This window comes from Papaver somniferum, chromosome 7, assembly GCF_003573695.1.
Source record: "Papaver somniferum cultivar HN1 chromosome 7, ASM357369v1, whole genome shotgun sequence".
Classification (NCBI taxonomy): Eukaryota; Viridiplantae; Streptophyta; class Magnoliopsida; order Ranunculales; family Papaveraceae; genus Papaver; species Papaver somniferum.
Window position 1 is genome coordinate 8,919,387 of NC_039364.1, and position 72,089 is coordinate 8,991,475.

Here is a 72,089-nt window from a genome sequence, read left to right on the forward strand (position 1 = left end):
GGGATACGATACAATCACAAGAACCATCACTACCCCCGAACTTAGGGTTCACAGACAAACCTCTAACTATTTCTTGAATTTCCGGATCTTCAGAGTCCTTAAAATACTCAAGATATTCTTCTAGTTCTCTACCCCCAAACTTAGGGTCATCATTATTCTCAGAAAAACCTAAAACTATTGCCTGAATTTATGGGTCCATAGAATCTTTAAAATACTCAAGAGATTCTTCTAAATATTGATCACATATCTGATCTAAGAGAATGGTTTCCTCAAAATCATCTAAAGAATCTACCAGTAAAGTGTCAAGCCAATTATCCTGAACCAAATCCTAAACTAAAGTGCTAATCATATTCACTTCTTCTAAATCATCGTTCTCAGAAGGTTTTCTAGTAACATTAAAGACATTTAGTTCAGTGGTCATATAACCAAAGGATATGTTCATAAGCCCAGTCCTACAGTTGATGACAGCGTTAGCTGTGGCTAAAAATGGGCGACCTAAAATCACTGGGATTTGACGACTTGGGTCCTGAACAGGCTGGGTGTCTAGAACAACGAAATCCATAGGATAAATAAACTTATCAACCTCAATCAGAACATCCTCTATGACACCACGAGGTACTTTGACAGACCTATCAACTACTTTTAGTGTCATTTTAGTCGGTTTCAACTTACCAAGACCTACCTGGGTGTATACATGATACTGGAGTAAGTTAACACTAGCTCCTAAGTCAAGTAAAGATTTATCGACCATGTGATTACCAATCGCACAAGATATGGTGGGGCATCCAGGATCCTTATACTTATGGGGTGTTTGGTTCAGAAGAATGGAACTTACCTGACCAACTAAAAAAACTTTCTTATGTACATTAAGCTTACTCTTTCGTGTACAAAGATCTTTAAGGAACTTGGCATAAGCAGTCATCTGCCTAATTGCTTCTAATAGCGGAATGGTTATGTTCACCTGCTTAAATATTTCCATTATCTCGTTGAAAGTCGACTCCTTCTTTGTTGGGGATAACAAATGTGGATCTGGGGCTCTAGGCACAAAGGTAGACCTATCAGGAATTTCTTGGGAATCCTTAGAGACTGTTTCAGTTTCCTCGTCTACGGGCTCCTCTTGGGAAGTAGAAGGTGGAACTAAAGTATGTCCACTAGGCATGGCTACCTTATTGTCTACCGTTTTACCACTCCTAAGGGTTGTTATCGAGTTCACATGGTTTGATGATTTCTCACCAGCTAAAGATATTTGATGGACTCCCCTAGGGTTGGGTTGTGGTTGACTAGGAAACTTTCCTTTTTCTCTGAATGTCTCATTTATCTGACTAACCTGGGTTTTCAACTCGGGAATAGCCTGAGAGTTAGCTTGTACCATCTTTTATCTGACTAACCTGGGTTTTCAACCGATTGCTGAAATTCTAAAGTGTTCCGAGTTAACAAGGCAAGAGACTCTTCTAAACTCATTATTTTCTTATCTGAAGGGATCTGAAACTGTGTCGGAGCTGAAGGATTCTTAGTATAGCCAAAACCTGGGGGAACCTGAGCATTACTAGACTGACCTTGATTCTGGCCCTTGGACCAAGAAAGGTTTTGATGGTTTCTCCAGCCAGGGTTATAGGTTTCTTAATATGGGTCAAACTTCTGTTGGTTATCAAACCTAGTGTTGTTATAAAGAGCATTGGCTTGCTCTTCAACAGCATGGCCTTCCCAAAAAGGCTCATTTCTTCCACTACCACCACTATAATGACCTAATTCTAAGGCTTCTAACCTTTTGGCTATAGCTGCTATTTTGGCGTCTGACTAATAAGATCCTTCTACCCTATTAACATTTCGTCTACTTAGAAGAATTGTTTTCTGGGGTTCCCTACTATTTTCCCATTGTTGGGTCTTATCGGCGATTTCATTCAAAAATGTCATCGCTTCATCAACAGTTTTATTCTCAAACCCACCTGTGCATAATGACTCAACCATGGTTGTTGTTAAATAATCTAGACCCTCGTAGAGGATCTGAACTAACCTAACCTTCTCCAAACCATGATGAGGACATTGAGATATCAAGTCATTGAACCTTTCTAAGTACCTATATAAAGATTCTCCCTCTTGTTGGGCAAAAGTACATATTTGTGTCCTAATAGACGATGTTTTATGCCTTGGTAAAAACTTATGTATAAAGGCAGAAGTAAGGTGGTCATAGGTTTCAATTGACTCAGAGTCCAAACTATACAGCCAAGATTTGGCTTTATCTTTTAAGGAAAAATGGAATAACCTAAGTTTCAACGCATGATCACTTAGGTTTTTAATTTTCAGAGTACTAAAAACTTCCTCAAATTCCCTAACATGAAAATAGGGGTTCTCATTCTCCTTCCCTAAAAACATTGGGAGCATCTGTAAAGTCCCAGGTTTCAGTTCATAATTTGCCTCGGTTTCAGCTAACTTGATACAAGAAAGACGAGAGGTCCTAGTTGGGTTTAGCAAAGCTTTCAAAGTTGCCATTTCTGGTACTTTCCTCACAAAGAGACAGATTCTCAAAACTGAAGTTTCCAAAAACGGGGCTCTCAAAAGAAGAGTCTCCGAGCTCCCCGTCTTCACAAGAAGAACTACTAGGTTTTTCACTAATCAAACGACCTAGAATGTTTCTTTTCCAAGCCCGTTTAAAAATTTCGGGCATACACTAGAAAAACGAAATCAAATAGAAAAGTCCTAAAACGCAAGGGATGTTCTATGCAAACACAAACAAGGCTGAGTTTAGCACAGAAAACCTACTGATTTCTAGCAAACAAAAAGCATGATGGCTCCACTTAGATTGTTTCTAGACCAGCTTCTAATCCTTCGAACGGGAATTCGTTACAATTTAAGCAAACCACTCTGGAATCAATCCGAGTTAAAGTAAGTTGAATAGAGGCGAGGGAAGCTCGGTGGATCTTTGATATCCAAGGCCTCACCGGTATTACAAGGGGGCGCAGTCACGCATTCAACTTACAGAAACTGTCAAGAATTCGAAGTATGCTTAAAAGAGTAACCAATATTTTTCGAATGACTTTCCTGTTGAGCTCGTTACCCTATCGGTCTCGTTCTAGTCAAAATTTTAGGCTTAGGTTCGCGTTTGATGTCGTTTTCCTAAGGCGGGCAAGAAGAGAACGGTGATGAAATCCGAACCCTTATCTTGTATGGCCAGTCCTTGCCTTTTACTAGGAAATTAAAGCATCCGTTTTCAAGTCCTCAACATATATGCATACGAAGGAAGACCGTAACTCGCTGATAGGGGATTCGCGAGTGTTTCGACAAACTTACCTCCCGTACCAGACGGGGATGAACTTTTTTAGTCGACTCGGGCCACGACTCCTATGTCATGTACGAACCCGAGGGGCCGAGGTGATATCGTAATCACCGTCCTTCTCTGCAAACAGTTTATATTTAAACTACCCTTCCATAGGGATTAAAAATAATGTCCCAAAATTTAAAGTCCAAAGTCCAAAAATATAAAGTGCAAAAGAAAAAGAAAGTCTAAAAAAAAAAAAAAATCTACAAAAATAAAAATATCTCTTTTTTTTCTCTCTTTTTTTAAAAAAAAGAGTCTTTTTCTTTCGCTCCTTTCACTTTTCCTTTTACTACAGTCTTTAAGTATTCACCAAAAGCTTTGGAAAAATTTTCTTTCGCTCCAAATTCCAAAATATGAAAGAAAAGGACAAAAATCCAAAAACGTAAAGAAGAACAAATAAAAATAAAAACCAAAAAAAAAAAAAATCTAAAAACTCTAGCCTAACGACAAGTTCGCGTCGGCGGCGCCAAAAAATTTGATGTGTTTTCAAAGTTGTTGTAGTAATAAATAGAGTTCGTTCAAGAATTGTGAATGTTGTGCTTTTAGATTTAAATTTTAAAACTAAATAAAATAAAGCAAATTAAAACTGATTGTATTAGAGAGACCGGGGTTCAGGATTTCACCATTCACCAAAATTCATGTAATTTAATGTTAATTTTTATCATGCAATTCTAGACAATATAACTCCAATCAAAAGAAATTGTGATTCTAATCATTTTCTAAATTAGATTTTCAAAACAACAATTGTTAATCGCAAGCATGAAGTATCAAAAGTCCTAAACTAAGCATACTTCATGAAGAGAAAACACAACTAATTAATAAAAATCATTACTCAATTTTCATTCGGTGCAAATAATCATAAAAGAATTGCATAAATAAATTCAAATAAATTTTACCACATAACTTTTGGAAGAATGGCTTCCTCCATCGCCCCGGAAGATTGGGTTTACCTCATCATTGTTAAACACGCTCAAAATATTTGTTCATTGCTTCAAAACCCAATCGCCCTGGAAGATTGGGTTTAGCTCTTTCCCTAATCACTTCCTAATCACCCCTTCTATGTGATCCTAGGAACCTATTTATACCCAGTAACACCAAGAAATCTCGCTATAACTCAAGATAATTCTCTCTTAACTCGGCCTTGATGAAAAATATTCTGGGAATATTTTCTTCCCATTTTCACACGTCTTCTGAGTTGTATGGTATATCCAAATATTCTCATTTAATTAAGCCAAATAATGAAGAGAATATCTTCAATTAATTCCGAGAATAATTCCTTCCCTATTTTCGAAAATATCCAAAAATATACGATTTCCTTCCATTCAAGACACGTACAAAATCTTACTGTCATGGTAAGAAGACAATCATGTCTTAAAAAGACACAAATATCCCAATAATATCATGACCAGAATCTCACACAGTTGAGATTTCTTTTCCCGCCAAATATTTTTCCCGTGAAGAAGAAGATGGGTTCCCCCTATCCGGTCCTGGGGTGCGAATAGCAGATGCCATGAGGGGTGTCTCTGATCAGCTGCTTGGGTGCAAATATCCTTTGGGTACCCCGTATCATTTGGGCGCCCCTTATCCACAAGTGAGAGTATGAATAACACGTTCCTTCCGGTGCTTTAGACGACTTTTCGAGCCGATTTTTCCAAGAATGTTTATTTCCAAAAATACCTAAAAACACATACAATACCATAATAAGTACAAAAAATCGAGTACCAACAATACATGAAATTAAGGACAACGTAGACACAAAAATGTGTCTATAAGTGCATACATGAATTAAGACACATAATTTACCCCAACGCAGATATCAGGCCTTGTTCGAGTTAAAAATTAATACAACTCACTATAGCTTTTGTATAGTTCAGGCTTGTCAAGTAATATAACATCTGAAATTGAAGCTCTAGGAGGTTATTCTACTCGTGTGTCACATGGTTTGTACTCAAGCATATTAGCCTTTGCAAGTAACTCCAAATAATATTCTTCCAAAAAAAAGTTAAAAAATCAACAATCCTAGTTTCCTTTATGATTAAGAAGTAACGTATGTCACCAAGCAATTTCATAGCAAAAGCAGCACTTAAGGATTAAACCAAAGAATCAATCAAGATATCAGAGCTACCAGTAAGTATTATGTAATCCACATAAAGCAACAACACCAACATACGAGAGTCAATGATGTAGACAAACATTAAATAATAAGAAACAAACTGAAGAAATCCATAGAAAGCAAGAAGTTTACGAATTTATCAAACCAGTCCCTTGGTGCCTGTTTTAACCCATAAAGACTCTTGTTCAGTGACATACATGAATGAGGGAATTAAGATCAATAAATCCATGTGGCTGAGCCATGTAAACATCCTCAACAAGTTCACCATGTAAAAAAACATTGGAAACATGACTAAAAGTTCAAACAGCTCTCACTATTGTGATTTTAACCACATGACTAAAAGTTTCACTAAAATAAATACCATCCTGTTGGTCATAGGTTTTAGCCACCAATCTAGATTTATACGTATATATAGAACCACTTGCTTTCAGTTTTATCTTATGGCCCCAGTTGCAGCCTAGGATATTCATGTGGTTTAGGTTTGACATATTTTTACAAGTGTTATTATCTCTTAAAGCCTTATACTCCTATTTTGTTGGAGTTAGCCACTTGACATTCTTAGAAGCAGTTTGAAATACCTTTGCATCATAAGGAATGGTTAACAAAAAAGTAAGAGAAACAAGTAAAGGATGAAGAAAAAAATGATGGGTTCAGAGATTCCTCCCTAAGACCTAGTGATTACAGTTCTAGTGGGAACTAAATCATTAGAAGAAGGTAATTCAGCACAAAAGTCAACAAAAGAAGAAAGTAAATTCAAATTTGAAACATATAAATGATTTTCGTCAAAAATGACATGCCTTGAAATGTGAATTTTACTAGTGAAAGGATTGTAACATATAAAACCTTTACCAACAAAGATGCACTTGTCAGGTCTACAATGTACAAGAAAAATATAGTGTATTGAGCCAAGTACCTTGAAGTGAAAATAATTAGGTAATTCATGATATAAAACCTGCTATGAAGATTGAAATTTTAAAATTGAAGTTGCTATTCTATCAATAAGAAAAATGGCATATAAGAAGACACCATACAGATACTCCTTTGAACATGAAGAATTGACCAATAAGGTATTGCCCGTCTCAGTGATATGCCTATGATTTCTCTCACCTAGGCCATTCTGTTGAGGAGTTGTAGGACAAGAAAATCCAATGAAAATGTTATTCAAGACATAATTTTCCAACCAATCTAGATTCCTTCAGTAGATCCATCGTTGATTAATAATCAAAAAGCCATCAAGAACAAATTTCGGTAGCAGTGCACAATGTAGTTGATCTCGGATTCCGGTTTGTCTCGGTCCCGAACAAGACACTGGTACAACGTTGTTTCGGAGAGATTCTGTTTCCGAATTTCGGTTAAATCTCGATTCGAATTTTTATACATATAATTAATACATATATTAAAGATACTGGATACTAATAAATTAACCAAAAGAAAAACACCATCAATACCTAAAAGTGAAAACAAATACTATCAAACACTGATCCTAGAGAAGGAAAGTTGGTTGAGTTTATCCAAGATCCGGTTTGGTGTATTGGATTGCATTTAAGAAATTTATACACATCTTCGCATCCATTCGATCTTCTGATGATACCCTTGTGTCATCATCTCAACACCATCGATCTATCGAGCTTCGATGCTCCGCAATATACCAGATCATTACCTTCCTGACTTCAGCATTTCTCATCGGCAGATGGAAGAATCTCTCGTCACCAACCAATCCAACCCCGTCACCATCATATTTTCTCTAAACTCAGGCATACTTTCTCCGATGATCTGTGTTCATCGTCTACTGCCAATACCAGCAGCAACCCACGTCTTATGTTTCCTCCAACGATCCACTGGTATATACACGAACTCGAGTTCAGTTCGAATGAACTTCATCACCATTCATCGCCGAGATTATGATCATCACGAGTAATAGCGTCATCACTGCCGATGGCAGCATCGTCACTTCTATGTATCGTCTCCAACATCATCATCACGTTCTCTCCATAAGCAGAAATCGATCACTAATGGCATCTGCAAATGCCATCAATATCATCTCTGTCATGCCAGCAAAACAAGCTCGGTTCAATGGAAGCAAAATCTCGTCCAATACATTCCCATCCGGACTCGAACCCATCACCAAGATCATTGCTCTTAGGATCAGTTTACCAAAATACCTTGTCTCAGTGACTAGTTTCGTCTTATCTCGATGGCTCGGACAATTCAACCCGAGTTTTCCGGTACCTTTCTATCTCGCCGAAATATTATATTTCGTTTTCTGGAGATCCGAAAACGAAAATTCCGCCGGAATTCCGGCCGAGATGTCCGAAATTGACTGCATTGGCGGTGCAACATATTCACCTTCAATAAAACTATATAAAGATTAATGGAGATCAGAATATATTCAAACTGATCTCTCCATAACAAATAATTGGTTGAATCTAATCTGTGTGAAACAAAATTAGAGATATTAGTAATATGTAAGGTTGAATTTGTATTAACAGAATCTGCAACAGCGAAATTATTTACGTTATTATTATTGATTGAAGACCAAGGATTTTGAAGTCATTAAAATTTCAAGAAAGGGATGAAAATTTTAGGGTAAATTTTCAGATCGAAACACATAAAAGAAATCTTGAACAAAAGATTGATCAAAATGTTAACAAGCTGTGATCAATAGGTGAAGAAATATTTGTAGATGATGAAGATAAAGATGTATTGAAGAATTATTGAAAAATTTTAAAGAAATTTTGAGAAAAAATGATCATCCCTAACTGATATCATGAGAAAGCTTAGAGAATGAAAATGGTTAGTTGTTTATTACAAAATAACGGAATGTTTATTCTATTACAGGACTCCTTGGACAGTATATGAAGATAGTCAAACCTAGTCAATTAAGAAGACCTTGACTTAGAGATTCCACACAAGTCAACAAAGAATTTGACTCTTATACTTGACACATTCATCATGGGTTAGCAACAAAGTAGATTCTTGAAGCAGTAAGTACCGATTAAAGACCAGGCAACAGAAAGCCATCCTTTCATTGATATTTTCAAACATAAAACCACGAAGAAAGAGAGCAATGACCTAACGTCTCCCATGACATTAACCCATTGCCCTTTTAACAACACTAGAGTTGCGATGTTGACCACGTACTGGGCTAAGTCTCCACCGTAGCTGAGACGGTTCAAACAGTTAGCAACATGTGAGTTGCAGTTGCAATGAAGAGATTGTAGGATTTTATGATCAAAGTGAACCATGCACGAGCATAATGCATCGTACCATGTTACCGCAGTTCCATTCTCTAAATGTTTGCACGTGTGGCCCGACAGGTTTGACGGAAAGCAACACTGTTTGTTACAAATCCATGAAGACTATTAATTAATAATCAAATGATCATGCCGTGTCACTATAGCACAGTCGTAAAGTTATAGGGTGATGATACCAGTGATATGAGTTCGAAACCCTCCAGAATCAAATTCTTTACCGATCAAAAGTAAAATAAAATAATCAAATGGTCTCATTCATGGTTTATATTTCAAATTGTTAATATTTGGCTTTCAGATGGTAAAACAAAGAACATTAACAAAAAATAAATAAGTCAAAATTCACTATACTTTCAAAAGAAAAATACAAAAACCTTCCCCTCGGCGAAAGGGCTATGGAATGGGTATAATTAACACTCATTTTACTGCCAAATCCAATGAAAGACTATGTCATGTCCAGAACACCAATAAAACCTATGGCTGATGGTCAGCCGCTTGAAGCAAAATTAAGATCTTGGTGGTTGAACATCAGCATCTCTAGTCTTTTTTTTTTCTTTTTTTTTTATATATATTTTGCACCTCAAAGGGCCTTTACTAATAAGTAAAGAAGTTATTACGAATCCTATTAGATTACAGCAAGAAATGCATCAGAGGAGGTTGCAAAAACTTGGCGATGAAGAAGCTAAAGATAATAAACTAATTGACACACTGATGCTCGTACATTCGGGTCAAATACCTAGAGTTATAGAGCCAAAAGAAGTATTCTCAAGAAGATATACGTATCGAAGGAGGGAATTTTACGAACGTGAAAAGTGGGGGTCTAAAAACCACACCCAATCTTTCGATTAGCAATCTGTATGGACAAACTCCTATATACTTTCTAGAGAATCAACTAGACAGTCAGACTCAATTTAAATAAAACTACATCAAAGAGTTTTGTATCTCAATGTCTCGATTTGATCTATACTCAAGAAAATAGAAATCTGCAAGTCTTTATCTAAGAGAGATAACTTGGATGGTACCAAAGACCAATATCCAAGTGTCAATCAATTTAAATCAACAACCAAAATGTCGGATATTCTAATTGATTGAACAACGCATAACCTGTGATATTTCAATTATATAACAAAATACATTGCGGAAAAGAAATAACACAGATACCAGAATTTTGTTAATGAGGAAACCGCAAATGCAGAAAAACCTCGGGACTTAGTCCACATTGAACACACATTGTATTAAGCCGCTACAGAGTCTAACCTACTCCAAACTAACTTCTGTCTGACTGTAGTTGAACCCCAACCAATCTTACATTGATCCAAGGTACAGTTATGCTCCCACGTCTCCGATCCCAGCAGGATACTACGTACTTGATTTCCTTATCTGATCTCACCCACAACCAAGAGTTGCTACGAATGAAAGTCGAAGACTTTAATAAACAAATCTATATCACACAGAAAAGTCTATAGTAATAGATAAATTCGTCTCCCACGAATATACCTACGAGTTTTGTTCCGTCTTTTGATAAATCAAGGTGAACATGAACAAATTAATAATCCAGACTTATATTACCGAAGAACAACCTAGTATTATCAATCACCTCACAACAGTCTTAATCGACGCAGCGAAAAAACATATTGTGGAATCACAAACAATGAGACGAAGATGTTTGTGATTACTTTTTATCTTGCCTATGGGAGATAGAAATCTCAATCCAACTATTACAATTGTACTCGTACGATAGAAACAGCAAGATCAGATCACACAACTACAAGAAAGTAGTATCGGTCTGGATTCACAATCCCAATGAAGTCTTTAAGTTGTTAACCTGGTTTAGAAGAAGAAACCAAAGGTTAAAGGAGAACCGACTCTAGCTTAGCACAACTGGTATTACACAGAATGTGTGGGGATTAGGTTTCCCAATTGCTAGAGTTCTCTCTTATGTATTCTTTCAAATCAGGGTTGCAATCAATGTTAGCTTAGTAACAAAGCATTCAATATTCACCATTAGATGAAAACCTGATTACATTCAAGCTAATATTTATCAACCGTTAGATCGAAAACATTTCTTGTTATACACAAATAAAATGCACGTTCTAGGCTTGTGTAACCCTACCCAAACTTGTACATTAGTTGGTTCAACAATAGTTAACCAAATGGTTAGGCATATGATCACTTTCATATCAACCATATTCTTCTTCACCATCTAGTTCAAATGACTCAAATGAAATAGTTAGAGAGTTGTTCAATTGCAATGAAATCTTATGTACTACACTAGACACAATTGAAGCAAAAACGATGTGATTCACTTGAATCGGTTCATGAACTATATATCCACGGTTTGCAATTGCATTCCTTAGTTAATATGAATAATTTCACAAACATAGCTTTTAGATATAACCTACTCAAGTTCGCGGACTGGGTTCGCGGACTTAAGTTCCCGGATGGAGTTTACAAACTCCAGCAGAAATTCTCGGGTTTGAGAACTTCGCCAGTTCGCGGACTTAGCTCACGCACTACTCCGGATCACTTGATCAATAAAGTTCGCAAACTTCAGTTCAAGGAATAAGGACTTATACATATATGTGCTTCCACAACAATGCTTATATCCTTCAATGGTTATATAATCTAAACTATCATTTCAATCATTGAAACATTCTCAGAGGACGTTATATAGTTGTTATTCAAAAACCATTTTTCGTCAGAGCAATTTTCAAAGTGATTGAAACATAACATGACTTTCATCACTAGGTAAAGATGAACTTGGATAAAGCGAAAGCTTACCAACACATATTTTGAGAAATAGATAGGCGAGATAAACTCGGCTCGAAATACCAAATGTGTATAATCTAAGTCTATATATAAAAACTACTTTTGTCTCAAGATAGGAGATAAATAAACTTTTGAGTGATAGATAAGTTCAAGTCTCCACATACCTTTTAGTCGATGAAGATCCACCAGTTCCTTGAGTAGTCCTTCGTCTTATATGATGATTGCCATGGAGTTCTTGAGCTCAACTACACTTTGTATCCTAGTCCGAGACCTTAGCTATAATAGACTAGAAATCAAGACTTATAGTTTTGATCACTAACATTGACAAACATGCTTGAGATAGCAACACATGCGATTTCGACCGATCAATGCTCTAACAGAACGCACAATTGGGGGATATAAGAAAAAGATAAAAATGGGATTTAAATAATAAATCATAGTCATCCCATATCCAGGTAATTTATATAATTCGTAACCTACCCTCAATAGTTATTTTTAGTCTACTAATTGTAATTAGTTATAAGTTAATAGATTAATTGATGATGATTAACATAAATCATAATCACTTTGCTTGGATGGGAGAAGTGAATGGGAGTAGAAGGTATTCACTTGGATGGGAGAAGTGAAATGAAATGGGAGCAGAAGGTATTCACTTGGATGGGAGAAGTGAATGGGAGCAAAAGGAATTTTTTGTAGGTCAACATGAAATATGTTTGAAGACTATGCCGACAATGTTTGAAGACTATTCCGGTAATGAGATATATTTGAAGACTGTGCCGGAAATGTTTGAAGACTGTGCCGGGAATGGAATATATTTGAAGACTGTGCCGGTATTGTCGTTACTTTTTAGTCTATACCGTAAATTTTGAAACTGAAGTATTTTTCTCCTGGTAGATTTTTACTACTCTCGGCAATGTAGTCAAATAGTCGAGTATGCCGGCATCATATACCGGTATTGTTTCTATTTTCACCGGCATAGGAAAACAGGGTAATCAAATAAATTTTCAAATGTTTGTGAGAGTTCCCATCCTCGATTGATAGAACAAAGTCATATTTGGGCAGGGGCGGAGCCAGGATTTTAAGAGAGGGGGTGCAAAGAAAAAAAAAGGCTATAGAAAAAAAAAATGCTAAAGATTGTGTACCTTTTAAGTATGTTATTAACGATCATCATCTCCGGCGTCATAATATACTAGCAACCTCCAACAAATCAACCTATTAGTCACGTACACATACATTTTCGACCATACAATATGATGATCTAACTGTAAATGTTGTGTCATAATCAAACGTACCAACAACTACTTGAAGCAACAAAAAGAGAGAACATAAAGATGTAACAAAAATATTTTTCATTATCATAACCCCCAAGTGTTCAGTAACAACAAAATATACACCACAAGAGGCTAGTTAATTCTAAAATTTCTGATCATTTTCTATAAATTTATATCTTTATGCATCATGTATAAGTGCTTCAAATATCCACAAAAGTCCCAAAAAACTACCTTCTATACAGCATTGTTACCCCAAAAGAACACCTTATATGCTTTACCAAAAAACCCAACTCTTATTATATTCAACAATACCCACGACGTAGTGCCATAAGTTTAAATCATTTTCTAATCTTATCGGTGCTGATACTGCGAAAAATTTCTCATTCAATATATGTGAGTAAACAGTTATTCATATACTCATCACCGATACGACTTTGCAAACGATTATTCACTATCTTCATAGCGGAAAACACTCTCTCAACGGTAGCGGTAGCAACCGGAAATATCAAAGACAATTTAATCAACAAGTAAACAAGAGGATATGTTATATCTTTTTTGGTCTCAACCATTTTCTTGGCAAGCCCACTGATTCCAACCAACTCAAAAAATTTGTTACTAGAAAGCACATCACGAAGAAAGGTGTCTAGTTTCCGTTCAAGAATCATGAGATCCATTTCAGAAAAATCAGATGGATATAGTTTAGCAAGACGAATTAACGCACCTTTTTCAAAAGCTGAAAAATTCTCTCTTGGATTCAAATGCGACATGCAAAGAAGCAACTCGGTGTTCACTTCATCATACCGGTCATTAAGGGCTGCAATTTTCATATCAATGACATTGTTGAACAAACCAACTTGAAAATGATGTAGATTTGTCTCTTCTTGTAGATTACGTCTTCCTCGTCCAAGTGGTACATATGGAGACATCATTTCAGGAACTGCAATATTAGTTTTAGCACAAAAAGCAGAAATATCATTCATAAGACTATTCCACCCACCATCCCGCATGGCATGTAGTTGTTCTTTAGATATCTTCACCAAGTTCATAGCATTCATAATGTCTTGATCTTTTCGTTGCAATGCTTGCGAAAAATTCGTTAGTGATTCCTAACAAAGTGCTTAGCAGAAACAAAGTAAATACAAAATCAAATGTTGGCATCAAAATCAGAAAAGCATATGCTTTTCCCCTCGCTTCACTAGTACCTTCTCGACTTACAATCTCCAACGTTTCTAGAATTGATGGAAACATCAAAATCAAACTCGGCAGCACGTTGTAATGTGTACCTCAAAGTGTGTCGGAAGGTCGTTTGAGACAAGTTTCTTGATTCAATCCCGAGCCAGTTAAACGTTCACCTTTTTCAACAAGTTCAACCACTCTAGCAAGTTCTTTTTGTCGAAGAACATCTCTGCGTTTGCACGAGGAAGAAACAATTTTAACAACTTCACTAACTATAGTAAAGAACAATGCAACACCACCATGCTTCTGAGCAACATTCATTAATGCCAATTGAAGCTGATGCGAAAAATAATGAACAACATAAGCTGAAGGGTTTTCTTTTAGAATGAGTGCTTTAAGTCCGTTGTAATCACCTTGCATATTAGAAGCACCATCGTAACACTGCCCTATCAATCTCATTATGTTTAAACCATATTTAGAAAGTAATGCATCAACTGAATTCTTCAATGAAATTGCCGTCGTTTCAAGGGCATGAATGATTCCAATGAACCTTTCAATAATACATCCTTCCTTGTTGACATAACGTATACAAACTGCCATTTTCTCTCTAACAGATACATCGCGAGACTCATCAACCATAACAACAAAAAGGGAATCACCAATATCGTGGCGAATTACATCCATAGTTTCCATTGCAGCTGCACTCACTATTTCTTTTTGGATGTCTGGTGATGTTAACTTGTTGTTACCAGGAGCTTTTTTCAGAACTTCACTCTTGATACTATCATTATGTTCAGCTGTGTATTTAAGGAGTTCAAGAAAGTTACCTTGATTATGTGAAGTATCAGATTCATCATGGCCACAGGAAGCTAATCCTTGACATAAGAGAAACCTCATACAATCAATTGATGCATTCACACGAATCATGTACCCCAAACCCTCTTCTGTTTTTTGACGTCTAACGATATTCCGAAGATGATGTGACTCCTGTAGTAACTCGCGGCTTTTCATATAAGCATCATTGTGAACACTATTCTGGTTACGTGTTTTTCTAACTTATCAGGTTGACTCGAATTTGAAAAACCTGCATTTACAAAAGCATCACAAACACCTTTACTTTTACCCACAACTTCTATAAAGACAACAAGGCAAGCAAAAGGCAGCATCTTTGAAAATGTTATACTCTAGCCAACTTCCATGTTTTAAGAACCAAGCTTCATTGAAACGTCGGTTTGATGACTTTTTTTGTCCCATTAGCTTTTGTGGAAAGGGAAAATTCTTGGGTTGGAAAGGACCCCTTTGCATATAAGCTCTTCGGACTTTATATTGATCATTTGGATGATAACTTAAGATCACTTTTCTCATTGCAGGGTCTGTTTGAATGTCCCGCCTCAATACCTCCTCATCTACAACTGTGGACGCTGCTTGTGGACTAGGAACATCGGCAGAAGGTACTTTTGGACCATGAGCACTAGAAGATGAAGGTACTTGAGTACTTGAAATCGAAGGTACTTGTTGTGGACCAGTTCCATCAGAAGTAATAGAAGATGAAAGAAACTCTTCTGAAGTTCTCTTTCTCTTAATCACATACTTGTCCATTCCTAAACAAAGATGAAGATAAATTAAACAATGAAATACAATTCTAACTATGGAATTGAACTGAATAGATTTGATTAAAAGTTAAAACACTAGATTAGAAGAAACAACAGATACCCAGTATCTTAAATTTTTAAACGAGACAAATTATACTATACCCCCAAAATTTAACATAAACCCTAACTTTTATTTATATCAAAATCTGAAAATCTCCAAATCAAATTGAACCAAATACATCGATTCAACATCAGTTAAGAAGATAAAATAGATACCTAATATCTTAATTTACCATACAAGACGAATTAAACTAAACACCCATCAATTTTAACATGAACCCTATTCTTAATTTTGGTCAAACTCAAAACTTGGATGAGAGGACAAGGTACCTGCTAATGGCGATGTGATTTACATAAAGTGATCGGCGATGCGATTTACAACAACCATGTTCTTAATAGAAAAACTATGAGAGAATAAGAGAATGAGAGTTGATGTGTTTATGGAAAATCTTATGGGAGTTACGCTTATTCTCTCCTAAGAGTGTGAGCTGTGAACGATGATGGGAGAAAGAAATCTAAAATGGACTTTTCTTTTAGTCTTCTTTGTTTTTGGGGGTGCAAATATTTAGGGGGTGCAAAAATTTACATTTAAGGGGGTGTAAATTAACCTTTGTTTTTGGTTTTTTTTGGCTTGATAATTCTATACGATCTATTGATTTTGAAAATCCAAGGGGGTGCAACTGCACATGGTTGCAACATGTTACCTCCTCCCCTGTATTTGGGTACATGAGGGTAAATCGGAAACAAAAATTGTTTCTTCCATCTGGTCTCTGGAATCTCCCGCCACTCCTTTGTTAGGGTTTTCATCAATCAAGGATTAGGGTTTTCTTTTGTATCCTTAAGAAATTGATTGAGTATATATCCTATCCTTCCGTGCAAACACTAACAAGCCAATGAGCAAGTAGTTTCAGTTAGTGAAAAAAATGGGGAAGAGAAGATGAAATCAGGTGTTAAGATTATAGCAGTTGATGAAACAATGAAGATGAAGGAATAATTTCATCAAACCTTACCTAATTGACTCTGTTTTGGTGATATAGTTGCCATATCTTTGTTCTTATTTGATGTATTTGGGGATTTTTTACTTTGATTTTAAATCAGGACTTTTCAATCCTGGCGAGATTGGGATATTCCCAGATTAATTGTGATATATCCATTTTATTTCTATCTAAACTAGTGCGTAAAGGGTGTCTAAAAGATGTTAAAAGACCAAGTTGCCCATACTAAAAAACCATGCCGACTGAAACTTGGTTTTGAAAATTTTCAAAACCAATTCACCCTATGAGGTTCATATGTGATGAAATCGAAAATCAAAACAGAACTAAAAAAAATCAAAAATCCAAATCAAAACAAAACCCAAAAAAAAAAAAAAGTGGCTATGGGATTTGAGATTGTGTATGATTTTGTACCCAATCTCAAACCGAGTACAAATTCATACGCGGTTTGAGATTGGGTACAAAATCATACCCAATCTCAAATCCCTTAGAAATTCAACATTTTTGCTAAAAGTCGGCAGGGTAATTTTTGTCGACCTTGCCGACTAATACCAGTCGGCAGTTTCCTAGTTGAATATCATGCCGACTTTTCATCTCTGAAATTAGCATTTACAGGGTCGACAAGGTATTCATCCTTATACCTTGCCGGCTATAGTTTAGCCGGAAGGTTATGAATTTAGTACCTTGCCGACTAATCATGCATTTGTAACACCTTTCTCTGTATTGCAAAAATCCTATAGTCGGCAGGGTATTTTTTTGTCGACCTTGCCGACTATAAGTTAACCGGCAAGGTAAGAAATCAATAAGATGCCGACTAGTGAAGCATTTACAACAGTCTCCTGTGTGTCAAAAAAAAAAGTCGGCATCTTCTTCATTCGACGACCTTTTCGGCTGAAGTATAGTCAGCATCTTCTTCTTTCGACGACCTTGCCGGCAAAAATACAGTCGGAATCTTCTTCATTCGTCGACCTTGCCGATTTTTCATGATTTCAGAACCGAAAGTGTTGATTTCTTCTATAATTTTGAGTATGATTTCATAAATCATCTTTGCAATCCCCTTTAGAGAAGTATTTGGGTAGTATGATTTTATTTCCGTTGCAAAAAAAATTTCAAAACAAATTTTTTTCATCAAAAATCTTCCCACATGAGTTCAATCAAAAATAAAATTTCATAACTTAAATTCATAAGTTTTAATCTAAATTCAATTAATTAACCTAATCAGAATTTTTAGTGTTAATTAAACAAAAATATATTAACCATTCAGAAAATACAAAGTTAAGGGGTGGCTTCGTTTACTTCAAGATGACCTAACTTTTGTCTCATTAGGTATATATCCTAATTAATTTGGATATACCTCAATCAAGGGAGGTTTTCAATTTGTTGCTTTTGAAATTAGTTTTTTCTTTTTTAAATTTTCAATGGTTTGTTACAGAATAAAGAGAGGGAGTGTGTTGTCTTCCTACAACACGTCTGAGGACAACAAATGAAGTTAAGAGCTGTCTGTCTGTATCATAGAGTCATCGACGACGTAAGTGAATAGACTAAAGTATGATGTGCGCCTCTTTCTCACAAAAATGTTTGTCTACTACTTCTGTTGTACTAAAGTAAGACTATCCTCCTCATTCATTCATCGTCCATCTCACTACAACTAGATCATTCTGAGAAGAAAACGTTTGTGGTTTCAAAGGTGTATACCCAAATCCGACGGTGCCGAATCTATGAAACTTTTGTCCTATCTTACCCCTTAGCTGATGATAAATAAAACGGAACACCTGTGACTTTTAACTTAAAATTCCACTACAGCTGGATTGTACACATTCACGATTTATCAGGAACATAGTTTACAGCAAAAGAACTTGTATAACATCAAAGTAAATCCGGCATTGCATAAAAAGCACGAGCATGCCGGCAATTACTTTCGGCACTGAGATTTCATCACAAACGATGCCGACTATTATGGAATTTGATCAAGAGAATTCTGTTTTATTTCTAACTTACTGTCGGCATTGATGTGAATAGCAAAACGATTCCGACACCGTTTATCGGCATGGTTTTTATATGGAATTCAATGCCGATTCTCGGTGCTGGTAGGGTCGTCAACAGTAAATCAATGCCGATAATTATGCCGGCATAGTTTTCAACAATAAATCAGTGCCGATTATTATTCCGGCAGGGTCTTCAACATAAATTCATGCCGGCAACGAATGTAACTACACCACCGTTGTTGATTTTGATTTATCCGTTTCAGGTCAAGTTTAAGCTAAGTTTATTTGCGTGGGGGTATCTTTATGGAATTGATCAATCGACATAGGAACTTTGAAGTGTTTTTTTTTCCCGTGAATAAGCGTTGCCGGTATAAAGAAGGTAAGGGGAATATTGTGAACGATTTTAGATTTTAGATATAGGTTTTTATTTTGGTATAAAGGTATACAAATATGGGCTTAGGTGACAGTTAAAAACTGTCATCAAAATACTTATGTGACAGTCTTGGAAAAAATGCACTGTCACTAAAGCCCCTGTTACAAAAGGTGTACAAGAAACTGTTATAGAATAATGACTATAAGGTGACAGTTTCTTAGAAAACCAGTCATTGTTGGATACTTACAATAACATTTTCTTAATAGAACTGTTATCATAAACTCAATATTTTGCGTTAAGATAAGAGAAACTGTCATGGTAAACACTTTTCCGTATTTTTTTTAAGCAAATTGTCACATGAACGGTGATAAGGTGACATTGTTTTCATAAAACTGTCATTGTAGATAGCTTCTGATGAAGTATATCTAGATAAAACTGTCATCTTAAACCCCTAATTATGATGGATTCTTCAGGTAACATATGTTTACGGAATCTACTCAATCACATATAATACGAAATACAAGATATAAAATAGAGGAATATATATTGATTGAAATAAAAAAAAAAATTCACAGGATTGCTTGTACAAAGTTTTGCAAAATGCTCCAAATATACGAGTAATTAGCATCACTACCTTACAAGACAAATGGATCCTTCACACGGAGACACTCACACGGCAAAGTCAACCCAAAGCAACACTTCTTTAAAAAGACGGCAAACTGGAAACAACACACTCTTTCATAGAACTTAACCCTCATAGTCAAAAGATGATTATACCTTGTGATTTTTCTTTTTTTTGCAGAATGGGTGTGTCTTCTGAAAAGCTTTAATATTTCTTGGGCTGGAGATTTCTGTTGTTAAGTGGTTCAGCAAATTTGTCGTCGTCATTGATAGCTCAAGAAAAGGCTGTCCATTTCGACTTATCCTCAACTAAAGATTGACATTGGAGATAATGAAATCGGTGATCATCTGAATCAGTAGCAAAGTTTTACAGGCCAGTACTACATCCAGAGCAACCATCACTATATTGTCACAAAAAACTAATGTCAGTATCATTCATTCCAATTAGTTGCTTAATCTTTCTAAAAACCTAAGTTAACAATCCAAACATATCAAGGTATCATACTTGGAAAAAATAATACATCTTCACTTATGACATGATGGAAGCAACGTCATTTACCACTTATAAGAAATAAAAAAAGAATTAATGGTCATCAATCTATGCAGATACTAATTATTAAGACACACCTGAACATATTAAGCTAGTTGCTCACAAGCCAAACTTTCTATCTAGCTTTGTTGTTCTCAACAATCAATCCAAGCTGAAATTTTGTACCCTGGAATTAGAGGATTATCAGTCCGTTAGCCATTAAATAGAAATCTCAAAGCATCCAAATCTCTGTGGACTATCTGCATAAGTAATTAAATAATAGAAGTCCATGCTTTAGGCAAAACCGACGCAGGATAGCTTCAAGGAGAAATGGGGAAGTACCTGGATGGGATAGTGCCTCTAAAACACTCTCCTGCATGACACTCGACAATCTCAATCTAGAAATATATGTCATTTATTCGAAACAAGATATTTAGATAGAGAGAGCCAGAAAATAAGCAACTAACAAACATACTTGCTTTATTGCAGGAGTGGCCAGTATACACCGAAATAATCTTAACGTTGTTATCAGTAACTCCATACCCCACAGCATCCTTTTTACTCTCTGATTCATCAATAAGAAGTAAAATAAATAGAACTTCAAGCAAAAGAGCCAACAGGTAGAACTTCAACAATCTTTTCCCAGTGATATTTTGTAGTTCCCCAAATTTTCAGAAATAATCTATATCAGTAACATGAACGCCACGCTTCTTATTGCTCTTCACCAAGATTTAGCTACCGTGACTTGCTACCCAGTGTTAAGCAAACTCCTGAAGACTCTGCTAAAAAGTCTCTACACCAAGTCTCTTGACCAAGTACTGTGTCAGAGTCTAAAGCCTACAATATTGGCATGATCAGTCTCTGTATCTTTTACCAAAATCTGTAACAGAATATTGAAACTGTTTTAATATAAATAGAACTGCTCTCTGCACACTGAATGTGTGGAAGCATTCACCGATAACCTATCTTCTAACTTGGTATCAGCCTGATCCAAGCCATCTTCCGCTCAAAAAAAAAAAAAAACTCCACCACCAAGAAAAAAAAACCCAAAACAACTTCATGGCAGAGACAACAAATACCCTAAGACAGGTGCAGATTCATCACCTAGTCACGTTAAAACACACAGAAACAAATCATATCCTCTGGAAGGCACAGTTCAAACCAATCTTAAAAGGCTATGATCTCAGTGGCTTTGTAGATGGAACAAAACAAGTTCCTGCAAGGACGTTACCTGAAAGTGACAATATAAATCCTGCGTTTACAGCATATGAGCATCAGGATTCTCTCATAGTTGGATGGCTCAATTCAACTCTAACACCTGAAGTCTTGAGCAATGTAGCTCACCTAACAACTGCAAAGGAGGTCTGAGATAAACTAGAATCCGAATATGCACCAAAAACCTTTCATCATCAGATGAATCTGAAAAAGCATCTGCACAGCATGTCAAAAGGTAACAAAACTCTCAAAACCTATTTGAATGATGCTAAATCTTTGTTTGCTCAGTTGGCAGAATCTGGCTGTGATGTAACAACAAATGAAAAGAAACAAGCCATTAGTAATGGCCTTAACCAAAGCTATGACCTTATTGTCACTGCGTTAAGCACTGTTGAGGATATGCCTATCGATACCTTTTACTCTCATCTAATCACCTATGAAATGCGCCAAGAGTCTCAGTTGTCGTTGTTGTAGTCTCCAGTAGCCAATGTAGCTGTCCCAAACTTTCCCTCGACAAGCAGAGGTGATCAACGGAAGAATCAAGTCCAACAAAAATATCCATATTCCAACAATAACATGAATGCTCGTCAGCAGCAGAATCAGAGACCTCCTCAGTTCATTGACAAGTGCCAGATCTGTAAAAAGAAGGGTCATCTTGGAGATAGATGTTGGTTTCGCTATGTCAAAACCACAAGCAACAACCAGCCTTCAGCACAGGCCTATATTGCTTTACCTGATGACCAGTTTGGCAATCAGTGGGTGACAGACACGGGTGCAACTCACCATCTCACATCTGATATGAGAAATTTGTCCATTCCTCATGAATACAATGGCACTGAGCAGGTTCATGTGGACAATGGTAATGCACTGGAGATCTCCAATGTTGGTAATGCATCTTTTACGTTTAATTCCCGCACTTTTGCAATGAATCATATATATCATGTTCCTAAAATCAAGACAAACTTGTTGTCTATCTCACAATTCTGTAGAGACAATAATGTTTATTTTGAGTTTCATGCTGGTTTCTTTGTTGTAAAGGACAAGCGCACGGGGATAATGCTGCTGAGAGGGTTTAATAAGAATGGCCTTTATATGTTTGAAGGGGTAGATTTGATTCAGCACTCAATAAAACCTGAAGCTCTGGTGTCCTCTACACTTCCTATTTGGCACCAGTGACTAGGACATCCCATGCTTAGCACTGTGTCCAAAATCTGTCATCAGTTTTCACTTCCAGTAACAAATAAAAACTTTGACTTCTGTCATTCTTGCCATGTGAGTAAAAGCAAGAAGTTATCTTTTTCTCTAAGTAAAACAGTTTATAATAAGCCATTGAGCTTAGTTGTTTCAGATATATGGGTCTCACCCTCCTTATCAAGAACAGATTTTCGATATTACATTTTGTTTATGGATGTCTATTCCCACTATACATGGATCTTTCCCCTTGTTCTACGGTCTGATGCATTACATACATTCATTCTCTTTCGCAAATAAGTTGAGAATCTCACTGGTCATAAGATCAAAATTTTCCAATCTGATAATGCACTAGAATATAAAAAATTTACTTCCTATTTAAATGAGTCTGGCATTCAGCATCGTTTTTCATGTCCTCACACATCACCTCAAAATGGTTTGGCAGAGCGAAGAATCAGACATGTGACAGAGTCTGGTTTGGCCTTACTTTTTCATGCTCATATACCTAGGTATTTTTGGGCAGATGCTTTTGTTACTGCTTGTTATCTTATAAACCGGCTACCATCTTCTGTGTCAAACAAAAAAACACCACTTGAACTGATGTTCCACAAACTTCCAGACTATTCCTTCTTGAAAGTTTTTGGCTGTCTATCTTATCCTTGCTTAACGCAATATAACAAAGATAAACTTGAACCTAGGTCAATTCAATGTGTCTTTATAGGCTACAACAACGCACATAAGGGGTACATGTGTTTAAACAGAGAAACAAATAGAATCTATATCTCTAGGCATGTGCGCTTTGAGGAAACTACATTCCCATTCTTGCCTCTCAAGCAACAATCCCCGGTGCCAAATCCAGGTATTGTATAATCCAGCACAAGTATTTTCTCTAAGAAACCATTTGGAAATGGAAATGCTACTGTAATAAAGGGTAAAGCTTCACAGTCTCCTGCCACACATACATCAGACAACGTGAATCATTCAGAATCGGCCTCAGAAAGTTTGGCTTACTCTGAGGCAACCATCTCCCATGCAGCAAGTCCAGATACTTCAGCGTCTGCAACTGCTTCTGCTCTCTGCCAGCTTCATCAGCACCTATACATGACGAAGTCCAAAGTACAACTTTATCACATCCCATGGTCACAAGGGAAAAAGCTGGTATACACAAGCCTATTCAAAAAATGTGCTTGACTGCATCCAAACATCTTATACATGATGAAGATTTCATGGAGCCAACATGTTTTTCGGCAGCAAGGAAAATTCCAGAATGGCGGGATGCAATGGATGTCCAGATCAATGCATTAATTAGGAATGGCACATACTCTCTGGTGAAACATGAAAAAGGAATGAATGTGGTGGGATCCAAATGTGTGTATCGAGTTAAACAGAATCCAGATGGTTCAATCAACAAGAGAAAGGCACGTCTAGTTGCCAAGGGATATAACCAACAACTGGGAATTGACTATGGTGAAACCTTTTCACCAGTGGTTAAGCCATGCACTATTCGCCTTGTGCTGTCAATTGTTGTAATGCGCAACTGGGATAAAAAACAGTTGGATGTAGAGAACGCCTTTCTTCATGGAGACTTGGAAGAGGATGTATATATGCAGCAGCCTCAGGGGTATGTAGATGAGTTGCATCCAACCCATGTCTGCAAACTGTGCAAATCATTCTATGGCCTTAAACAGGCGCCTAGAGCATGGTTTTCAAAACTGAGCACCTACCTAGTCCAGTTGGGGTTCAAGGGTTCAATAGATGACAGATCTCTCTTCATTCGTAAAACACAGGGATCCACATTGTACGTTTTAGTGTATGTATATGCCATAATAGTGACCGGTTCACATCCAGTTGAGATCTCTGGATTGATTGAAGATCTTAGTGCTGTGTTTGCACTAAAATATTTAGGAGATCTTTCTTTCTTTTTGGGGATCGAAGTGCTTAGAAAGGGGACATATCTAATTCTCACACAGCGTAAGTATGTTACAGACCTTCTGCGCAAGACAAAGCTAGATGGGGTAAAGCCAGTAAACACACCTCTGGCAGTAAATGTGAAAATTCAGAAGCAAGGTACCAAAAGGTTTCATGATTCGACATTGTATCGCAGTGTAGTGGGTGCACTGCAATATCTGCACTTAACGCGACCTGATATCTCTGTGGCAGTTAACAAGGTGTGTCAATACATGCATGACCCATATGAAGAGCATTGGGAACTAGTCAAAAGAATTATTCGTTATCTTAAGAATACAGTAGACTATGGTCTGCATATTCGTTCTTCCTCAGACTTCTCTTTGCAAGCCTACTCCGATGCAGACTGGGCTGGAAGTTTGGATGACAGACGCTCAACGAGTGGCTACTGTATATATTTCGGAGGCAACTTGATCTCATGGAGTGCACGCAAGAAGAAAACGGTATCAAAGTCCAGTACAGAAGCAGAATACCGTGGCATTGCAATAGCCACTTCAGAGATAATATGGATCCAATCCTTGCTGCAAGATCTTGGTGTACAAATCTCATCACCAATGCTCTGGTGTGATAATTTAGGAGCCACGTACCTAACTTCAAATCCCATATTCCATGCTCGCACAAAGCACATTGAAATAGACTATCATTTTGTCCGTGAACGTGTGGCTGCTAGTCTACTTCATGTCAGGTTCATCAGTTCAAGAGATCAGATCGCCGACATCTTTACTAAGGGGCTTCCATCACCTAGATTTCATATATTACATAGCAAGTTGCAACTTTGCCAGCTGCAGTACAACTTGAGGGGAGGTGTTAAGCAAACTCCTGAAGACTCTGCTAAAAAGTCTCTACACCAAGTCTCTTGACCAAGTACTGTGTCAGAGTCTAAAGCCTACAATATTGGCATGATCAGTCTCTGTATCTTTTACCAGAATCTGTAACAGAATATTGAAACTGTTTTAATATAAATAGAACTGCTCTCTGTACACTGAATGTGTGGAAGCATTCGACGATAACCTATCTTCTAACTCACAGCAATACCAGAGTGGGACGGGTGGACATATATAGGAACCACAATCACCCACTACATGTATATGATTTACTGGCTGATGGAAAGCAATTGCGAACGATTAGATCACCAGATGCTTCAAGTGAAAAGAAGTCCACGACAGATCTTGCTGTATTATTGCAAGTGTTAGACACATCTGCAACAAATATAAATATTATTAAAATATGGACAAAAAGAAACAATAACTTAGTAGGCCCAAGGGAGTATGAAAAACAACAAATTTGTGTTGTAGTCAAAACATGAATGATGAGATGAGAAATATTTTCCAGATTACTTCATTGCAGGAGGAACAAGAGATTTGAACACCACGAATGAATTCTAAGAAGTACTCAAATCTCAAAATCTCTTTCTCCATAAATAGCCATTATATCCCCAAATAGATACAACACTAGCTAGAACGGATGTCCATTTGGTCAGGGAAATTTTGGCAACACTATCCCAAAGTCCAAGGTTTCCGAACTCTATGGATTCTTCATGGTGCAACTTGAATCTGCTCATAGTATCACACAAAATATTGACGTCGATGAAATTTAACATCATATTCAATCCATTACTGGGACTCTCTAGTAAGATCCTAATACCACTATATTATTCAACAGAAGGTATCTGATAATCCAGCCATTCAGAGTGTATATATAAGACTGACCACAACCAATTTTTATGAAAACCAAGATGAATTTAACTAATTCTGCAATGAGCTTCATCCAAAAAGACAAAAGAGCCATCCATATAAAAAAGGAAAGAGGTACCTAGCTGTGTTAACCAAAAATGGCGCATCTTGTCATATATGCATCTGCAACTTCACAAAGAAATTTTGTTTCTAGTTGTCCAAGAAGAGCACACTTGTGGGTTATCACCATAGTTGCTTTCTAAAAAGTAATACAGAAAGACCAATAAGAAATCAGCTAAACCAAACCATAGATAAAGAAACTGAGATATTATGCAACAAACTACATACAGTTTTTGCATAACAAATAGTCTGCTATTTTTTTTTTGTGAGAATTCTAATTCAAATTTTGACAGGACAAACCTTCCATATTCCATCATATCCATGGACCTTCTCTAAGTCATGGAACCTTCCAACCTCCTGCAAGTGGGAATAAGTAATACAAACTCTACAAAGTATAAAAAATCAAACTTAAACCCGAATTTTGAAGTATGAATTTTCCAGAAACATTCATTCGGACTATAATTGACAACTTTGAAAGAAGTTGCAAAAAGCAAAAGGTTGGAATCGGTAAAGCATTGATCACTGAACACCCTCAACAGAAAAACCACTAATTTGTTTAGCAACACAGACTCTAGTACCAATTTCACCAATCCGAAATCACAGCAACACTCTAAAATTTTGAACCATCAAAGAAAAACTTACAAACTACCCCGAGGGTCACACACTCGGAAGATAGACAAGCTTGAAATTCTACAGCATCAAATAAAAAAATATTCAACAATGATCTTGCTATTCAAATCTAAGGCTTCATAAGAAAGAGAAGCAAATCTAGATAACAAACCTAAATAAAAGTAAGGGTTATAAACAGATGTACCCATGTTTTTGTACCCGACTTAATAATGTACCCTCGTTTTTTTCACATTTACAAATATAGGCTTGTTGGATGTTTTCCATCCAAAACTGTTAGAAAAGTCAATTTCTCGTCACTGGTCAATTTATCGTGAGAAATTGACGCCACGTGTTTAAATCATGTGAGAAAATAGTGCCACGTATACGTGTACCACGTGCAAAGATCTCAGTCACACATCCGGGCAAAGGAGATCTCGTTGAAAATCAAGGGTTCGGATTTAGTGTATTTGTTACCTCCGCCAACACGTGTAGTATTTATGTTTTTCTCCGCCAACACGTGTGTGATATTTGGACCGTTAATCTTAACATGTGGGCTAATGTTAACCGTACATCTTAACGAGATGAGAAAATGGATGGTGTGAGATTAAAGAGAAAACTAAGAAGGGGGAAAGAAGAAGGAAGGGTCGACCTAATCTCTTTTCTCAAATCTTCTTCCCTCGTCTCTCTCTTTTCTCTCTGTTTCAAGGACCAGTAAAGATGGTGAAGCTAAGGCGTGGAAAGAAGAAGGAGAAGAAGAAACCAGACAAAGAAAAAGAAAGGTTAGGGAAAGAAAGGGTTATGGTGTTAGCAACACCAATGTTTTCTTGTACACAGAGATTTAGGGTTTTCATTTTTTTTTTCGATTTTGGGAAAGAAAGGGTTTTCTTCTATTTCATGAAATAGGGTATTCGTGTATGACAGTGATGTAGGGTTTCCGTTAATTTGTTTTTCAATTTTGGGTATTATGTAAATTGTTATGATTATTTTGGGTTTTTAATTTTTTTTCGATTTTGAGTCTTCTGTTAGAGTTCATGATTATTGAGTGAAATACAGTTTTAGGGTTTATTTTTAGGGTAATTTTTTTTACGATTTTGAAACTGTTATTGATTTATGGGTGTTCTGTACATGTGTTTTTATTATAGGGTGTTCTGTTTAATTTAGAAACTGTTATTGTATGTATTTTTTTTTGATTAAATGGTGTTGTGTGTATGACAGTAGATGTATGGATTTAGGGTTTATTTTTTGATTACTGTTGCTATTACTATTCTCTTTGAAAGCTCGAATATTTAATTTACTCAAATGAAACGTGCAAAAATTGTTATAGAAACTGCCAGTGAATAATCTGCAAATGAAAATGTCTTTATGTATATGGTTTGTGGAAAAAATTATAATGTTATAGAAGCAACCAGTGATTGTTATTTCATTTTTGTGGAATCTCTCATTTTTGAACATGAATCTCTTATATATGTAAATAGTTCTAACTCTTATATTTATTTTTGAACATGAATCTCTTATATATGGAATCTCTTATATATGTAACACATGAATCTCTCATTTTTGTGGAATATTATATGTGTATGTGTTTCTGTATATGAATGTTTGAACTAACATTGTTTATGTATATTTGGCGTAGAAATGAAGTTGAAGACAAGTATGCTAAGAGAGACATAAGGGTTAAGGTTATGGATACAGTGATGACTTTTGAATTCAAAGGTTTGGCTAGAGCAGATATGGGTCTCCTTCAATTGAAGGAAAAGATCAAGCCCCTACTTAGATTGCAGCTACATGAGGAAGTGGATTTAGTATGGTTTAGTGGCCCCTGTTTACCAGAGTCATTGTTTAAAATATTATATGTTTTGTCTTTATTGTTTGTTGTGCAATAAATCAGGGTAATAAAGTAGATTCCTTTAGGGTTTCATTGTACTAGTATAACAACCTCCACAAGTTTTCTAACTCTTATCTTCTTCTTCTTCTTCTTCTTCATACTTCTTTGCAGCCAGAAAAACCAGAAATGATGAAGCCACCAGTAGACATTAGAAATCCAGGAAGGCCAAGGAAGAAGAGGATATTGTCATATGATGAACCAAGAGGTCAGAAGAAGGCTAGAAGATGTAGTAGGTGTAAAAATGAAGGTCACTACTCATCAACTTGTGTTGGTGGTCCAGTTGGAGAAAATCCTAAGGGATTCAAGCCTAGAAAATGTGTTGATGGCACAAAGCAGACAACAGTTGAAGCTCCACCAAAGAGAAAGTACAAAGCTAAAGCTGCTGCAAATTCTGGAGGTGCATCTGCTGCAAATTCTCAACCTTGTGCTAGCAGATCTAAGACGCAAACAAGCGTTGCTCAATCTTCCCAACCAGCTGCAACATATTCTGCAAAATCCAAAGGTGTCATGAGAAAGGCAGGTGATGAATCTAGTTCTCAGCCCAGTTTCAGTCAGCACAACACCCATGTTGGATCTGTTAGCAACAACATAACCTTTACAGCTCCAAACCCAAAAGGAAAGAAGAGAGCAAAGAAGTATATGAAGCTTTAAATGTACTTATTTTATGTTGGTTTGTGTTTATGATGACTCTATTTTATATTTGAATGTTAAGACAATTTCTGGAATGTTATGTTAAGATAAGACAGTGGAGAGTTACTGAAATAGATAGTCTTTTATTACTATTGCAGTTACATTTGCAGATTTTTCTTGAATTCCTTGCATACTTCATATACTATTGTTTCTATAACTATTGCATCTTACACAAGTTCAATTTGAGTTTCGAATTACAATTATCTTTGGAGCACTGTTGATTGTTAAGTGGACAATTTTGAAAATAGTAAGGATTGATTGTCTTCTCCACAGGCTGAGACTTACACAAGTTCAATTTGAGTTTGGAATTACAGTTCTCTTTGAAGCACTGTTGATTGTTAAGGGACCAGCAACGTGTACACAACTTACGTGGAAGAATAGACGAGTTGGAAAGTGAGTTGGATGATTTAACTGCTGACATGGAGGTTAACTTTCCGTTAGCCGTTTTTTCAGAAAAACTGTCAAAACAGGAGTACATTTGTAAATGTGTATAAAACGGGGGTACATCTGTATGCGCCCAGAAAAACAGGGTACATCTGTATTTCACCCTAAAAATAAAATAGACAAAGTAAGATAAACCCAAACCGTAAACTAGGGATTTCACTAAAAAGAATCGAGGGCAAATAGGCAAATGCTCCAAAATGGGGTGTCACCTTGTCAAAATGCCCCGGACATTTAGAAATAAGTGGTCAACCGGGGCATTTTGACCAGTCAATGGGGCATCTGAAATGTCTGTTTTATCCTTACTGCAAATTTATTAAGAAACTGACTCGTGTTTTCATTCGGTTCCTGCATCGAGATTTTTCGAGCGAGAGAGATAGAGACCGAGACCGAGAAAGGGAGAAGAGAAACACATACAAAGAGTGTTTGATCGAGAGATTTATGGAATGCCAAAGTAATTGAGATTGTGTATTACGCGAGAAGGGAGTCACAGATGCATAAGAAATTGAAGCCTTAATTCTGCCACCGAGAAGAAAAAAGGTAAGTAATTGAAACCCTGAATTTCTTCTAATTGTTGTTGTTTTTCGAATGGGTTTTGTTGAGTTCATAATATGATTGTTGTTCTGAAATTAGCATTGATCGATTATGGTTTCAATTTTGGTCAACAGAAATTAGGGTTTATTTGAGTATTTTTAATTTCTGATATTAGGGTAGTTTAACAATCCGGTGTTGTACCCTCAATTGGTTATTTTGTGTGTACCCTAAATTGGGTATTTTGTGTATTCCATGGCCTGCTTTTTTTGCGTACTTAATTACGCTAAACCTATATCATACTGATGCATGTCATAACAAAATCATATCTCAGTTACGCAAAGTTTTCCCTTATGTGTATCCTTTCCTTTGCAGTCTTTATGTGTATCCTTCCCGTATGTTTTCTAGACCAGTAACGCATACTTCCTCTCTTGCCAAAGGCAGCGAGCATAAATGTGCAATGAACCTAACCACAAAATTCTTTATTACCTATTTGAGCATTAGAGAAAATTCAGTTAGCTTGCTGCAGTTCCATATTTTAGGTTGTCCAACCTGTTGTTGGCAGACAGAAACAAACATTATTTGTCATATGTTTGTGCTCGTCTCTTCGGCTTTGGGATGAGCAATAACAATTGAGGAATTAAATTTAGAGATTGCAGCCATGCTACATACCATGTCTTTGTTATGTTTTAAGTATATTGATTCAAGGGGTAACTGATACTGTTGTTCATTATTGTCTTTGTTTCATTGCAGACACTTTCTCGCTTCTTGTCCTCACCTGTGCTCTTGTGGATGCACTTGGCTGGCTCAGGGAAGCATGTCATAGTCGCACTTGGTAGAAAAGAAGCAACAAAAGTATTGAAAAGTGTATTCCAAGGAGATGTTAAGAAACAAGAAAGCAACTTTCGCTCTCGTTTTTCAAACCCTTAAACGTATGTATTTACTTCTCCCTATCTCTCTGTTGAAATTCTTGCTGCATTCATTCTTGGGGTTATTTGATTAATTTTTTATCAGAATGGTCAGAACTTGGTATGAGAAATTTGGTATGCTGTGTTGTTAAATATGAGATATATGAAATTTGATGACTTCATCTGAAGGATTGAGTGTTTAGGATCAGGGGTGTCCTTTCTCGGGTTAGTTTCTTTTGGTGAGTAGGGTGGTTGGAGATTGTATGTCAAAGGATTAGGTATTTGGGGGTAATTTAGTATGAGTTGTATGAGCTTGCGGTATAGCAGAATAATTCAAAGCTAAAATGAACTTTGATTGAGGTTATGGTGTGTGTTGGAAATTCACTTTCATGGACGTTTCTAGGTTACTGTTTTGGGAATCAGTTTTGGGGTCTGAATATAAGTATGTTGTAGATTTTAGTCTAGAGGTTACTTCCATTTGCGACATTGTACTACCATTTTGTATCCGGAGGAAATGAAACAAAAATGGATTTAATTGGAGTTGGTGTGCGGGGGATACTTGAATCTTGATGTTTGAGTTTGTGTTATCATTTTTACAAGCTTGTAGTGAATCCAAATGAAATGGACTTGAATCTTTGACGCTTGAGCTTAATATATTGGCTGTCTTTCTTGTATAATGCATCTTCCGATTCTAAAGGTTTAGGGGTTCTTTAATTAAGTGTGGAGTAGAAAAGTCTTAAATGTGTGAGAAATTTAGTGTTTCCTGTAGTGAGTAATGAAATTTGATGGCATTATGGGGGAGATTAAATGTTTAGGATTAGAGGGTTCTTTTGCCGGGATTGTTTTTCTATTGGGAAGGATGTTTGGTTATTTAGTGTAGTAGGGGATGGGTATTTGGAGGTACTTTGATGTGGGTTTTATCAACCTGTAGTGAAATGGAAATGAAATGTCCAGCCCTTTCTGGTGGTGCTTACTGAACTTTTTGTACTTGAGATTACTGAACTTGAAACATCCATCCCTTTCTGGTGGTACTTTTTATGTATTATTAGCTTTATTTTGTGGACTTTATTGTTCATTTTACTGCTTAGCGTTGCAGGTACCATGAGGGTGCGAGGTTATGTTGTGAGAGGAGATGCTGGATACTAGATTACAGAAGGCCAAAGGGTGCAACTGTTCTTATTTTATGCTTGTTCGATGCTTGTTGTGCATTTTTTTTTTAATAATCATAGTTTTATCATTTTGATACCGATTTTGTCCATGACTTAAAGAAATATTACTCTCTTTTTGAAATACAAGTGAATGTGCCACTCACTTTTACATTTTTGACACTCTTTCACAATTTTGAATTCTAAAGTACGAAGGAAGTGACAGATGAAACAATGGTAAACTGTTGTTTTTTACCAAACCGTGGTTCAATGGAATTTTCAGAAACTGTATATGACGGTTTTGGTTCTGGTTTATACAGCCCTGAGACTGGTCATTTTTACTGATGCAAAGGAATTTCTGTAAAAAGCTGGATTTAATAACCTCACCGTACATCTGTTGAACTAAACACGTGTCGCAATCTCCCTAATTTGGACACGTCAGTCATTTTAGATGAAGACAAGGTTAACTCCGTAATATAATATGTCGCACGTGCACATCCCATGCATCAGTCTTTCTAATGTAGCTGTTAGATTCAAGTACACGTGGCGCTTGTGATTTTAATCTAATTCTGAAGGGATAATTACGTAATTATTTCACACGTGAGATTTCGCACGCTTGGAAATTTGACCGTTTAACTCTCTTTAACGTTTAAACTAACAGATTGGGGCGTTTTGACTTCTTTGGGAAAATTAGGCACATGCCCAAAAAAGATAATATTCTTATTGTCAGGCCCAAAATTAATTTTAGATAAAGTGACACCCAAAATTATCGGAAATTACTAAGAATCAATACATAACTTGTCATGCATACTATTTTTTCAGACGTAACTCGTTATGCAGCCTAATTTTTCAGGGGTATAATTGGCAACGCAACTTGGATATAACATATCTAAAAATCCGCGCCTTGGAATTTTACAAATTTTATATCGTTGAAAATCTTTTTAAGAGAGCTACACAACGAGTACCAAACAACAATATCAAATTTTTGTTTTTCACGAAAAAATCAGAGGTGATCATCATTTTAGGGAATATTTTCGAAAACTGACTACATATTCGTTATGCAGCCTCCAAAAAAGATGCATAACACAATATGCATACACCACAAAAGTTGCATAACACGTTACGCAACTATATTTTTGTCCATGCATCTATTATTTTGGTTTATGCATCCACTAAAACGTTGTATATGTCTGAATCCAACAGAAACAACAGACGCATAACGAATTATGCAACCATTTTCTCAACTGAATAACAAGTTATGTAGCCATTGTTTTGGTTGCTTTTAGTGCATACAAATAAAATTGATGTATAATGTATTATGCAGCTATATTTTTGGATGTATAATAGGTTATGCATCAATTTTCATGACTGCATAACAGATTATGCATCCTTTTTCATGATTTCATAACAGGTTATGCATATGTTATTGTAGCTGCATGACAAGTTATGCAGTCTTTGTTTTGTTGGTTTCAATAGTAACAAAAAAGTTGCTGCATAAACGTGTTGTGCAACCATTTTTTGGACTGCGTAACAAGTTATGCATTAACTTTTGTAGATGCATAACAGGTTATGCATCCATTTTCACAGCTGAATTACATGTTATACAGACATTTTCTCGACTGCATGATAGGTTATGCAGTCATAACATCATCATCACCTTCTTTCTTGTTTCAATATCTCCCATACAAACCAAACAGCATAAACACTCTTCCCATTTTTCTACAACCAACAACATTTTCACCTGCTTGTAGTCTGAATTCCATACAAAACTTAATTTGAACCCGAGTACAAAAATCCCAGAATTTGGTTGATGACAAACTAAATTAAAACCATCTCATACTCTGAATCATCTCTTTAACCTACATCAGTTCCATAAAAACCCAAATCTTATGAAACCCTGATTTCATTTACAAACTCAGGTCTTATGAAACCCTGATTTCTAATCTCAATCTTCAGAAACAAATCTCTTATATTGTCCATGACTTTAATCAATATCACCCATTTACTCAATCATCATCTTCTCGATCTTCACCTCTGATTTCATCTGTGAATCTCTCTGCATAATGATTTTTGATCAAAATCGGTTTAACGATTGATCGAACAAAAACCTCCTAGATTAAAGGAGAGAGGACGAAGAATAAAAGAAGTCATGAAAGAAAAACGAGGAAGAATAAGCGAAGAAACAATTTTAGAAATTCTGGGTGTGAGAGAAATTTTCACCGAGGGAATGGGTGCGCGCCTGAAGTTTTTTGTCGGTGGGTTTCACAGTAGAGAAAATCTGAAGAATAGGTGTGTCTGTAGTTTTCACTATTTCTAAACGTCCGGGGCATTTTTACAAGGTGACACCCCATTTTGGGGCATTTTTCATATTTGCCCGAGAATGGAAAACTTATACCTGGTAAGAAATCCCATTTTGAGAATCTTCGGACCACCATCGAAAACCCAATCAGCAGCTAACTCAGGACCGCAACTTTTTTCCTGACAGAAAAATTCCAGAGATTTATGGAGCTACTAATGGAGATCAAAGATAGAGAGCTTCAAAGCTCGTTTCCTGTACACAAAAACAAACGGGAAAATTCAGATCAAGCGAGATTGATAGTGAAGATAAGGATCGAAGCAAAATGAAACCCTAGATTGAGGATTCCAGTTTTTTCTAAGAAAAAAAAACCATGAGAAGAAAGAGATGATATATGCCTGTACATATATCAGAGTTGTTAAAGAGATACGATATCTTATCTCTAATGGAAGATGGGTGGTATTGGGGAATTGTGTTTATGTTTCTTCTTTTGTGGTTTTCGACAAAAAGGAGGAGGGAAGGTCGAGAGAGAGTGAGAGACCCACTAACAAACCAAACCACGACCAGTAGATAAGGAAACTAACTGACAACATCATGCATTTGAGAATGCCTTGGGTTAGATTATACGAATAATAGCAGTTTTTATCGAAAATGTCACTAGAAATGGAAGTGGCGGTGATTTATAGAACTGTTACCTATAATGTCTCACTTTGATAACATATTTTATTGAGAACAGTTACAATAGCTTGAGAATGGTAACAGTTTAAAAACTGTCACTATTGTTGCCCACTATTGGTGTGAGTTTTAGTTGAAAACTGTTACATATATCTAATACCCTATTCTTTTGTGACAGTTCATTCGTGAACTGTCATGGTTTCTTATTGTGAACTGTCACCAAAGCCCATATGTGTACCATGATACAATATATTCCCTAGGTTTTTATTTAATATTAAGGGTAACATAATAACTTCGCCCCAAAAAAAAAACCCTTAGAAACACTCTAGGGATGGGTGTAGTAATTTATATCCCCCAATTAATCTATATATCTCCCAATCGCGTATTTAATTTTACCACCAGAAGCTGATACAAGATTATTTTCTTCCCAATTATATGTAGTCTGATCAATATTTTCAAGGTCGAATCCACATGCCTCGGCATCTGGTGAAAAGTATTATTGAAGAGTTTTGTCGAGTATAACCTCAATTTAGTAATATAAGTTTGATGCACTGAATATTAGAGGTCATAGTTCCGAACAAAAATCTACTTCGGCTTTAAGGATTCTATATTTTGGCAGACCAGCGTATGCGAATGGTGAGAACCTTCGTATGGGTAAAAAAACTTCATTCAATTACCTTTCATTGTTTTGTGAAGTAATGATTACTCATTTTGGTCCAACATATTTACGAAAACCAATCGAGGAAGATGTTAGACAAATATTGAGGGTGAATGAGGAAAGAGGATTCCCAGGAATGTTAGGTAGTCTTGATTGTATGCATTGGTATGGAAAGGATTCCCTATTTATTGGTCCGGTCAATATAAGGGTCATTATCCAAAACCAACTGTTATCATTGAAGTTGTTGCTTCTTATGGTTGTTGGATATGACATGCTTATTTTTGGTGTTCCGGGTTCACAAAATTATATTAATGTTTTGCACAAGTCTCCTATGTTTGAAGATCCGAAGTATGAAATTTGTCTCCAAGTCCATTTCGTGATCAAAGGCCATCAGTACACTCATGATTATTATCTTGCGGATGGTATCTATCCAAAATGGTCCATCTTAGTTCAATGTTACCGTTAGCCCCCTTCCGGTGCATTGGTCCATTCGTACCAGCATTTTAACGACCGCCAAATGGAAGTGAGGAAGGATGTAGAACGGATTTTGGAATTTTGTAGAGGAAGTTCGCTATTATTTGTGGGCCATATACCGTGGGTTGAGTGCTCGTGAAATGCACAAGACTATGGTCACTTGCATATTTCTTCATAACATGGTAATTCAGGAAACCCGTCGCGATAAAGAGTTGACTAACAATGAAGATGAAGATCTCAGGCCTGAGATTCAACCACAAAAAGGCGTTCCTACAAGAAATTATGCTCAAATGACTAATTACATTCAGAACCAGAATTTGTATGACAGTTTAAGAGACGATCTGAGAGCGAATCTTTCGGCAGAGTATGGAAGAGCTTGTGGGCGTAATTATTAAGTTATGTAATTTAGTTATATATTTTCATTTAATTATTAAGTTATGTCTTTTAGTTTAATTACTAAGTTATATATTTTAGCTTAATTATTTTAGGTATGTATTTTAGTCTAATTAGTAAGTTGATTAGAATGCAAATTAATCAACTTTTCATTTCAAATTAATCAACTTTTTATTTCAAACTAATATTAAGTAGAATGCAACAACAACGTATCAAATTAAAATGTGACACTTCAAAATAAAAATTAAATTAATATACCAATTATCTAGAGGTTCTACTACATCGAACTCATCCTCATCATCAATACCAGCAGGTTGGTTGTCATTAAATCCAGCTTGAATCCTTTCAATCCGATATGCCACGGATGTTTTTGTTGGGGGTTAATAATTGAAGTGTCAGCTTGAAGAATGTTATGCTTGTCATAGTCATTCACAAATTTTTCTTGAGAAAGACGACTTTTCTTACTCTCCGTGTTTTGAAATTTCCTATCAACCATTCTTTGCTTCTCGGCGGTCTTCTGATGTTCCATAAACTCCGTCATGTTAAATCCATTGGAGCTTCCACCTTCTTGTGATGATTTTCTAGGAAGTCTTGCTCTTTTTCTTCCTAGAAGTTTTTTATTAACATCATCATTATTGAGAATTAAGTTGATGTTTGTGTTTCTTGGGGTATCTGGTTAAGAATTTGATGGACTGGTTGAAAATGGTGAAGAATTTGGTGTTGAGAGAGCAGAATTGTATGGTGACATTTTAGGTACTTGTTGATTAACTGCTAACAATTCTGGATTATTTTTCATGATTTATATAGGCTGATACCAGCTTTACTAGGGGATGATACCAGTCCATCGATCCAATGATCAGGATCACCAAGATTTTTTTGTCTTATATGGCCTGGTATCATCCTTTAGTAGAGCTGGTATCAGCCCTTATAAATCATGTTATATTTGTTCAACACCTTCAAAATATGATATTAACTTTCGAAAACGAACTGTTTGCCATGTTTTCGCTGCCAATCTGTATGAACCTGTCTTTCAACATTACCATCCACAAGACCACTCTCATGACCTCTCTTGGCTTGCATTATTAATTTAATATAAGAGGCGACTTCCTTAATTATTGATTACAATGAAGCATCCTGCCAACCCTTTTGCATCACGACAATTGATGTTCATACTTTGCGCTTCATATTTATGAAATATGTTTTCCCACATGGTATTACCATGTTGTTGTGCACCATCGATGCAATTTTGGGTTAAAAAACATAATTATGACAAATGAATTCATCTTCTGTGAGGTTATATTTTGCACCACGGACTTTGTTTTTTTTTATCTTTGGCTTGACTTTGAGATTGTGAATCCATATTACAAGAAATTAAGAATTGTAGACAAGATGTGATTGTTTTAGATTTGAAGAAGATTGAGAGATTGAAAAACTCTAGAGAGGCTTAGAAATTCTGGCGTGAGTTGAAATGAGTTTGATATTGGGAATCACTGGCGCTGGAAAGACTAACGAACGATATTTTGACGATCTAGTGATGGATTGTCTGTCTCTTGCTGGAAAGTCCGTCGTGTATGCATATACGTTATAGTTGACATATAGGCAAATATGTTTGGCACTTTGACATAGCCATAATGGATGCCAAAATAATAAAATCAGTTGTTTGACATGTACATAGGAATCAACCTACCCTGTAAGAAAAGTTATCAAACACGATATAACTGCTTTTTGAAAGGCTTACCCGAAAAGCAATATCGTTGTTTAGCCCTAAAAAACGTTGTCAATAGACTCATGAACACGTTTTGTTAAATTAGAATTATAACTAGAAGTAGAGTCGAACCAACTCATTTTTTTACTCTTCTTATCTTACTTCTGCAGCAAAATCAAACCCCATTTCTCCTCCTCGAAAAACCCTAGAAAAAAATTGTGATTCAATTAACTATTTACTCTTCTCTAATCAAAAATTTCGTATGATGGGACGGATAATCGATCTACTAAAAGAGATTACATTTGAAATTCTAACTCGATTACCAACTGAATGTGTTTTAGGGTGTAAATTTGTTTGTAAACCCTGGAGAGATCTTGTTTGTCTTCCATCCTTCTCTCAGATGCACTTGAACCATCTTAATTCCGCTGGTGATGATTCTAGTAAGTTGAATTTTATTATTACGATGTTTGAACAAGGGCTTGCTAAATTTTATTATACTGAGTATGAAGAGAACGGTCATGATGAGACACCCTTTATTAGACAAACAAGGATGGATTTAAACCTTCCATGTATGGATTACTTTTTTTCTGGTTCTCATATAATGGTTTAATTTGCTTCGACTCATGGGAGGATGATAATTGTGTGCCTGCCTATATCTGCAATCCAGTCACCAGAAAATGTATTATGCTTCCAGCATCTAAAGGAGATTACTGGTGGACTGGATTTGGTTAGGTTCTTTCCACCAATGAGTACTAGGTTGTTAGGATATATGAGTCTGGGGGATAATCAAATGTTGGGATTGTTGAGGTATACACTCTTGGCAGTGGCACTGGATGGAGAGATGCGAGAACGATGGACGTCACATGGAATACGTTAGAAAGTTTTCTGGTAAGTTTGTAAATGGGGCAATTCATTGGGAAAACCACCACACATGAACCATTCTTGCTTTCCATTTGAGTGACGAAAAGTTCAGTGAACTTCCAGCACCACCTTGTTGGACACTAGATGTTCCACGTTCTAGAATTTGTTTAAGGGTTTTAGGTGATTTTCTAAGTACTATTTATCATCCCACTGCCAGTAGTTCTGAAATATGGTTATTGAAGAAGAATAAAGATACTTATAATGACCTGAGATGGAGCAAAGAGTTTAGTTTTGATAGTCATGTATTGGCGGCATTTGGGTTTACGAAGAGCGGTAGGTTTTTGTGCTACGGGGATGGCGAAATTTGTAGTTACGATCCAAAAGCATCATCTGCCACAATGGATGTGAGTTTGGGCAAGTCTGTTTCTCAGGAAATCCTTCACAAGAATACTTTGGTTTCATTGAAAATATTAGGAGAAAAGGATGTTAAAACGATGGAATCTGGTGAAAGAGCAAGTTCAAGCGAGGAGACAGAAAACAATGATAAACTGAAGAAGCTGCAAAACGAAGTAAGAGATATCTAGGTACTTGTCATTGTGGTTGCTGTTTGGCAAAACGGTCATCGTGCACAGAAGATTCTATCTCAACACTAGACAGAAGGAAGAAGCAGATTTTGGTACAATTTTCTCAACATTGTGCTTTTGTAAATCCATTACATGATAACATTAAGATGCTGATTCTTCAAACCTTAAATCCAAAGTAAGTAGAGATACAAACAACAAAAACAAGCCAAACCCCTGAAATACAACCCACAATCAGAGAATTACATCATTACAGAACTTTGGAAAAATGCAGTTCTCATTCCTTCTTCTTGGAAAGAAGCTGTGCAACCATCCATTCATCTCCATTATTCATTGGGAATTGTTCGTACCCTCCCACACAGAATGTTCTAATGTGAGTGACGAGTTCATTCACTGCTTCGTGGCTTCCTCCAAGTCCAGGTAATAAAATTTCTTTTGCAGCTTCCTTATTTTTGTCTAGCGTTTTTCTCTAAAGGTCTCTGCAGTCAAGAGAATTTTTCTTTTAGAATTTTTCTTTAGAAGAGTCAAAATGATGCATCGAAAAGTTTGGTAAAAGGCATGCCCGTTTCAGATATGGATATCAGTACTATGCTTCCCAACGGAGATTTTTTGTATTGAATATTTTTTTCCCATTAAATAGCCATTTTATAGTTTGAGTAGATTCTTTTCTGTTGGTCTGTTTCATTGTTCTGGTTTTATCATAAACTGATTATTTATGCATTATGCACCAAGGATGAATTCATCCCATTAATTGGGTAGTTTTTTTTTTTTTTGTCAGAAGTATTCTTACACTGAACGAGCCATGTACATTACATTGACAACCCAATGATCCACAACTGAAACATTATCCTGCATGTAGATATTATGTGCACATCATTTGAAACTCTGAAACACCATGAAGCTTTACCATTTAGTGGTTATTACTTGGGATTTTACCTGGATATAGAGGAGACTATTAGCAGCTAGTATTTTTACACAACCTGGGGGAAGATGAAACCTGAGTACCAGTCATCCTCGTCGACTGCCTGTAAACCAGCCAAATGTCAAAAGAGGATTATTAACTGAAAAACACACATTAGAAACTAACATGAATTTTCCTCATATATCTATTTAGACGAGTTAATTATTTGACCTCAAAAAAGTGATTAAATGGTCCACAAAGAGAAGATTATCTTCTATCATCCATGATAGTTTCTTCATAAACAGTTGTATGTTTTTTTCATGTGCTACAAACATGAAAAGATAAGGATATTCAGCTTTCGCAGAGGTCTTTCTGTTTTTCTCTCTATATTAAAAAGAAAAATTTGGTGATAAATCGCTAATGAGAATGATTCAGTATACCTCTATGGCTTCAATCATAAGTAGACAATCGTATGTCTTGTCAGATTCATATTGAGTAACACATGCTAGTATGGCGTTGACGTTTGTCAACCCAACCTTCCTATTGAAAGATATTATTCCATATGAAATAATAGTGTAAGATAGAGTTATAGGGAGCATTAGATATTAAAGAGGCTGCTTCAGAAAGTTATATATATTTTTTCTTTTGAAATACTAGTCGTCTATGATTTACAATGTTGTTTACTCATAGATACGTACTCTGCTTGCTTGAGTAAGTAATTGACTTGTGGCTTTGAATTAGTGAGCCCTGTAACATGACAGTTCTTATATTTCAGAGCAATTTATATAACTAGATCACCTTGACCGCAATCAATGACAACAACAGTTTGTCCATCTTTGATTTGTGCTCTCTTGCAGTATAATTCATGTGAAGCTTCTTCTGCTTCGTCTATTGTTGCTGATTCATGCTTAAGTAACTTCCCACTGCATTCACTGTTTTAAGAAAATGAGAATTATGAAAGAAATCATAGCGGAAAGTATGATAATGTTCTGTGTGCTGTACTTTGCTTGATACTTTTTTCCGAATACTGCTTCTAAGAATTCTGTTGGTAGTTCATAGGTTTCCTTGTTCATTGTCTCAATCTCTCCTGACATTTCCATCTTTTTCAAGGCTACACAGTCAAATGAGTTAGTCAGTACAGCACAAGTAATCTTGCTCTCACACCTATAACATGTCTACAAAACGCACTCTTGACTGTTTACATCTGAATATCATCCTAAGCATGTGCATCAATAGCTGTCAGTTGAACACAATCCAGATGTATGTCAATAGAGTAGACATCGTCAGTCATAGAAACAAATGAAACCATGGTCATTGGACACATTAACATGAGTGACTGCTATTAGCTTCTGTCACTTGAATTACATAAATTGTCAGGTTTAAATTTTAAATTTTAATGAAATCTGAGTTGTTCTTGTTGAGATGATTTATAACCCCATTGCAGACGTTTCTCGAATTAAGCCTTTGTTTAGTAGCTTCTTCAGTTCCTCATCTTTAATCTCTCCTTTCAACAATCTCCCTAGTGTTTCCCCTGCTGATTCCTTATTCACCTCATCTAATGAACCCGTACTGGCACTATCCAGGCTATAGTGAGGGAACTAAGATGAATTCTCTAGGAAGACCGGGTAAAATGAAATTCTGGAGAGAGTTGGGAGGTGTGGTATGCTCTGTACTTGCTACATAGAGTATCAGCTGACCCTTTATCATCTTTGTCTCATTGTCATACTCTTTTCTGAATCTGGATATTCTTGTCATCATTATAAAATTATATTTGTTCTTGACATCTTGTGAACGAAAGTATGGTTGAATTGAACGTAGACATGGAGCCAAAATAGGTTTCAAACTCAAAACTAGATACAGTAAAATGGGCAATATCTGAACAAATCTTAGAGATTTTTTGTGACACTCTATTTACACAGGTACCCTTTGGAAGCTGAATTGGTAATGAAAGTAATTTCTCCACTTGTCCAGATCTGGCTCTGCTCTCAGCATTAAGAGCGGTGGAACGATCTATATCTTGGAGATGTTAATTGTCCATCATAATTGTTTTTTCCTTTCACTTCCAGAAAATTTCTAGAGCACAATTCTCTTGGTCAGATTTTTTTTTGACCCAAGAGTGGATTATGGTGTGCAAGGACAGAAAGCAATACAACTGACTCGTATCTGTTTTTCCATTTTTTTGTGTACTGGGTTAAATATTCCTCTTTCAATGGTCCTAAACAAAAGAACGGTGAAAATCTCTCTATCTTTTATTTTGAAAGATTGAAAAGTACGATTTAAAATTCCATTCCATCGATCTAACACATGAATGAACCGATCAAATTGGCATACTTGCATATATGAGGTCCCTCATTTACTATTCGCAGCACTCATGGTCTTTATTTGCAACTCGCAAGTGTGCACTCAACACAAAGTTGATAACAACAGCTGGGGTACTGACATTTCTGATTTCCTCAACCATTCATGAACATTCCCCTAAATGAGGGAAAGAATTTGCAGCTGTAACTTTCAAGATTGCTGCTGGGATACCAAATTACACTACTGAGTGTACCAAAATCTCTAGTTAAGTCAAATCAACTTTTTGTTCTTAGTCCTCCACATATTGCCGACTTGAGTAATCAAAATCTTAATAATATTTATTTATTTGCAACCATTGAATCTAAGACCCAAAATGCCGTTGACTGTAGAGACGGCAATGGTGGGACAGCCGGCGGCTGATCACCGTCACTGGGCATATGACTAATTGTTTTCAAAATGCAGTAGTCCACAACAGTTGTTTCCATCTTTTTCATGATGCCAACGTACAGAAAGACTACCCAGAAGAAACAACTAAATTGCACGAGTGACTTTCAGGTGGCTGACAGGACATTGTTGCAGCAAAAACAGCTGTTGCCACTTGCCCGTCCAGAAAAGATAGAATGATGGTAATTGAACCAGAAATGTAAGTGGTGGTAATCTCTATTAAGACACCAGTCTTTCGGGTACATTTCTTTCATACTTAGGTCATGTTGGTTATGATGCGTTAACTACCTCAGTACTGACTAAGAATTCTAACATAAATTAGATTAGACTGAGTTAATGAGATCAAAAAACTTAGGTGAAATATACCAACTAAAGTGTAAACTACATAATGAATGCATCGTCTTGAACAAAAAGCAGCCCTTGGGTCTTATTCATGTCTGCCAACTGGGAAGTGTAAACAAGGTGTAATTTTAGGAAAAGCTTAACTTCTGCAAACTGACATAAAAAACTTTTTCCTGCTCAAGCCTGCAACTTGAAACTAAGCTCCTTCAATTTTCAACACAAACTATTGGATATAGGCGAATAGTTCAAGAAATGTAGCGCTAAAAACTTTCACGAGAAGAGTAATAAAAAAAACAGCTACTGTATAATGTAATTGATATGTTGAAGTTTATATAAGAGATGCCCATTTCCTGCAACGATCAGATACGTACAATTCTTGTTCTCTTTCAGTCACTAACTTCAACTACAAACTCTCGAATTAGTTACTGGTATGTAAAAAAGAATGATCACAGAAACATTCTTCGTGGGTTAGCAATCAAGGAGATTCTTGAAGCAGTAAGTACCAACTAGAAACCAAGTCATAAGAAGAAAAGAAAAGGCAGACCACGCAAAAACAAAAGGCCATCCTGCCATTGAAATTCCCAAGCAGAAAACCACGAAGAAAGGGAGGAATGACCTGACAATTCCCATGATGTTAACCCATTGCCCTTTTAACAGCACCAGAATTGCGACATTGACCATGTTCCAGCCCAAGTCTCCACCATAGCTGAGACGGTTCAAACAGTTGGCAACATATGAGTGGCAGTTGCATGTGAAGAGATTATATGATTTGTGCTCGAAGTGACTCATGCACGAACGTAATGCATCATCCCATGTTATGGCTGTTCCATTCTCTGAATGTTTATACCCATGCTTGCATGTGTGGCCCGACAAGTTTGGCGGAAAGCAACACTGTTTGTTACAAATTCATGAAGACTATTAATCAAATGACCTCATTCGTAGTTTATATCAAAATGTCAAATCGTTCATATTTCGCTTTCTAATGGACCTGGTAAAACAAAGAATTCTAACAAAAAATAAAATAATCACAAAGCTTACAAAAGCAAAAAAACAAAACTCTTTTATCAGAAGTGACGTCTTTTAACATTGAAATTTTGGAAGCCAAGAAGACAGGGTCTAGAAAAACTCATTCCCAAAACAAACTACAACATGATACAGAAAAGACTCATGTATGTTGTTTCTCATGCTTATAGCGCAGTAGATTTCGTTGACGAAATCAATTCAGATCAAGGTGACAAAGAAATACTGCATATAAGTTTGAAAGATGGCCTTTGGATATATAATTCACAAGAAAGCATACCTGTTTTCTGTCGAGTTTTACATATCTGGCTACGCAACCATATGCAAATTCATCCACATTCACAAAATTAGATCCCGCGAAATCATAGACAGTCCCATCCTCTCGGCAGATACCGACATGTCCAATGAAAGGTGCCAGCCATGACACCACAGGAAGTGGAGTCCATACTAAACAACATGGAAATTTAGCTTTTGTTGGATCGACTTCATCAAGTGGCCAAAGATCGTGAAATATGCTTTCTTCGGAACTAGTATCTTCTACCACTTTGTGGTCCGTCAGTGAAAACCTTCCAGGGAACATGTTGTTTGATATGAACTCCAAGGTAGCAGGATGACCATGTCAAGCTACTATGAATGATATTCAAGTCTTTGTGCCCCAATCCCTGCACCAACAAAGAAACCAATCACTTCAAATGAAAATTGAAGTATTGAAAATCTGCATTTAAGAATATACTGGATCAACCGTTGATACCGAATATAAACAAAATCAAAAGACCGAATTAAGGATATCATCATGTTCAATAGAATTTACTTAGAATTCAGAAACAACTATCAGTTTCATGTTGCTCAAATTGAAAATAGAACTGAACATATCTCATTAGACAAACTCTGTTATCAGGGAACAATTCAGTTTATTGGCATTCAATTTACATGAAGTATCCACATATCAACACAAAAATTCCATAACAACAAGACACTGGTTATTACTGAGTTACCGGAAACTATTCGCGGAACTACAAACTGAGTTACACTCTCAATCAACAATCATTTTTCTGAAAATTGGATTCATAACCATGACATAAAAATTTGACTCTCTCTACCTCCCAGTATACACTGTTCAGAAATTCTCCGTAGGATGCAAATAATGCACATAGAAACGAAACTATCTAGGATAGAGCCAAGAATCTTTCATCATCTTAAAAAAGTAACGTAAAATCAACTGTGAATCTCTAACTCAAATACACCAAATGATTTCAACTCAAACACAATGAACGAAACAACAATTACTAGTTTAGGTATAACTCTTCCGGATCAGTACAAACACAAAACATTCAATCTTCATACCATTAGTAATTGCAAAATACTGACATTGCACGATAGAGATATCTTGGCAGAATCTCTCCCACATAAACCCTATACCCTAACTTTCAAAGTCATTACAGAAACTAATACAGACCTAAATTATCAAGATAAATTCAAGCATTGTCACTAATACTCCACCAATTTGATTTTAATTTTTTCAATTAGGAAATTATTTCAAACAACAAAAATTCCAAAATTAACCAAATAAAAACATCAAAATAAACAAAACCCATTACGAATTCACACTTAAATCAGCATTTGAACCAACCACACAATCCCCTAAACAATCAAAATTACAGAACTTGCCACTGAACTACAGAACACACAAAAAGATTCAGAATTTTCTTCTACAGATTGAAACTTTAACAGAAACAAAACCTGAGTTTTCAGAATTGAATCAAATTGAAGAAGAAAATGTAGTAAAATTACCTTCAAAAAATGGAAAAACTTGTTATGATCTTTTGATTCTCTGAAGATCTTAGAACTCGCACCAGTCACCACCACTTTGCAGAAAAAACCTCAAGGAATTTGATTATAAAATTCAATGTGAGAAAACAAGAACAAAGAATGGAATCAGTGATTCAGATATATAGGGAATGAAAGTTTAGATTTTATTAGGATTAATTGAAGAGAGAGAGATGAATTTTGACTGTTACAGAAACAGAGAAGAAAGAATCACAGATGCATGAACCAAATAGTTTTCCTATGGTGTGTGAACATGCCTTTCAAAGTTTGATGTACCCTAACTAGATACTGTGGGGGCCCGGCTGGTCAAGGGTTTTGAGTCTTATCGAAAACAATGCGGATGAATGGCAGAGTACTACCTTGTTTGTTTACTCCTGACTAAGATCTCAGTCGTCTGGATCTCAGTCGTCTAGATCTGAATGAAATTATCTGATTCATCTTGATCTGATCTAATATATTTGTTTTTTAATTAGACTTGACTTATCCGGCTTCAAAATATGTGAGTCCATAATTAGATCCCATTAGTCAGGGGGATTTTCATACCTAACTCAAACAAGTCTGAATCAGGGGTTATGTCTGAGCCAGAGGGCGAGTCAGATGTAACTCAAAATAGAAAACAAGAGGTCTGACATCTGACTCGCAATGAGTTATGGTTTGACTTAGATCCAAATCGCAAATCAGAAGAAAACAACCATGATATACGTTTTATTCTTCTACACCCGACGAGAAAACATCGAAAAATTTAATACAAAGCCTTTTTCGTGGAAGTTTGGGTGATCTAACCATAAATGCTATAGATTTTATAGTCCTTCGAGATAAAACTTAAAATCTTTTATTGGAAACTCCTTTTATCTAGATCATAAATGTTATGAATCATCGGCCACATAATCTGAAATATGAACGGATGAGATCCCTCTCGAGATTTCTCAACATCGAAGTATATAGTTTAAGGAGCATAGCAGATCATTACGTTCTTTTGTGTCATTCACGGGCCGTGCCGGGCTGTGGGGGAAAAGATATTAATGACTGCAAAACTGGAATGCGGTAGTTCAAAGTTCAAACTTCAATAGTTTTGGTTCATTGCATCTCATGATTTTGACAGCGTACCTAGTCAACAAATGCAACACAATAAATGGCCTAATCGTTTCATAAATTTAATTTCTTTATAGGTTAAAAATGTGCAAATTCCATTAATTGCCATGACAATTTTGGGTAAGTAGGAGGAGATTAGGTTCAGGGTACAGTGTTTTTTGGAATAACATTTAAGCCCAATAGAGAAAAAAAAGTAATTACAGGATTGGCCCACTGAACTAGATTTTCAGGGATTGAACAATGAACATTCATGATATTTGGTAGGGGGAGTTGGTGTATAGAGAAGAATCTGATAAGTATTACTTTTGTAAAATCATTTAAAACTAGTTTAATCTTTATGTTATACGCTGAAATATATATATTACACCGCCGAATTGGGGTCGTGGAAAAAATAATTGGGGGTCCTACCTACAGGATAAAAAAAAGGTCATGAAATAGTAATTGGGGTTATCCCTTATCCCGAATTTTTTTAAATGGCTAAACTACCCCAAATCATTAGTGGTAATTAATAATTAAGTTAAGTTAATTAATTTGGTTAGATTAAAATCAGATTTAAGGATTAAATTTTGATAATAGAAAAATTGTGTTTTTGTGTTGGAGAGAGGAAGAAAGTGAGTTTCGGGGGAAAATTTAGGGTTATTTGAAATGAGTGATTCTATTGGAGGAAATGATGTAGGTGAAGATTCAACAACATACATGATTGTGTTGATGGTGAGATTGTGTCAACTAATCCTATGGATTGGATGTTTGATGAAGACATGTTAATAGAGGAAGCCTTGAATAATGGTGGAAATGAAGATCCTTTTGCTCAAAATGAAGGAACCAATACTCAAAATGAAGAACCCGAAGTTCAAAAGAATCAGGTAAACTTCCTATACTCTTTAAATTGTCTGAATGGTGCTCCAAGTGGTCGATTTATGGTCGATATGGAACTACTCTTAGTGAGGGTCGTTAGGTCGGGAGTATAATTAACTAACGACCCTTGAGAGTTGTCGGTGAATTGGCACATAAATAAACGACTCCAATCTTCAGTTATGAAAAATCGTCAATCTACTTTGCAAACATTGACGACTCCTATCCACATTTATGAAAAATCGTTAACCAAGTTTGGAAAAGATGACGAATCCATCTTTTAAGTCATCTAGAGTCGTTAACTCAATATATTTAGAACCCAACGACTAAAAAACCTTTTACTCTCTGTAGATATCACTCTAAGGGTCGTCAGTTTAACATTATTATATACGGACGACCCTTTCATATTAAATGAGAGTCGTTGTTCCATACGTCTCTAATATTGACGACTCAAACTTGTTTTATTTTTTAATAATTTCTGGTTTCATAGTACCATTTCATTGAATCGTAAAAGTCATACATCTTTCATAGGGTTAAATACAATACATGATAACGATGCACTTCTCCACTCAATTATAAAGCATGTAATTATACATGGTTCCATTGAAGATAAAGTAGCAATCGTGTAATTCAAACTTTTTCCCACGAAGCCCCTCGTAGTATCCATACGCCTTCTTCATCTGAAACGCAAACGCAAACATATTTAGTTAGTATCGATCAAAGCTTTGGATAAGTTTTACCTCTTGTTTAAATACTTACTCTTATAGTACCCACCATATCCGGAAAGGCTTCCCTTATGGTCGTAAATTCTCTTTTCAAAACATCACACTCGAATTTTATCTCCTTAAATCGTTCCTTGACTTGTTTCAAAGACCTTGAGTTGCGATTTCCGTCCAACGCCACAAAAACGATGAATACGCGGTTCCACCAAGCATCCGATGTTTCATAAATGTCTTTGTCTAGACTTTTAAAGTGGTTTGTGACTGCCAACCAAGCTCTTGTAATGGTACAAATCTCTTCGTAAGTGTAGGGAGTCATAGTGTTTCTCTTCTTTTCCTCTTGGATGATGAATAAATGAGAAGGAGAAGAGAAGGTTGATAATTATGGTGTTGGTAAGGAAGAGGTGAGATATGGGTCTGTATTTATAGAATTGAACGAGCCAACTGCCTCAACCACATTTGGTAGAGTTCAATTCTCCAATAAATGCTAGTAGTATCTTGAGTCGTTAATGTGTTACATTTACAACTAAACGACTCTAAGACTATGTATAAGCGGTCGTCAGGTTTGATATTTATAACTAAACGACATTAGAAGAAAACAAAACAGAATGGTGCATATATCTTTGTAAAGAGTCGTTAGTTTTCATAGAAATCCGTCAATCTTTCTTTACAAGTTGACGACCCTAAATCTTTGTAAACAGAATGGTGCATGTATCTTGAGTCTTTTTTGTTAAATTTTATAAGTTGACGACCCTAAATATATACTTTTTTCAAACTTTAAAGGGTTTCCTACGAAGTCGTCAATTTTCATTTCAGCAGATTGACGACTCTTATATAAGACGAATGCACTTAATATCAGTCAGAAAAGTCGTCAATCTGCAAAAGTTTGATTGACGATGCTAGATGCCTGTCGTCAATATGCCAAAAAACTGTTGACGATTCTAAGGACTGAAAAGTTAATGTATGAAGAGTCGTCATTTGGACATAAAAGATCTGAACGACCCTCTAATGATAGTTTTGTGTTTTTTTTAGTTGGTAGTACGACAAAGCTCCCATCCAGAACTCGTATCTATATTGGGTCCAGATACCTCCCAACACTATATGACTGATTTGATACGTTTACCTTAACCGAATCGATATATTTATATATTCAAATAATTTTATTAGTGATCTCATGGTTGTCTAACTTAATTGTTTGCTCAATGTAGACATGGGAAACCAAGGATGACATCAAGGAATGACTTATCACTAAGGCAAAAGAGAAGATGTGTGTGGTTGTTCAAAGTAGAAACGTCGATTGTAACAAGATGGAAATGGTATGCGAGAGAGCGGGTAAGAAGGGAGAAAGTTACAAAGGCAAGAATTACAAGTATGAGAAGAAGACACTAGGATATACAGAACAAATTAGAAGAAGTGTGAATGCCCGTTCAGGATTGTTTTCAAAAGAAGTCATGAAACCGATCTATTCCGGCTGTATAGTATTCCGGACGGTCGTCACAACCATCCTCCACCCACAAGTTTATATGGACACCCTGCATATACCCGGTTGAAACCACATCAGATGGATAGAGTTAGGCAGATGAAGGGATTTAGACCACTTAAGATCATAAATGCAATAAGGGCGGAAGATAAGGATAACTTGTCCACCATTTCCACAATCAACGCCGCCAAAGCAATGGTTAAGAGAATCAAATGGAATGGTAGGTTGATTATGCAACAATCAGAGTGGTTAGCAGAAACACTTAACTACGCCATGCAAACTAAGGTGGGTCCGGATGAGAAAGTGACTCATATTTTTCTTGCACATCCAAGGATGGTAGATTTGGCTCAGTGTTTTTACCAGGTTCTCTTCATAGATTGCACCTACAAGACAAACAAGTATAACATGTTGATGCTGAACATGCATGGTAAGCCATACTTCGGATAAAAATTCATTCACCGTTACATGGTGCTTTATGGAAAAAGAAAAAATAGAGGACTATGTTTGGGCGTTGAAACAAGTGAGGTTGATTTACCGTGGAGAAGAGACGCCACAGGTTATATTTACAGATAAAGATTCTGCAGTTATAAGTGTCGTTCGTCAAGTCTTTCCACTTGCTCAACAATTCCTTTGTACGTGGCACATCCATACCAATCTTTTTTCTAATTGCAAGAATCAAATCCAAAAGATTCATACTAAGAAGGTTAATCAACGTTCTAATGAGGAAGATGAGAGTTTAAATAAACTTTCCAAAAAAGAGCGAGCGGAAGAGAAAAGGAAAGAAAAGGAAAAATACGATGAAAAGGGGATCTATGTGAATTTTTTTGAAAAGATTGAGACTATTTGGTGATAAGCACGCAAGTGCTACATTTTATACCCATATTTATATTAAGTAGGACTCGATATTTTGATTAATGATATTATTTTAAGTATTTTTGTAAAAAGTACAAATGAATTGGATCATCCGGACCATGAACACCTAAAATAGGAACTATAACGGTGGTTGCCGTTAAAAGCTCCGATCTGCTGCCCACGGCACCAGATATAGTGGGAATTAATATTCCACCACCTGCTTGGCTACATTTCACGAGGGAAGAGCACAAATGAAAACAAAGAATTTGCTTTGTTTACTCAAGCACCTGAACTCCACTAGGGCGTACTGATAAGTGGGACATGCATTTCATTCATATACATTTGCGGTCCATTTGAACATCAAGAAACATCTCAAACAGGAGGGACGTGGCAATCATCTAATAACATTTCTTGGAGGCATCGAACATCATCTTTTTATATATTCAGTTTTGAGCAAAAATGGGACGACTCAAAGCAGATGCCGTCCATGTTCTTTACGCACATCTGTTGGTGCGAGATCGAGAATGAAAACTAAAACAAGGTGATTCTTGGCATCGTCCTTTCTGTCTGCAGTCGGAGCTGGTTTGATTTTCGAAGGGCAGTGATTCAAGTGGCCTATTTGTGGTGGACTTGGTGCGTAAGAGAATTAACATCTTGGACTGGATCCGGAGTTGGAAGCAAAAGAAGGTTTTAAAACCTAAGTAAAGAACAGAAAGAGGGGAAGCCGGCTGCAGAGCTGAGAAGAGGAGAACAGATAGAGCTACGGCTATAGAGGAGAAACGGGAATATGGTTTGCATTTTTATTTTTCCCATTTCGTTTGGATTGGTGATTGATTTTTCTTTTATATGTTTATGTTTTTTGAGAAAGCCATGTCTAGATAGAATTTTGTAACAAGGGTTCTTTGATTGAAACCATTTTTAGCAATAGACCTTGATTAAATTGATAATATTTGGTTTTAGACAATTATGAATTAATTCAACCAATTCTATACTTATGCTTTATTGATTTGATGTTGAATAATCGTTGTTGCTTCATCGGCTTTGTACGAAACAATAGCCTAAGTGCATAAATATCTAGTTTGCAATTTTATTTGTTATAATATTTGATAATCCATGTTTAGGTTAAATTATTTGATGGGTTATGCTTAAACAATGCAAAATAATAATAGCAAATCTATAAATACATAGTTTCAATAATTTGTTTGCCATTATAATTTGATAGGTCATGCTTGAGAGACTTTGATGGCTTATACTTAGGAGACGCAAGTCATGGTAGAGAAAATATACCGATAATAGGTGTTGCAATAGAACAAAGATGTAGATGCATATTTTGGATTATGAATTCTTTTCAGTACCAAATAGAAATAATGGTGGATACTTTAGACCCTGGTTACTGACTACCTTTCTCACTGCATTTAAGTTCTTTTTATTTATTTTATTATTTCATCCGCATTTCTAAAAATCCAAAAATAATGTTTCTCGTTATCTTATTAAAGATATTGATTAGAGTATTTCCACCACTCCCTGTGGGTTCGACCTATACTTGCCTCTGTCTACTAGTTAGACACCGTGCGACTGTGGTTATTTACATATAGGGTTTCCCTTATCCTATCATTTGGCTCATTCGAAATGGCTTTAAAAGATTAATTTTCTAATCATACTCGAAATCATTAATTTAGGCCTTTAAGTCTTTTCAAGTCCCATGGTTTGCAATCTCTAAATGGAAAAGAAATATGCAGCAGTACTACTGAATGGGCTTTTACTCATAGCTATAGGGAATTCAATTTTTCAGCTAATACTCTGACAAAAAAAAAAAAGGGTCAGTTTAGAAAAAAGAGAACAACTGGTATACAACACTAAACGTCTTAGTGAGCTTAGAAAATGAGCATCAAGGCTATTTTATAGATTTAGCTAGCATTTGATAAAGTAGTTTCGTTTGTATTTTTGGTTATTGATCTTTTATGGTCCCTTTTCGTATTCTGTGCATTTCTTTATGTTATCAATAAAATTCTTATTATCGAGCATAAAAAGAAAAAAAAACCCTCTGTGTAATCATTTCCTAGTTGGTTAAACAAGTTACATGTTTCAAAAAATAAATAAAAATAAAAATAAAAAACTAGGCTGATGGCTATGGGCTAACTCAACTCATACAAGCTTATTATAGGGGTGGCAGTATGATAGTAATGTCCCTCTAATTGGTTAGGGGACGTCCTAAAGGAGACTTAAATTGACTAGATTACCCTTTTCACCTTAAACAACCAAAATCAAATTAGATTTTTTTAAACCTAATGAATCAGAAAAAATCAAATCAATTTTTTTGTTTCATCTTCTTCTTCTTCTTCTCTTCTCCTCCATCAACCGTAACCTCCATCAAAACTGAAAATTTCATTGTCTTCGATTAATCGGCGATTTGACAAACGTTTGGAAAAACCCAGTTAGGGTTTAGTTTATTGTCTTGGATTTAAGTTAGTTTTGTATCAAAAATTATGGTTTTGTATTAAAATTGAAATTGAAATTTCTGGTTGCATGTGAGTTACGGTTGGTACTAACTCAAATACGAACCGTAACTGTAGATTGGGTTGATGTTACAGTTGGTTTTAACTCAAATACCAACTGTAAGTTCTTCGTTTTGAGAAATATGTTCAGTTACGGTTTGTAACTCAAACAACCATGCCAATAGTAAATAATCCTGTGTCTTAAGAATTTATCAAATAATGATTTACGGTTAAAAAGCTAAGTTGACGCACCAATCGTAGGGTAGTTACGGTTGGTCTCGATTCATTAGTTACCAACCGTAATTTATTTACGGGTGTTGCCGAAATTTAATTACCAACCGTAACTGGTTTTACGATTGGATCTTCCCCAAATTTAACCAGTTACGGTTGGTATTCGATAACTTACGAACCGTAACTAAGAGTTACGGTTGGTCACGAGCAAAATTGCAACCGTAAGTTCTTCTGAAAATTTAAAAGTTTTGATTTTGTTACGTAGTTTAGATAATTTTGAGTGGGAAAAGATAATGAGAACTAATTTAGAAGTATACTGGGTCACTGGAATCACTCGTTTTGGTTGAGTGAATCAAAATCTAGGGTTTCACAAATATCACAAAAGTTTTTCTTTTCTTCTCTGTACTCTTTTTCTTTTTAACTCTAAAAATCTGATTTTGTTTTGATTTTGAGTTAATATAAGTGAAATTAATCATTAACACTAAATTTAATTATCATCGCCAAATTAGGTTATCAATAATGAGGATTGATTTGTCATTTCCAGTTATTTTGATAAGGGACACCTTGAATGATCATGTAACGACTCTTTTTATCCTATTAGAATGCCGGCCGCCCCTCTAATAAGCTTGAACTCATAAGGGCACCTGTCAGGTACATGACAGAGATGCCCTGAAAGATCCTCCTTACACAGTCGCACACTATTTATTTCTCTTTTTTGTCTGTCTGTTGTTTTTACTATTGAAGGCATTGTGCATGAAGCAGAGTGTTTATGTAATGCCAAATACATCAAAATAGTGTCAGACTTTCCCCAAAGCTCGTGTGAGGGGACAAACAATGGAAAATGATAAGGAAAAGGGGCATGGGAGAGAAGACTCGATAAGGACATTTCACCAAATTACCTTAAGACTGTATATACTTAATGAGACATAACATTTCCAGAGTCCAGACTCCAGAGTCACACTAGGAGTCTCGTTTTGTACCAATTTGGTTACAGGGCGTTGGACATGTTTACCATTATTGTTCTGTCAATACGTGACCAAAGCCATCATTCTGTTCCAACTTTTGACATGCATCATAGAGTTCTATACAACAGTGTCTGCTTTTGAGAGTGATTTCTATTATTGAACGAGAATGTCACAGAAGGAACTGAGTCCATTGGTCGTCTTTCTCTTTCAGCTTCTATCGCTATTAATAGATCTTGCCCTCAATCAGTAGGCATGAGATGAGAATCTGCTTTGCTCTCTCTGTTGATCTTGCAAGCGTGGTGGTCCTGCTACGTACTATTACTCAGTCAGCAAACGTGTGACTGCTAAAAAAAGTTGTTAGGTTTCGTTTTGCTTTGCAGTTTCTTAATAATCAGATCGTTGTTATGAATTATGTTCAGCTTTAAAGTATTCTTGTTCATTCATTTCGAACAAGATGTTTTGCTTTGCAGTTTCTTAATAATCAGATTATATTGTTATGAACTATGTTCAGCTCTAAAGTATTATTGTTCATTCATTTCGAACAAGATGTTCGTTTAGCTTGCAACTTGGAGTTAACATTGACAACAACAAACCATATTGTGAAAACCCAAAATCAAGAAATGAAACAATAAAAATTTACAAAATGGTGTGATTTCGAAAAAAAAAAAAAGAATTAATACATTGCGAAACTCTTCATTTCAAGTAATGAAGTGTTCATTGATAATATTAAAAAAGAATTAGAAAAATGATGAACCTGTGCTGTAAATTTTTTCCTCTCAATGAGATATAATCTCCTCCTTTAGCTTTTCATTTGTAAAAAAAAAAAATATTGAAAACTTTAAAGGTATTGTGCTTGTATTCTTTCCCTGTTTTCCTCCCACCACAACTTCGCATGCACTTCTCCAAACTTTTCTCGGCTGCAAAAGAGACGCGAAGTATATGTAGTAAGCAAAATAAGAATGGCATTGTGATTCACCAGGACTTGGCAGTGCTCTTATGAATTGTATCAAAGAATCGAGGTTATTGTTGGCTGTAATTACCTGAATCTTACACGCCGTAGCTCCCTCGTACCATCAGGAAGTTGTCTGATTGTAATGTATACCCCAGGCTCATCTTGTTCCACCCACTCTGACTCCATATCACTGGCATTGCTAATAGAAATAGAAGGAGCTTCATCTCTAGATGAAGTTGTTGTTCGAGATGCATCAATAGATGATGCTTCTCCCTTGAATCCTACTCCACCGTGATAACTTGAACCTGCACCACCATAATGTTGGCTTCCTCTACCACCTTGATCCAGTGGGTCGCCAGATGGAAAGAACCCTTTAGTGCCTCCACCACCACCACCACCACCACCAAGTCCAGAGAATTTGTAAGAATTCTTTGGCGTCCATTCTTTGCCCATTGGTTGTGTCATTGGACTTTCTCCTGCTGATCCCATCCTTGAGTACGATGAATCTCTCTGTAAAATTTCAATATGTTAAGACCAAGTGATTGCACTAAAAAACTATCTGTAGTACAAGAAATTAAATTACCTCATCCTCAGACCTTGGAGGAGTATGAAGAGCTTGCCTACTAAACCTTTGAACATTATAGAGTTCAACGATCCGGTCATAATTCTCTCCCCACCATCGTTGTGCTTGCCATTTATTGAACATCTCTCGGCTACAAATTAGTATTAAAATATCATAATAGTTAGCTTAATTTGGAGTAACAAGCAAACTTACTAGAGATGGTAATAGTAGTCTTAATATACCTGAAACGAATTCGCTTTAGATCATTTCCTCCCATAGGTAAAGAAAGAAAGGTAATGTGCACACCCGGTTCAACTTGAGCCATCCACTCTTTAGGTTCTTCATCGTCTACAAGAACCAAGTTACCCGATTGGTCTAACCGAGTCCTACCATCACCCGACATTCCCTTGAACCTCGTATCAGAAGCATGATCTCTATTTACAGGTGGGAAATCCCAAGCAGGTGTTGAACTTGAACTTCCTCCTCCTCTCAAGTAAGGATAGTTAACTCCTTCCGAAACCGTGTCATAATCCGCCGTGAACTGCCTTTGGTTCCCCTTTTTATAATTACCTGAAGTCCTAGTGCTAGACGAAGGCTTGCATTGTTTATAAGCTCCCGATACTTTCAACGCCATATCTTTGATCTGTAAAGTAGTCAAAAAAAGAGACAGGATGAGTGACTATTGCTATGATTTGAAACTAGAATCCGTTAATGGTGGTGGACTTGACTAATGATGGGATTAGGATTAGGCCGGGGTTTCTTTCCCTTAAGTCTGAAGTTAGGCTGTAAAAGATGTTTACATATTGTCTACTAAAAAAGAACAAGAATTCGTGCATGGGTCCTTCAGGTAGTCCTCTTGAAAACTTTCTTCTCTTAAATATATGCTTCGTGTCTTTGTTTCTAGAACTCCCATCTCATTCGAAATTAAACACACTAAACATAAAGTAATCAGGAAGTTCTATGCTAATTAGTGCTAATCATGTATTGTAGCTTTAGCTTTTTCTTTTTGTTTGATGTGATTGTGCGCCTCCTCGGCACATTATAAAAATTGTAATTAGTGCTAATCATATTTGGCGGTCCCTAAATTTAATGAGGGAATTGACCTACAATACATACTAATCACACAGACAGGATAAATAAATGAAAGAATTGCAACTTGGTAGACAATATCGCACTCTCAACGTTTTTCTTGTAGGTGGTGGACCATAATTCTCGTACATTGTTGAACATAAGGAAACCAAATTTTTGCTTTGTGGGGGTGTTGCATACTTGCATTTGATGTCGATGAATGATGATGATAATCACTACTCCATTACAACATTAATGGTGTGCCCTAGTTCAATTCTTGTTTCAAGAAAATGCCAATTTTTTTCTTTTTTACTTTTTTACTAAGGGTACCTGGTTTTGACATGGACTAGAGAAAGGATATCAAATTTGTAACATTCAAGAGTCTTTTCTGAATTCTGGTACACCCCCAAGCAAATTGGCACCCCCTATTAGCAATCTCGGTAAAATGTCTAATAAATAATCGTATGATCAAAGTTGTAGTACCCAAAAAGCAGTGTGGTCACTAGTCTCTCTGTTTCTTAAAGAAGAGACTTATACGAAACTAGGTACTACTATTTCGAAGTAAACAGACCCATGTCTTGGATAAATGAAGAGTCTTTAGACAATTTAACCAAATTTAGAAATCATCAATTTGAATGGTTAAAGATGTTTTCTTTCTCTTTTCTTGGGGTGCCCTTAGCTGTGAGGGTACTAGTACCTTATATGCATCAATATATGCTTCAATAAAGTTGAACAATGAGGATTATTGGTCCCCCTTGACTCAAAAAATCCTAGAAACTAGAGACAACTCTGCTGAGCTCTGTGGTGTTTATTGTTATGAATGAATATGAATGAATGAACAACCAACTTATTATTATCATGAGATGAGAAGAAGTTGAATTAAATTAGAGAGAGTCAGAGAAGTAGATTGATTGAATTGAATAGATTTAAAGAAAAGAGATATATGGGGGTAGGGCTCAAGTTCAGATTCGAACCTGCGACGTCAGGCTTTTGACGGCTTCTTTAGTACTTGGAGTGCCACGCGTGCCTTCATCGTCTTCAACTAGTTGCTTTGAACAAGCTATACATGTTAACATTTTGTTTCCTTTACTTTTCTTCTTCTCTTCTTCTTTGGTATAAGAAAACTAAATTAATATTCCCTGCCTGCAAAAAACAAAATGAATACTTAAACAATGACAAACTTCATTCTTCAAAAAAAAAAAAAAAATCTCTTTTTTTTTTCTTTTTTTTTCTGAGATGTCATAATTAAACAATCAACATCAACATTTCTTGCACCATTCTTTAATTAATCCAATATATAGCAGATTCAAGCAGAAGAATTAACAAACATCAAACCACATTCTTAGATCTCAATCAAATTCCAATTCAACCCAAAATTGAATAAAAATTCTTAGATCAGTAAAATCCCTAAAAAGAATTTAGAGAAAAACCCGAAATGAAATTACAACATGGGTGTGTTAATAAAGCCCTCTAAGATCAATGAATGAGGAAGAAAAAGAAAACCCAAATGCATGCACAGTGTCAAGCTCGTACAGGATAAGGAGACAAGAAGCAGGGAAAAAAAATAGTATTTTTTGGTTTTGTTTTGAAGAAGAAGGAGAATCAGAATCATTGTCCCCTTATCTCCCTCAAACTACTACTGAATGATGATCAAATCGTAATTATATTCTAGTCTATCAGACCAATGCTGATCGTGATTCCTCCTTACAAAAATCTGTAAACTGAAATCACTTGAGAGAGAAAAAATAAGAAAAGAAAATCGGATTCCTACTGATACTAATTGAACTGACCTGTAATAATGGAATTGATCAGACGAGAAGAACACTACTCTATGTTAGTTGGGACTCATCAATGTTGCTGCTGCTGTTATTGTGAATGATGCAGATGTTGCTACTGATCTTCAAAGGATTGCAAATAAAAGAGAATAAGAACAACTGAGAAATTTTTGATAAAAATACTTTGTTCTGATTTTATTACCAAAATAAGAAAATATTCACGAAATGACTTGATTGAAAAAACCCAGAGTGAGAGACAGAAGCAATCGAGAGAGAGAGAGAGAGAGAGAGAGAGAGAGAGAGAGAGAGAGAGAGAGAGACAGAAGTAATGATACTAATGAAGACGAAAACAAATAAAGTGAAAGAAAAAAGAATCAAGCTGGATTTTTTTTTGTTCCTCAGCTTCACTTTAATCAATTTGGGTTTCAGAATCATCTAGCTTAACACGCAAAGTACCATTATTGTAAGACAAATTAAATCTTCCGAGAATCTTCAAGAAAATTTCAGGAAAAACGAAAAATAAATCAGTACAATTTCTAGTTGTGTAACTAAAAACAGAGTAGATACCACCTACATTTTTCATTAATGTCGGTATATGTTTGCCTGCTTCATAATCATAATCGTTTCTTGAAATCCATTACTTCACATGATCATAATAATAAAGCTTGTTCTTCAGAAAGATTTAAAATCTTCAAGATAATATCTTCAGAGGATTCTAATGATGAATTTAGGCGGGGATTTTGTTTTGTTTCTGACTAGAGAGAAATTCCGAAACGGGGGAATAGCTCCGGATTTTACAAAACTGAAAACGGAATTAAAAACAAAAAACATGTCTTATTTATAAACTCAATAAAACGGTTTTTTGAAACAAATAACGGAACCGAATTACATCTGAATGAACTTAAATTTTTTATATCTAACTCAAGTTGAATCACAGAGTTCTTTTGATTCTAGACAGATATGTGCTAAGCAAATAAGATCAAAATCGAACTTGACCCAGATATTTCTAAGTTTTCCAATTCCAGTCAGATATGTGATAAGCGAATAAGATCCGAATCGAATTTGACCCAGATAGTTCTAAGCCAAATATATAAGTTGAGTCGGATATCAAAAAAAAATTGAAAATACAAGCGATCCAGCATCTGACTTGGCCCGAATCAGATGCAGAACTAGATTCACCTCGCAAATCAAATCCAGAAAAAAAAAGATGCCGTATAACTAGTACCGGTATGGTGCACACAGTCAAACAAAAGTGACGACACATATTACCATAGCGCAAAAGATGGTAGATTATGGGGCATAGTCAAAAAGAGACAAGAGACCGGAAGTACTAACTATTTAAATATGAATGGTAAATATGCATCACAAAAATGATGTTATAAAAGTTGACCTACACATCTTCATCCTAACGGCTATGACTCTCTTTTTTTAGTCGGTCAATAAGTCGGTCCCCGTGTGTTTCTAGCGTTTTTAAAAGGTTAGATACAGTTGTACCGTCAAGATTATGGTGTCTATTTATATAACTATGTCGTGGTATGTACTGTATCGTATCAGTGTAGCTCATTTTAACTGTGTCCTGTTTTAACATTGTTGCCACATTTTGGGTAATGCATTTACATTGTATGTTGGTCCTTCTTACCATTGATGGTTGTACTGCTTCATATTTTCATTATTAATTTATTTTACCCTTTTACAACGATGGTAAAAACTGTATAACGACACAAAACTACCAAAATCTGAAATTTGCATGGTGTGGTGACCTCAAAATTTACCTCGTGATCCAAATTTGCTTTCGACGATAATATATACCATTTTTCTGCTCAATGTGGAGTTGCCAAAATGACAAACCCAACGAACAATAGGCAATCTCTATCGAGCGGTGGAGTCTTGATCGCTCGGTGGAGATTCCGTCACTCCATAAAGTTTTTGCCTGAAGAAGATCTTGCCACTAAACAAGTTTTGATTTTATTTATTTTTATCAGCAAGAGTTTCATATCTCCATATAGATCAAACGGTGTCAATAGCACAATATAAACAACGGTAATTATCTGACACAGTAAAAAAAAAACTAAAGAAGGAATATATTCAAGATTTTGAATATCGTCAAAGTTTCTTAAAGCGCCTGATTTTCTTACAAGGAGTTGTCTTTCCAGGTTTTCACTGATCAGAGGTGGTCAGGGATTAGATTAGTACGGAATGGGAACAATAATAACTTGTAACCGCTGATAACCAGTCAACATTCCGTACAATTTCTCTCTATTAGTAATATAGCTTTAACTTTTGGATTATTTGTTTTCTTTCATAATAATGGTATAGATAATGTTGCTCTTCTGGTTTCGTGTCATTAGCTTTATTCCAGGCTTATGTCTTATTAAAGCCGAAAATGTTCCATTCACCCAACCAAAATCCACTCCTAAACTATCCGCAGACAATATTTCGCAAAGATACTGGTTCATGGTCGTTCAGTTAAGATACACACTGTGATTCTCAAAGGAAGCCACATTAATGAGAGGCATGTAGCAAAGTCTGAATTAAAGCAACGCTTGGAAATGGCAGCAGGCAAGTTCATGGATTCCGCTATTAAACTGCTTTTCCGTATTTTTGCTTTATAACTTAATTTAATAAAGAGGGTTATGTTAGATCTTCTTAGCAAAGAAAGGCATAGTCAAAGTCCATACTCTAATTCTTTCTTTTTAGGCCTAGCAATAGGATCACTGCTTAAAGAAGCAACTAGGATTTTCAAATTTTCTTCTTTACTTGTATATGTGCTGCTTTCTTTCTTCTCAATTTAATTCCCACAATTTCACTTTTATGTCACTTCTTGCCTCTTCTCATCAGGCAATAGAATATTATGTATGACTACGATGTAGGAGTCACTTTGGACTTTAAGCTAATCTACTTTGATCAACAACCTTTGGCGCATATTGATCAAACTACCTTTGGCACACCGATCAAACAACCTTTGGGGTCCAAGGATGCTCTTTTTTAGTAACTTCTATCCGATCCAACGCAGGGTAATCCTGAGACCTAATCCAAGTGTAGAGGATTCCTGGGATCTAGTCCAAGTGTAGACGATGCCCTTCCATCACTGGATTAGTGATGGATTAGTAGAGATGGGCCGTTTAAGGTGGATACCATAAATGGATGGATTTCATTGGCCTGCATTTGGTGAAACTGAAGCTCGATTTCGTTGGCCCACATTTGATATACCGGTTTATAGTAGACCACTGGGAGGAGCGCAAATGAGGTGGGCGTAAATCGAAGCCTCGATTTATAGGAGACCAGTGGTGGGAGCCCAAATGCGGACCGATGAGGTGGGCGTAAACCGAAGCCTTAGAACAGGAAACGGTGAACCTTTGAGGGACGGTTTGTCCATTTATAAGTGTCACGAACCACTAGATTTTTGGTCCATATTTGGGTTACCTAATTTGGTCTATCATAAGTGTTTTTGGATATTTGATGCTGTCCATACTGCAAATAAAAATTAGTTTAGACACTTGTTATGAGAGAATGCAACCATACAAGCAAAAAAGAAGTATCTAGTCTCAATAGAAAGGGGAGTTTTATTTTATCTTTTACTAACTTGTAAGACTTGTTGGATCATCTACCATGTTACGTTCATTAGAATTCAGATGTTTTAATTGCTTTCCACTGAGCCAAGATTGGCTGCCAAACTTGACTAGTAGTGTAACAAACACTAATACCAGTAATTATTTTCACCTGATAGGCAATACACAAACTTACGACCTGCTGCTGCAACATAGAACTTCTTTACAGGACTTGTTTCTTTCTACCCAAACTGTTTAACCTCAGAAAAAAAGAATTACACCCATTGCCAGTGAATCTTTCGGTGATCAAACATGCATACTAGTGGACAGTTGTTTCAAGAAGAAAAAAAAGAAAACCATAGAGCAGATTCTGTGACATAAATATATGAAAAGTTTGAATACCAAAACAGATTGAAAGTAGAATTTCAGCTTTAAATTCTAGAATTCAAGATATCCAAATCAAAAACTAGACTTTTACCAGAAGTAACGGAAACCAAGTGAGAACACTCAAATTACACGATGTGACCAGTAGTAAGTTGGACTTGCAGAATTTTAGTTCTTTGTCATCAACTAATGGGTAAATCTGGATGAATAACATTTGCTACCTGTCTATGTTGAGTCTTAAATTTTTTACGCTGCTCATCTTTGCAAAACCGACTGTATACCAGAGAAAAAGAAATCCATGCTATCGTACAAGCACGCAGAAAGCACTAGCAAATGAACTGAATACGAAACCCTTTGGTTGGATTTTAGCCCATCACTTATGTAGTAACCGTCTCTTTGTTTTTATTTTCTTAATTTGTGTATCTTTATTTGTCTGAAGAACATGCTTAGGCAAGGCTAATCTAGAACAACATGCTTTGGCTAGGGATGACCTACAGACACATCAACAACCATCTGGGGGTAATTGCCGCTAAGTAGAGCAGCTGTGTTTTGCAATTTTGGCGTTTCTTTGACACCTTTATAGCAGAGATCTGTGTGTTCAAAGATTTGCAGCACTTAGATATTCTAATTTTGCAGTTTTCTGATTGTCTGAACATGTAAAGACTTTGTACAGATGAGTGTTTTCACAACTATTTCTATGGTACTGGATGTTATATATCATTTGGCGGAAAATGATCTTTTCATCCCTTGCTATGAGAGTTTGCTTCTAATGCTTTCTATCTAATGAGACAATGTGTTTAAAGTTAAAGCATATTTGTATATGGCAAGCGCTGAGGCCTGTGACGCTTCGATGAATTCCGAGTATGAAGCCTGAGAGAAAATCAACAACAAATTGAAGGTTTACTCAGCAGGTTGTACGAATTGATAAGAGTCAAATTTTCATTTGTTTCTCTCTGCTTCATTTACCATCTGCTGGCATGTTTGTCTGCTGTCAGATAGTATATAAAATTACAATACAATCCGTATATACTTAGAAGAGATTCGTTCATCCTCTTAAAATAAAACACGAAATACAAACAACAGAAAATAAATCAAAATTTACCGTTTGGACAAGCTTAAAATTCTTTTGAGAAATTTAGAATGAGATAGATCTAGATTAGGTTAAATAGAATCGGTAGAAGAAGAAGTAACTTGAGTTTTCGGATCTAAAATTGTTGTTGATGATGATGAAGTTCGGAGGAGGAGAAATGGATCCAGTAAATACTGTTGAAGTGAGTTTCTTGGATGGTGAAGTTAATAATAATGTTTTTCCTTCTTCTTGGTTACAGTAGAAGAATTTCTGTCAGATTATCGTCTTCCTCCATTAGGACTGAAATCGGATTTGAAGTTTTTATCAAAATTGGTGATGCCTTTAGGTTTCGGTTTGTCTTTGATGAATTCATTGCTGAACTTTCTTCGTCATCTTCTTCTTAACTTTCTGTCTCTCTAGAAAACACTCTTTATCGGTTCGAAAATTTAGAATTGATCTTTCTCTAGATTTGCGAGCGAAACTCAAAAATTTTAAATGAAATGCTTGGAAATGATCGATGATCTCTATTTGTAATCCGTGCACGGCTGCACAGGAACCGTCCCGTCCCATGAAATCGTATTGGTACCGTCCCGGAACCGTGATCGGGACACATACAAGTACTAGAAACTGGTACTGTGCCTGGAATAGGTACAAGTAACGGTTCTACGCTATTCCCGTCCTGTAGTACCGAGGATCTGTAACCATTGATTTTAGGATTAAATCCTAGCCGTTGATAGCAGGGGTTATTACCCTTTTCTTAGTTTCTCCGTCATATTCTCCTCGTTTCCTTCTCCTTCTTCCCTTTCTCATATTTTCAGTTTCCTCTCAGAGAAGAGAAGAGAAGAGAAGATGGCAATGCCATCGTCGACTTTCAGTTTTGATTTCCCAGTAAGCCATCATCATCATCTGTATAATGCCAATGCCATCGTCGACTTTCAATTTTGATTTCCTTTAGCAGTAAGCCATCATCATCATCTGTATAAGGATGTCGATTTACTGGTAAGTATTTTATAAATCGATTTAGGGTTTGTTCATCATCTGTATAAGATTTTTTATTCTAATATGATTTCTTTTCTCAATTTTAGGGTTTCAAATCGATTTTAGGATATCAATTTCATGATCGATTATAAGTTTTCTTGTTCTAATATGATCCTTTTTTCGATTTTAGGGTTGGAGTTTGGAAGAACTAATCATCAGTTTGTTCATCAGTTGATACAAAGTACAAACATCAGGTATTCGATTTCATTTTCTGATTCTGAATTTAGCTAGGGTTTTGTTTTAATTTGGATTTGATTTTCAGTTTCTCTTCAATATAGGGTTAGGGTTTGTATCCTTTTCAATGGCAGATTAGGAGCTATGACCACTTTGTGGTTCTTAATGTCCATTGTCTTTCTGTTCCCTGAATTTGATTGCTCATGGTTGTCTTTCTGATGCATAATTTGTTTACTATTGTAAATCAATTTGATCTTTGATTTAAATGTATTTGTTGGTTATTGTTGGGTTGAACTGAAAGGGGGAGAAATTGAGTTTTGTTTTGGTTTTGATCAGGTGTTGAGGAAGAAGAAACTGTATCCTTGGTGGTGGTTCATTTTGCAGTTGGCTTTAGACTTTGGCTTACTCATACACTAAATGCAGGTTTGTTATTGCACATTTTTCTTTTCTTGCATCCATATTTTCTCATAGTATTTGTTTTCTCATAGTTTGATAATAACAATTAGGCTAACTTTAGCCCTCTTTTTTACTTATCAAGAAATTTATGGAGTGTTTGAATGAGTTAAGTCAGCAGAATTAAGATATTTCTCTACGTAGGTAGAATAAATAGAACAAGTCCGCGCAGATCTTTTCCCTTTCTGATGCCACTAGCTGAGTCATGCTCACCACTCATCTTTTTCTGGTTTTGTACACACTGTAGGATGAGTGTGTACTTGGCATTTTAATGTGTGCATCTGACATTTTAGTACTTGCCATTTTAATGTGTGCAATATGCATTTATCTCAATCTCATTCACTAATTTAGTTTTCCGAATTATATAATGAGCTCAGAAAAGTTACATTTTCACACGAATGCGTCAGGTGGTTGATTCCTTGTTGCTGAGTGATCATTAGGTGTAATGGTCAAGTTGGTTGGTATTTTGTGCATCTGTTTGTATTACTGTTCATTTTTGTATGCTCAGGTAATAACAAACTTATATGGAAAAATAAGTAAAAGATCCACATGTCAGGTAATGGAACAAGGCATGATGTGGTTTAGTAGGAAAGCTAATACCATGGCGGTGATGCTGATTCATTTTTGAAATCACAGTCTCAAGGATAAGTAGTGTTTTATTTAATGCATTTTTGTTAATGAATGAATACAAACAAATTTACATATCCTGGACCTGTTTTAAGTCTTACTCTCCATGGCTTATGTTTTTTACTGACAATCAAAGACCCACATTCCCACCTGATAATGCTTAGAATGTCAATGTTTTTTTTTATTATTGTCCTTTAACAGAGATTGTTGATTATCTGTGTGTGCGTGTTGTTATATTTCGACTCATGTCTTTATGCATAAACTGAAATAGAAATTGTTGTTGCAGACATCTTGGATGTGGTTCAACTGTCAGAGGTTTTGGATGCTTGATGCTCGGAGATGGAGTTCGTTTTTTGTCGCAGAAAACTTATGAAAGTGGTCAATTGCCAAAGCGAAACTGTCGAAATGCTGTTTTTTGCTTTGCTTTCTGTTTTTTCTACTTGAACTCTTAAACAATTGATGTTGTTGTATGTATGAATTTATTCAGGCCTTAAGACTCTTAAGTCTTAACAGTTGAAGTTTTTAAACTTAGAACTTTCAAGATTTTTTTTTCTTTTTTTTTTACATATGCAGATATGCTACGGGTAAAGAACCGGTCCCGTCCTGTCCCGTACCGAGTTAAACAGGTACATGTATCGTCCCGTACTACACAGGTACTAGGTACAGGTATAAAGTACAGGTGTCGGCCATTGGGGGTACAGGTACTGATCTAGTCAAAAACCCATACCGTCCGGTACCTTGTGCAGGCCTAAATCCATCCATATATACATATGGATACTGTTTAATGGGTATCCTGTCATTAAGAAAGGCCCAACTAAGATTTTCCTTCTTTTTTGGGTCGGGCCACGTGAGGGCCCGAAGGGAGGATCCCCTTTGAATCTTTGATGGAATTTGAACTATCTATTATATAACATATCTAAAAAGCGGTGTCTTGAAATTAAATGAATCTTATCATCTGTGAAGATTTTAAAGCGATCTACACAATGAGTGTAGACAACAATACCAAATTTAGAGTTTTTCGTTGGACGATTTTCACTCATTTTCAGGAAAAATGATACTTTCACTTTTTCAATTTGGCTTATTTTCAGGAAAAAATGAAACTGTGAAAGTATTTGTTGTCCAGAAATGGAAGTAGTATATGCCTAAATATATCATTCAAGAAAACAAAAAACAAAAAAGCAAATGCCGCTGGTTGCGAAAATCAGGAAAAGTGATACTTTCACCTAAAAAAATTACACCGCTAATGAATAACGCGTTATGCAATCAACGTATTTCGTTTTTCTTCGGTCGGCCCTCCCCACCTTGCGGATTGAATTATTTCTCTACACCAAGCTGTGTATGTTTGTGGTAAAAGGATTAATGGTAACACAATAATCGCTTACAAAATTATTCATTGAATGAGAAAGAAGAGAGGTGAAATCATAAACGGACATGTTCAAGGTTTTTGATAGATCTGAGCTGATTTCTTAATAAAAGTACATCAATATTTTGGTTCCAGGGACTATAATGTAACCGACGTAGTTAATTTCGGCCTTCTCGACTGATATTGTCACGAAATTCCAGATATCATAGGTTGACCGAGACGATACACAAAATCTCGTCGAAACGAGATATTGTCGGAAAAATCGTTTATCTCCACCGATCCGAGATAGGACTATTGAATGCAATTCTTTTAAGAAACTTAATGATTCTTTTTTTCTAGCTATCGTTTTATACACATTCAACTTTGTTTTTTCGCTATTTTTCTGTCTTTTAGAATTCCTTGTCTTTCTTTCTTCATTTGATTGTTTTCATATCAAGGTTATGATTCGGGTGGAACTAGTACCTCTTTTGTTAGAGGTGACTATGGTGGCCAGATTCTTTATACTACTTCTTGAGCTAGTGATGTCGCTTTGTTTATTAATTATTAAACCCTCCGTTGGTATTTGGTGAAGGAGAACTTGACATGAATGATATATTTTATGCTGATAGGTATAAGATCTCTATGGTGTTTAAGGTGTTTCTTGATTTTTCTATGTAGTCGACAGTCTAGGTGAATTGGAAGAAAAAAAAAGTTGACTCTATAATTCGGGGTACCAAAAGATCAGAACACAATGAACTGTTGTCATTGTTAGTTTGGTACTCAATAGAAAGGATGTCCATAAAAGTAGGCGAATCATGAAATTGCCACGTAGTGTGCCAAAATGTTGTTTGGACCATCATTCATCTATCATCCAAGCTTGTCTACCGACCAGTAGACGCAGCCCTCCATCCTTCCTAGTGCTCTATGAAGTCAATCATTGGTCAATGGTCAAAGTCAATCGCCAGTCAACAGTCAAAATCGACATCAAACGGTCAAGACTTTGTACACCATCCATGTCACCCGGCAAAGTCCACAGGACAAATTGCCACTCATGATGCCGTCCAGTCTTCAATTCAATATTTCCATCCATGTTGCCAACCATGCTGCAATCCCATTATGTCGGTTAACCAGTTAACCCAGTGTGCCAGCAAGACCTGCCAGTCAAAGATCGATAGCCGTAGTCAACATGCATCCAACATCAGAAAGTCAACCCATTGGTCAAAGTCAGGCTCACAAGTCAAATTCGCTGATCCATGACATCTCGGCCCGTGTCCACTGATTCAGTGCCAGAATCATCCAGGAAGGTTTGAGAAGTTCTAGATTGATTGTTGATCAAGTTGTTGCAGAATTTTTTTGGAACATTTCGGATGTCTTACTGGACATGTTACTTGCATATATAGGAAGTGTATTTCTAAATTAAGGTTTAACTCATATATTGAACTATATAAATAGAAGAAAACCTCAATCCTAAATGGGTACGCCCCAGAGAGATGAGAATACACCAACAAACCCTAAAAGGGATGAAAAATCATTGTGATCGATTGATCACTAAAATGTATCTCCTTACGGGGATTCGTGCATGGATGTAGGCAAAACTCGTCGAACCACGTTAAATTCGTGTATATCTTGTTTAGGCCTACTTCATGTTATTAACCCTTTTTGCATCATCACCATCAAATCAATCGTGTTTTGTGCCTGAAAGTAATTTTGGGTACAAACATTGGCGCCGACTAAGGGGTGACTAGAAAGAGAAGTGTGTTTCCCCGAACGAGAAAAGTTAGCAAAAACATGGAATTCAGTTCGTGAAAGAGATCTCGGATGCTATCGCAGAAATCACGCAGTCGGATGTATGCCGAATCTATATCGCTATAAAGATTATCAAAACAGATTACACGACATTCACAAAAAAGATGGAGCGAAAACATCACCAAAACTGTCGCCAGATGTTCAATCTGCGACATGATCATGTCCAAAACCCTAAAAACTTGGTCCTCTCTCTATCTAGAAAGGAAACAATAACCATCACTATTATATCCAAGGTATTGATACTCATTACGGTAAAGGAATAGAGAGAAACCGAGACCTCCACAGGGTATTGTCACTACTACTAGTTGATCGATGATAGATTAAGAATTAGTTATACCATGTATTTTCCATAAATTCTGCTTGCATATTATTGTGTGATTATCATAAAATTCAATGATCTTGTGATTAATGGTTTATAAAATTAAATCTTATATGGATATATTTCAAACAACGTAATTAATCGCAAGAACGGATGAAAAGTGCATCATTGTTAACTTGTTTCAGAGTGTCATCCACATATTCCACAAATTAACATACAATAGGGAGCCTCTGGCATGTATGGTCTCATGTGTCTAAATCTGAGCGTGCCACCCATATATTTCACAAATCCGTCAAGATTGCTACCTTGAATAGAGAGTGGACTGTTCTACTAGACTATACTATCAATCGAAAAGGTTATGCGAGACTCGAGGAGGAAATGAGATGTTATATTGTTATGCTTTATTCCAATGTTCTATATATGTTCACTGTATTTATATGGTCACATGTTAACTAGCTGGATTAACATATTGTTTGCAGCAAAAGAAGCTTAACATAGAAGAATAGATTCATAGAGTCGAAATTTGGAAAGTGGGTCACAAATAAAAAGGAAGAAAAGGAACCTAATCCTGGTGTTGTGGAGGCTTTGGTGAGACCTCAACTCATATTTCTCTTCTTTCTTTGGTTTATATGTGTTTGAATGATGCAGAAATGTGAATAATTGGGTTACATGTACAATAATGCAGGAAAAGATTGAAAGAGCAATAGAAGAGCATAGTGCTGATGTTGGATCATCTGTGACAAACGATCTTCTCGCCAAAGCTCTTGGTGAAGACAAACCAGGGAGACTAAGAGGAATTGGGTATGAAGCGACTAAGACAAAGATGGTTTTCAAGAGCCATTATAAGAAGATCATAAAATAGTATCGGGATAATATGACGGACTGAATATGAGACTTACACTGTTAGAGGTGATATTTTTATTATCGATTCAGTTTTATTTTAGTTAAAGAATTTAAACTTGCCTCTCATACTGCCGGTTTGGTGTTGGTATAAGAAAGGAACTCGAGATGTGTCTTCTTCCATGATGGCTCACAATTGTACAAGGCCAGTCCAAATGTAAGTGTGTTTATATGTTTCAACAAAAATACTTGCCATTCGAAAAAATTTCTTTGGATAATTCCAATTTTCATATGTTGTTGTTGTATTTTTCCTGTAGTCTGAAAATGCTAGCAACAACCATGCTATTGCTAGCACTAGCAGGACTTTTTCCCACCGTGAAAATGAAAATCCAATTAGCATACCAAGGTGGAGGAAGTGTTAGGGAATGATAAAGCTTGCAGATTATTCAATTGGTATAATGAGAACGAGGTTGTTGCATACGCGATTATTACCGAAACGGATCCAAAGATGGAAAACCATGGAATGCCAATATGTTTTCGAGCATACAAA

The 72,089-nt window shown here is 36.1% G+C and overlaps 4 protein-coding genes, 2 long non-coding RNA genes and 1 pseudogene across 7 annotated transcripts; 2 read left to right on the top strand and 5 right to left on the bottom strand.

Moving 5' to 3' along the window:
- Positions 1 to 12,914: 12,914 nt before the first annotated feature.
- Positions 12,915 to 14,941, bottom strand: LOC113292939 (zinc finger MYM-type protein 1-like). Its single transcript, XM_026541746.1, has 2 exons — positions 14,310 to 14,941; positions 12,915 to 14,125 (listed from the first exon to the last, which is right to left on the bottom strand). The coding sequence occupies exons 1-2, from the start codon at positions 14,905 to 14,907 to the stop codon at positions 14,061 to 14,063; spliced, it is 663 nt and encodes a 220-aa protein (XP_026397531.1). The 5' UTR covers positions 14,908 to 14,941; the 3' UTR covers positions 12,915 to 14,060.
- LOC113294022 lies at positions 13,101 to 13,775 on the bottom strand. Its single transcript, XM_026542452.1, has one exon. It carries the CDS (start codon positions 13,773 to 13,775, stop codon positions 13,101 to 13,103), a length of 675 nt encoding a protein of 224 aa, XP_026398237.1.
- A 15,256-nt stretch (positions 14,942 to 30,197) lies between the features above and the next one.
- On the top strand, positions 30,198 to 32,585 carry LOC113292743. The gene is made up of 3 exons (XR_003331847.1): positions 30,198 to 30,377; positions 31,122 to 31,300; positions 32,373 to 32,585. It is a non-coding gene; the product is annotated as an uncharacterized LOC113292743 (long non-coding RNA).
- Positions 32,586 to 40,341: 7,756 nt separating this feature from the next.
- On the bottom strand, positions 40,342 to 43,748 carry LOC113294024 (annotated as a pseudogene).
- A 583-nt stretch (positions 43,749 to 44,331) lies between these two features.
- LOC113295263 (protein REVERSION-TO-ETHYLENE SENSITIVITY1-like) lies at positions 44,332 to 47,068 on the bottom strand. Its single transcript, XM_026543615.1, has 3 exons — positions 46,861 to 47,068; positions 45,350 to 45,731; positions 44,332 to 44,940 (listed from the first exon to the last, which is right to left on the bottom strand). The coding sequence occupies exons 2-3, from the start codon at positions 45,647 to 45,649 to the stop codon at positions 44,518 to 44,520; spliced, it is 723 nt and encodes a 240-aa protein (XP_026399400.1). The 5' UTR covers positions 45,650 to 45,731; positions 46,861 to 47,068; the 3' UTR covers positions 44,332 to 44,517.
- A 9,020-nt stretch (positions 47,069 to 56,088) lies between these two features.
- LOC113295262 (protein BREVIS RADIX-like) lies at positions 56,089 to 60,715 on the bottom strand. Of its 2 annotated transcripts, none has more exons than XM_026543612.1 (6): positions 60,514 to 60,715; positions 59,139 to 59,307; positions 57,339 to 57,739; positions 57,118 to 57,247; positions 56,623 to 57,044; positions 56,089 to 56,499 (listed from the first exon to the last, which is right to left on the bottom strand). In XM_026543612.1, the coding sequence occupies exons 2-6, from the start codon at positions 59,238 to 59,240 to the stop codon at positions 56,421 to 56,423; spliced, it is 1,134 nt and encodes a 377-aa protein (XP_026399397.1). In that variant the 5' UTR covers positions 59,241 to 59,307; positions 60,514 to 60,715; the 3' UTR covers positions 56,089 to 56,420. The 2 variants fall into 2 exon arrangements, with proteins under 2 accessions (XP_026399397.1, XP_026399399.1); XM_026543614.1 differs by lacking the exon at positions 60,514 to 60,715 and adding an exon at positions 59,955 to 60,073.
- Positions 60,716 to 65,736: 5,021 nt separating this feature from the next.
- On the top strand, positions 65,737 to 67,776 carry LOC113292817. The gene is made up of 4 exons (XR_003331885.1): positions 65,737 to 65,939; positions 66,109 to 66,172; positions 66,489 to 66,575; positions 67,519 to 67,776. It is a non-coding gene; the product is annotated as an uncharacterized LOC113292817 (long non-coding RNA).
- Positions 67,777 to 72,089: the final 4,313 nt, after the last annotated feature.

Excerpts from the sequence above, each read along its gene's own strand:
- LOC113294022 (XM_026542452.1), bottom strand. The coding sequence starts at position 13,775 with ATGAATGCTATGAACTTGGTGAAGATATCTAAAGAACAACTACATGCC.
- LOC113292939 (XM_026541746.1), bottom strand. The coding sequence starts at position 14,907 with ATGAAAAGCCGCGAGTTACTACAGGAGTCACATCATCTTCGGAATATC. Across the intron at positions 14,126-14,309 it reads TGGTGCTTCTAATATGCAAG|AGATGTTCTTCGACAAAAAG; the intron begins GTGATTACAACG and ends GTGCAAACGCAG.
- LOC113295263 (XM_026543615.1), bottom strand. The coding sequence starts at position 45,649 with ATGTTCCCTGGAAGGTTTTCACTGACGGACCACAAAGTGGTAGAAGAT. Across the intron at positions 44,941-45,349 it reads TAAAACTCGACAGAAAACAG|TGTTGCTTTCCGCCAAACTT; the intron begins GTATGCTTTCTT and ends TGTAACAAACAG.
- LOC113295262 (XM_026543612.1), bottom strand. The coding sequence starts at position 59,240 with ATGTTAACATGTATAGCTTGTTCAAAGCAACTAGTTGAAGACGATGAA. Across the intron at positions 57,248-57,338 it reads CTAAAGCGAATTCGTTTCAG|CCGAGAGATGTTCAATAAAT; the intron begins GTATATTAAGAC and ends ACTAATTTGTAG. Across the intron at positions 57,045-57,117 it reads CTCCAAGGTCTGAGGATGAG|AGAGATTCATCGTACTCAAG; the intron begins GTAATTTAATTT and ends GAAATTTTACAG.